The sequence below is a fragment of the Pundamilia nyererei genome, unplaced genomic scaffold (genome assembly GCF_000239375.1).
Source record: "Pundamilia nyererei isolate P.nyererei 1_Seehausen unplaced genomic scaffold, PunNye1.0 scaffold00142, whole genome shotgun sequence".
NCBI lineage: Eukaryota > Metazoa > Chordata > Actinopteri > Cichliformes > Cichlidae > Pundamilia > Pundamilia nyererei.
Genome location: NW_005187543.1, coordinates 810,644 through 882,732, shown reverse-complemented (window position 1 = coordinate 882,732; position 72,089 = coordinate 810,644). Strand labels below are relative to the sequence as shown.

General features: G+C 39.5%; 4 protein-coding genes across 4 annotated transcripts; 2 read left to right on the top strand and 2 right to left on the bottom strand.

Moving 5' to 3' along the window:
- Positions 1-13,848: 13,848 nt before the first annotated feature.
- On the top strand, positions 13,849-15,196 carry LOC102202904 (dexamethasone-induced Ras-related protein 1-like). Its single transcript, XM_005744347.1, has 2 exons — positions 13,849-14,203; positions 14,320-15,196. The coding sequence occupies exons 1-2, from the start codon at positions 13,933-13,935 to the stop codon at positions 14,841-14,843; spliced, it is 795 nt and encodes a 264-aa protein (XP_005744404.1). The 5' UTR covers positions 13,849-13,932; the 3' UTR covers positions 14,844-15,196.
- A 268-nt stretch (positions 15,197-15,464) lies between these two features.
- med9 (mediator complex subunit 9) lies at positions 15,465-16,245 on the bottom strand. Its single transcript, XM_005744346.1, has 2 exons — positions 16,133-16,245; positions 15,465-15,925 (listed from the first exon to the last, which is right to left on the bottom strand). Exons 1-2 carry the CDS (start codon positions 16,210-16,212, stop codon positions 15,706-15,708), a joined length of 300 nt encoding a protein of 99 aa, XP_005744403.1. The 5' UTR covers positions 16,213-16,245; the 3' UTR covers positions 15,465-15,705.
- A 6,953-nt stretch (positions 16,246-23,198) lies between these two features.
- On the top strand, positions 23,199-50,372 carry LOC102202328 (ubiquitin carboxyl-terminal hydrolase 22-like). The gene is made up of 13 exons (XM_005744345.1): positions 23,199-23,670; positions 37,378-37,510; positions 38,916-39,029; positions 39,127-39,228; positions 40,847-41,013; positions 42,527-42,686; positions 43,178-43,280; positions 44,403-44,561; positions 45,833-45,959; positions 47,053-47,144; positions 47,555-47,617; positions 48,021-48,170; positions 48,256-50,372. Exons 1-13 carry the CDS (start codon positions 23,551-23,553, stop codon positions 48,296-48,298), a joined length of 1,533 nt encoding a protein of 510 aa, XP_005744402.1. The 5' UTR covers positions 23,199-23,550; the 3' UTR covers positions 48,299-50,372.
- A 1,215-nt stretch (positions 50,373-51,587) lies between these two features.
- On the bottom strand, positions 51,588-56,486 carry LOC102202028 (somatostatin receptor type 2-like). Its single transcript, XM_005744344.1, has 2 exons — positions 56,206-56,486; positions 51,588-54,901 (listed from the first exon to the last, which is right to left on the bottom strand). The coding sequence occupies exon 2, from the start codon at positions 54,856-54,858 to the stop codon at positions 53,746-53,748; it is 1,113 nt and encodes a 370-aa protein (XP_005744401.1). The 5' UTR covers positions 54,859-54,901; positions 56,206-56,486; the 3' UTR covers positions 51,588-53,745.
- Positions 56,487-72,089: the final 15,603 nt, after the last annotated feature.

Sequence of the window (72,089 nt, the reverse complement as noted above, 5' to 3'; positions counted from 1 at the left end):
TGAATAATCACATCTTCACTGCAATCCCTCCCTAGATTTGTGTTGAAATATGTGTATCTGAGTGCTCGTTTCTCTCTTTATTGAGTTGTCCTTGCATTTATCATTAGACTGTGTGAATCAAGTGACAGAAGAAGGGCAGACAAGCAGAACTGTCCTTGCTTCTTTATTGCATAGCTCAGCAGCGTTATCCTCTCCTGGCTCCAGGGTCAAAAATTCAGAGGCCAGGTTTAGATGAATAAACTATGAGCTCCATAAGACAAACCGGGTGAAATACTCAACTTATTATAAATCATTTAAAAGTAGGCCTCTGTCTATATCAATCAAATCAATGATTCAATTACAGATACTCCTGATCTAAACTCATTATGTATATAAAACACACCTGCCCACAGAATCAGGTTCTGCCATTGCAACCTCTCCACCATCATGGGCGATGTCACAGGACATCAGGGACAAGACCGTCAGGTGGATGCTTAGGTCTGCCAGCGTAACGATGACCTAAAACAAACCACCAAGGCAACAAAGGAGTGGTTAAAGAAGAAGCACATTAAGGTCATGGAGCAGCCGAGCCAGTCTCCAGACCTCAATCCTATAGAAAGTTGGTGGAGGGAGCTGAAATTTTGAGTTGTCAAGCAGCAGCCAAGCATCCTGAAGGATCTAGGGAATTTCTGTAAAGAGGAGAGAAATGTGTGGAAACTTGGTGACCAGCTACAAGAAACATCTTATCGCTGTGCTTGTCAACAAGGGTTTTTCCACCAAGTACTAAGTCATATTTTGCTCTGAGATCAAATACTTTGTTCACTCAGTAACATGTAAATCAATTCAAAACTTTAATGTAATGTGTTTTTTCTGGATTTTTGATATTCTGTCTCTCTCCATTAAAATGAAACCACCATAATATTACAGACTGTTTGTTTCTTTTTTTTAAGTGAGCAAAACTACAAATCAGCAGGCCATCAAACAATTATTTCTCCCACTGTATTAAAATTGTGAGAAAGGTCAAAGTTAATAATAGTTATAATAGCTCTTCAGGGTGGACAATGAATTTCCCATGAGAAACCAAAAAGTTTATTAAGAAATAAGGTTAATATTCTGAACTCAGTCCTGCTCAATATTAATTTTATCTCTTTATAAGCTAGTTGGCGCTGCCCTCTAACGCAGCCCCAGTTTCTCATTTTCATTTAGGTTGTAAAGTGTAGTTGCTTGAATAAATAAAGAATACATTTAAAATCAAACTACAGCACTTTCCGGTTTATTTTGTACTTTAAAAGATTTTAATGTACCAGTGAGAAAAGTGCTGGTGTGGTTTAACAAATTATGATCTCTGATGTCAGATAAGCTATTTCAGGCCTGGTGTTGCTCATGTTGGCTCAGTTACACAGTCAAGAGGACACTTATGTTAGAATAGAGTTGCTATTAATATTTTTAGCAGCAATTGTGCTCGTCCTATTATGACAAGTTTGTCTGCTGTGCCAGTTGCACTGCAACAACTGGGGCATAGCAACCAAAATGTATTAACAGGCAGCCATGCATCAACAGCAGGTTGTCCTAATGGGGTTGACATGATCATGACCTAAATGTTGCTGCAATGTAATTGGCTGATTAGATATTTGTATTAACAAGCAATTGGACAGGAATACCTAACAAAGATGCTGGTGAATCTAAAATTTCATTATGTTTAAATGGAGGATGCGAGTTCTTTAAACACTGTATGAACTAAAACATGAAATTATTTTCTGAATGACATTTGGCAGGAAACAGTGGCTACATGGTTAAGCCTTTCACACATAGTGGTCACTACAGTGGACAGCTATTCAAAGGCTGTTTTCTTGTATTTGTGTCAGTGTTGATGGTATTCTTGCACATAAACTGCTACATTGGACACTGATGTATCACGTACCCTGCCACGCACTGGTCAGCCAATGAACTGACTACGTGGACATGTAAAAAAAAAAAAAACTCTTTGAAAAGTATGTTTAAAAAAATGAAGCTCAAAAGTCGTTTTTTCATGCCTGAAGATAAATAAAAATACTTCAGAAAAAACATCCAGATTGTTGGCTGTCATAATTCATGCATGAAAGAGTTCAAACTGAATGAGGTAAGAATTCAATATTCACTCTGCTTCTGCAATAAAAGAGGATCAAAGGTGAGAAGTCTGGTTGTGAACAGCAGGATACAAACTTGTCATGCTGTGGACTAATTAGCTGGCTTGCAGCTGAGCTCTGAGGGCAAACCTTCCTGTAATGCTTTGTGCTCTCACTGACCTGCTGTCAGAAGCCACTGACATTTTCCTAAAGATTTTACTCAAATGAAATATGTCTTGCTCCAGTAACACTTTTGTATTTCAAATTCACTCCTACGCAAAATAATATGTAGCTGCAGTACCAGGCAAAACTCTGGATCATTCAAGACATTTCTTTTGCAGATTTACAGTATTATATGATCTTAAGTGTCAGATATTTTAATGAAGAAAGACCAGAAAAGTAAGATGCAGAATTACTTCTGCTGCAGAATACGAGTCCAATTCTTGCTATGCGAATTCCCAAAAGTGGCATCGCACTGATTTCCAGAGTTCAAGTAGCAAATCTAGCATTTCATCATCCACTGTTGGGAGATGGCTGCTTGAAATAAAGCTTTCTGTTTGAACTGATGCAAAGAAACACTAGTGAGGAGCTCAAAACAAAGGTGAGAACTGCTTGGACTAAGTGAAGTTATTACATCAGTGCAAATTTGTATTTTGATGCTTTTTGGCTTCAGGAACCATGCACGTTTTTGTTGCTGGTCATCCTGTTTGACTTACTATTCAAGACACAATTATTTGGTATTTCTAAACTGCAACATTCTGAAGTGACCCAGTGTTGCCTTTACTGGGTCCATCACTTCCAAACTACACCTCCAAGTTATGGGCTAAGGGCTATTTTCACCTATCACCCAGCTTTAATATCCCCCTACATGATTTCTCATATGATTTCATAGTTTTGTTGTTTGTTGATTGTTTGTCTGCTATCACCATATCACCCCGAATAATCATAATATATATCCTCCACACAAATATATTAGAACTATGTGTTTTCAACTATTTTAAGTTTTTCACCCAGACCAGGAGTAATTTGTTGGGTTAATCTTATAAGGACTACATATCCTTTTTTCATTAGCCTGCTGAGCCCCAAACTTCTTAAAGGGCCTTATGAAATCCAGCTAATACACTAGGTTCCACAATCAACTAGGATTACTCATACTTCGAGGGTGCCTTTCCTTTTTCCATTATGTGGGATAATTTCATATTGGTAATTCATCTAAATCAGCCACAAGAGACTGAAACCACAGTCTCTTTCCTGTGAGCCCAGGGCATTGTTTTTCATGGCACCTTTGTGTGTTAACTGTTCAAACACTTGTCAGGATTGATATATCTCTCCGGTGTCCTTTCTTCTATGGTTGCAGTATTTCTACCCTTGCATCTTAAAGTGAAGTTACATCAGAATTTGAAGTAACTTTGCAGTTGTTTTGTTGTAACATGTATTGACATTTTTCCGAGAAAGTAAACACAATTCACTTTCAAACTTAAAGTGTAGAGTGAATGTGTTTTACTGTAATTTATGTGTGCTTTGTGATGCTTTTGATGCCTTCTTATTTACACAGATAATCTCTCTCTCTCACACACACACACACATATCAGAGCTCATTAAGAAGGGTGAATTGTGTTCAACTTGAAGGCCACTATGCATGCCTGTGCATAATGCCTATGTAATTATTTGAAAAGAACATGCATATATGCCTGATTAGCTGAACAGTAGGAATATCCATGTTGGCTACTTAGTACTCGCCCTCTCACTAGCTTGTGAAATGGCATCATACAGAGTCCAAATGGGAGGCAATAAGACAGTGCAGGTGTAAACAAAAACAAAGAAGATGGCCAGAACAGACTGCTTAATCCAACCATCCATCCACACATTCATCCATCTTCTTCTGTTCAACCAGAAGGTAATAGAGGGGCTAAAGCCAGTCCCAGCTACCACAGGGCAAAGGGCGGGGTAAATGACACCTGTGATAGGTCATCGCTTATTGCAAGGTTAACACAAACAGACAAACAGCTAGACATTCATGCTCACATTCACGCCTGTGGTCAAAAAACCTAACCCATTCATGCCTGTGGATTAAATGGAAGCCAGGTTATTTCAATATATGTCAGCTTTTACACATAACCACTATGAATTCTTTTGGCTTTTGTTTAATAGTCAAAACTTTTATGTGATGACGGGGTTTTAATATTAACTGCAACTGAAAATCTAATATTACCATCACATCACGAATGACTCTGACACAAATGTAATATCAGGCGCAGCATTCGATGAGTAGGCTTTTATCAGGCTAGATCGTGACAAGGTGTGTGTTAAATGATGATGAGCTCCGTGGCACACAACCTTTGGAGACTCACAGCTTAGTCAGCCTTGGAAAGCATTTAATAATCATTTAGGTGTTAATGTTATCAGTGACCATTTTAGGCAAATGTATGCAAATGTTGCTCTGGGGAAAAGCACATGGAGATAAAAATTAATAACCTTTTAAAATGAGTTGAACAAGAAAATATTTCATATTCCCTTACACACAAATCTGTTAATAAAGGCATACGGAAAGTAATGACATATAATAGCAAATTTTCATCTCTATAAAAAGAAACAGATTAGGAAACCTAGAGAAATGCAGTTAATCCCTGCAAATTAGGTTTGTGTGATTAAAAACTCCTCAAATTCAAAGCGGCAGAGGGAATGTGTCCTTTTCAAACCTCTGGTGTTTAGGCTGTGGCATTCTCTGTTGTGTGGTGTTATCACACTCATTTGTAAAGAGCTGTGAGTCACGTAGAAAAAGGCTAAATTAGTATTGATCACACAAGGTATTTAAAGAGTTCTGCAAATTATTAGATATAACTCATTCCATGCAAAAGAAAAGAAAAGAAAAGAATTGTAATGTAATTTTACACGGAACCCAGGTTGTACACAACAGCAGCTCAGGTACCTGGTGGGAGTTTATGTAATATTTGCTGTGCGTACGTGTGTGTGCCTGTGGGTTTGGGCGCTCACAGAGGGGGTTAAATGTTGACATAACAACCTGGAGGGTGGCTCAACTGATTTTATTACTATTTGGTATTACAAGGGAGCCTACGTGAGTGTGTGAGGTGAGGTTAAATATATTAATCCTTGCTAAAGACTTGCTACCTTTCTCTCTTTCCTTTCTTCTACCTTCCTGCTCTTTAGAGAGAACTATTACAGTTACGTAAACAGTGCTGCAAAGGGCAGCAGCTCACTGACGTCTAAGGTTGAGCATTTATAAGATCACTTCATGTAGACACATCCACTGACTGCACTGCTCATTGAAGTAATAACAATTTTGTAATGGACAGTTACCTCTGATACAAGTCGGTAGGATGCATCACGGAAAAACTCAAGTAGTACCTCAAGCCAATTTTCCAAAAAGGTGCACTGAGCTCCTTTGTTTGCAGACAAAACTCACAAGAACAAATTAACTTATGTTAAGAATATCAAATTCAGCAAGGAATTGCAGTAGGATAGCTAGATTCTACTCTTTCCCTAACAAACATTAAACTGTCAAATAAGACTTATATTCTCTTCTTTGTCATGATAAAGTAATCTTCTTCCCTGGTACCCCTGAAAGCCCACTGTGTTGTTTTACTTTGGGCAACGACCCAGCTAGTAAATACACAGATATATTGTGATTTTATTCAATTCAATTCAGTTTTGTTTAAAAGCACCAAATCACCACAACAATTTCCTCAAGAATCCCAAACAAGAAAATGAGCCCATTTGAGCAAGCACTTGGCAACAGTAGGAAGGAAAAACTCCATTTTAACAGGAAGAAACCTCAGGCAGAATCAATATATATTTTAGCCATTTTATAGCTGAAATGGCTAAACATTTCACAAAGCTAAAGAAAGATTAACATAGAAACCTTGTTTTTATTCCTTTTTGGTCTCCATCAACTTTATAACTAACCAAAATGCTAAGATGCTTTATATTGACCTATGGTTCCTAATTTTAGATAACAATTGGTGTTAATCAGAATCAGAATACTTTATTAATCCCGAAGGAAATTATGGAATTTCCTTCATTAGGCAGCATGCAGAGCAGAGATGAGCAATTAATTTTCCCAAGGAGCAATAAGAGAAACTGTAACTGTTCTGGATGGACCCAGGACTATTCTGAACTGAATTCTGCTCAATATTACTTTTATCTCTTTATAAACTGCTACTGATAAGAGTATATGTTATAATTGGGCAATGAAAATGCGAAATCTGTCATAACCAGTGGAGCAAGCAGGATTCAAATGCTGGACTTATGGGAGAGGTTGCTGGTCCAAACACAGATATATTCTCTCAGAAACTCGTTTTTTCTGCGCAGAGAAGAAAACAGCTGAATACCAGTTCTCACAGAGTAATACAGAGCAAAAATATAAACACAAGGAACCGGCTTCACTAACCCTGTGAGTTTAATGCTCAGGTGATTATGGAAGGATTTCCACTCATCCATGACAAACAGGTGAGCTCTTCATCTTCAGGTGCACAGGAACAAAGGGTGGGGAGGCAGAAGGAATCCCGTCCCTGAAACACATAGGCATGGTTAGGTCTTCGCACAAATACACATGAACACACACACAGAGAAAGGGAGAGCAACAAAGGGAAGATGAAACAGCACAGGATGACAACCAAACACAGAAAAGGCCTCACAATTTCATCAAAATTCCTAAAATTAATTGTGAGCAAAATGTGCATGCTTTTGAAAAATTCAAAGAATTTCAACTTTATACAAAGTGCTATTGCAGTTTTATTTGTAGTTTATTTCTCAATCTTCAGTTTTTCAGGGGTTTTTTCTTGTTCAGTTACAGAATTCCTGTCTGTTTCAGCTTGAGCAAGTGAATTGCAGTCAGGTTTAGTGTCTGAGGTGGAAATGAGCAGGGCGGCAGACGGGTGATCATCACAGGATCTGTATCTGGATTTAACTTTATAGTAGGATATCACAGCTCTTGTCCAGAACCAAGAAGAAAAAGTCAAGTCCTTGATCCATCATTGTTACCATTCTCCTGGAGAGGGATGCTCTAAAAGCGCTATACAAATACAGGCCATTTTTTCTCAGGTAATATTAGCGTGACAGAGTTCATCAAACACTCTTTGGTATACTCTCCAGAGAATGGCTCACTGTTTTTAGTGATTTGTTGGGGAATCACAAAGCTGGTGTTGACAGCTCCATCTCTGGATGTGTAAAGCTTGGATAAAAATAAGTCCTTGTTACTTTTTCAGGTTTGCTGGCAAAGGCTCAGATGTCACTATCGGTCAAGTTGTTGTATTTCTCTTCATGGGTAGTCTCATAATGGTGATTCAAACTGTTAAACACAGCAATCTCCACAGAATAAGCACTCAACCTTACTTCTAACTTCAGCAGATAAATATTTAGGAGTCTATGTCTTGATAAAAACTCCACATTGTGCTTCAGTCTGTCTTTATTTTTAGTGTGAGTTCATAGTTTTCAGGCCTACAAAACTCACATTTAATAAAAGTTATTTGTATTGCGTTTACACTGAAGTTGTAGTCACTTGTACAGATGTGCATGTGTAATCTTTTTTTCTTTGAAATCCACCTAACGTAGGCTGGTCAGGGACAACCAAAGGGTCAGATTTGGCCTGCAGTCTGGTGAAGAGTGTTTATCTGAGCTATTTTTTAAGAAAATAACTGTCCACACACTCTGGAAACTGGGCTCAGGATAAGTGATACTGAATTAAAAAGGCAAAATTGGAATGCAAAGCATTGATGTGAACTTACTTAAAGACTGACTCTATATTCTCACCATTTTCTGTGTTTTATATCAGCTGATGAGCATTTGGGATTTATTCCAGCCTTTACTGTTTTCTAAAGGGAGTCATAATAATTGTGACCTGAGAGAGAGTCTAATGTTTTATGGTGTGTTCAGGTCTTTGGGTGCACATAATGAGATGTGGCTGTCTGTACATTTACTGCCATGAGGAAAATAACCACCAGACAAGACAATTTCCAGGTCAGATGGGTCAAAAAACACAAACCTTTTGAACCACTGTCTGTTCAGTGTATGTGAAATCATTAACGCCAAATCACTGATTACTCACAGAGAGAAGCTGAAGCAACATTGCTGATAGAACAAGTTGTTCCGTCCTCGTGGACATCTCTCAAAAGGATATAATTTTCTTGTTTTATTTCCCTCCTACTGTGATGCCCAGCAAAGTCCTTAAAACAGGTCACTAAATGCCATAAACACTGGCGTTTTCCTACTTATGACTGGCAGCCATATTATCATATAGGGAGATGTTTTGTTGTTTCATATTTACAACCGCGTGTTCTACGTCATGCAGAGAGCACGACATCAGCCTGCATGTTGTTGTAGATAATAATGTGGTTGACAGATTGTTAGATTGTTCAAACATGAAGGTGGCTGGCAAAGTAAACTTGCACTGAGTCCGGTGCTCTGATTGGCTCTGAAATATGAAGCTTTTGTACTGGAAATCACAGGCCCCTGTTTCATTCAACAGGTTTTCTCTGAGATAGCTTGGGCTGACACGCAACAGGTCCAAGCCTCACGCCATGTAAACACAGTTTGATTCTAGTATTTAAAAAAACAACCAAATGACCATCTTATAATCATCATCTTGTGATTGTCACTTGCAGGATCATTAGCACATTGCTACATATTCATCTTTAGTAAACAGAGGCAAATTCCATGGATAAATACACAGTACTTTTATTGGAGTCTGTAACCTATTATTTTGCAAAATGGAAGGTTTGAAATGGAGGGGGGAAATTCATCAAATATATCTGATGGGTCTTTGAGGAGCATAAAGAGCTTCAGAAGCTTTTAAAAATAAAATTTAAAAAACCTGCAGGCCCAACCATCATAACTCATACCTGAGCTAAATCAACTGTTGTCCTGTAGTTCTTTTTCTTCTGTTTTCAATAACCCTGTGCATAATGGAGTGTGCATGAACTGCCTTGTGTCTATACACAATGAAAAAAAAAATGTTATCTAAATCTATATTTTGATGTCATCTCATCCAATATGTCCTGCTTGCAACAAATGTAGAAGCAGTAATAGGAAATTTTACTATGCATCCATCCATCCATTTTCTTCCGCTTATCCAGGGCCGGGTCACGGGGGCAACAGCCCAAGCAGAGAAGCCCAGACCTCCCTCTCCCCAGCCACCTCCTCCAGCTTATCCGGGGGAACACCAAGGTGGCCAGGCAAGGAGAGGCCAGGCACCCTTCGGAGGAAGCTCATTTCGCGATCTTGTTCTTTCGGTCACTACCCACAGCTCGTGACCATAGGTGAGGGTAGGGGCGTAGATCGACCGGTAAATTGAGATCTTCACTTTTACACTCAGCTCTCTCTTCACCACAACAGACCGGTACAGCGTCTGCATCACTGCAGCCACTGCACCAATCTGTCTGTCGATCTCCTGCTCCCTTCTCCCATCACTCGTGAACAAGATCCCGAGATACTTAAACTCCTCCACTTGGGGCAGGAACTCATCCCCGACCCGGAAATTTAACTAACAATTTTTTCAAAAATGGCTTTATATTTGGGGGGGGGGTTGACAGTGCTGTGCTGCAGTGGTTTGAATCAAGGCTGACTGGGGCTCTGTGTGGATGTTGCATGGTCTTCCTAAGCCTGTATGCTCTCCATGAAACAGACCTGCTTCATGCCACAAGCTCATCAGGTCAACTTGGCATCCTAAATTAGCTACAAGTCTGAGTGGTTGTCTGTCCCTCTGTGTTAGCCCTCTGACAGATTGGCAACCTAGCCAGGGTAGACCTTGCCCCAGAGTTATTCCTGAGCTTCTTAGGCTTCAAGGGCAGATTAGTCATACAAGTCAATATGAACCAACTCCATCTCTTTCCACCAACACACTCATTCACACAATTATGTGCACACATGCTCATATTCTTGTCAATTATTAATTAGTCACTAAGTAAATGTGTGTTATGCGTGTACGCTGCCATAGAAAAGAATGAGGATGATGACATAGTGCAGAAAATCTTAGTGTTCTGTGTGTTACGTAGTTTCTGGCGTAGGGAGTTTGATTCTACAGAAGTAGCTGCAGTTTGTGAAATCAGCGAGAGTGCTTAGGCTTCCTTTTATACATAACATCACAAATGAGGTCAAGCCAGAAATCACAGTGAAAAATATCTGCAGCTCCTCTCAGCAAAAAGACTCAGACTGTGTCGCCACCATCTGCCGCAGCTGTGTTGTCAGTTTTTATGGTGCTGTCATTGACAAAAATAAGGACACTCGAGATTCTATTTTTCTTAAACTGGACTGGTTTCTTCACAATAAAGCATGCACTTAGTGCGCCTATTCAGATGCCCAAAATAACACCAAAACGTAGGTCTGTTGTGAAGAGTTCAGTCCTCTCACCAGACCAAAATAACAGTTTTGTTTTTACATTGCCTATAAAGGATTCTGTCCTCATAGAGAATCACACTATCTCTTTTTTCCTTTTTCCTCTGTGTTCTCTTTACTAATTGATGAAGGCAAACATGGCTGAGAAGGAAATGAGCCTAATGTGTGTGACTGGCCGTGGTCTGAGTGGGCTGGAGCTGGTGTGTTTACTCTACCGACAGCCATGTAGACAGGTCAGTGCATGCGGCTCATGTTTTATGGCAAGCGTAAAAACACATGCAGAGACATGGTGCCTGAAAACACATGTTCTGTGTGTTAGTATGTTCCAGGACTGACCCTGAGCTAGCTCTTAGATGAGCAGCCTGGGTCTGTGTATCTGTCATTGAGCTTCAAGAAAATTCACTGTGAAAATGTTGATGTTTCTTTCCATCTGGCTAAGCAAATAAGCTCTGACCATGACCCATTCAATGTGAGGTTTTACCAAGAAATGAAATTATTTGTTAAATATCTATTATGAAAAACATATTTCATTATGAACTTGAATTTATTATGAACTTACTGAGTCGCTTAACAAAAACATTGGTTAATGCTTAAAGATAAATCCTTACTTATCATTTTTAAGGTAAAATCACATCTCTTACTTCTCACCCAGTGTCAGCTGGGAAAGTTTTTACCTGACATCTGATGCGCACTTAAAAGAATCAGTGGATGAATGGGACAGCATCACAACTTCTAGAGAAACAGGGCTGTTTCAATTGAAATCACATGGCTCTTTCAGAGTCTGATCGTCAACAAATGCTTGATAAATATATCATGACATGAACAGAGGAGACGACTGCTGACCTCTGAAGAATGTGACCTATATCAGTCCGTATTCAGACAGAGTGTGTACAAACTCTGTACAAATGGAAAAAAATTCAATTACATTGCGCTCCAGGCATGACTGAGAGTGCATAGTCTGTGAGGTCACAGGGACCCAAGGTAACTTCTATAGAATGTCTCGCACAGGCTAATGTTCATATTCACCATTGTTATTCAGTGGTGTGCATGGCAGGGCTATAAGGAAACAGACACGCCTCTCACAAAAACCCAACTACCCAACAGCAAATTCCAAGAAAGTGGGTCATAAAGTGAGATGCTGAGAACCCTCAGGAAAAATAATCATAATAACAGATAGCCAAAGATAAATAAAGATTATATTTTTAAATAGCTGAGTCAAATTCCCAATATGAGTCCAGCAGAAATGCAGTGGAAATACTCTGATAAAGTTCATCAGAAAAAAAACAACCGAAACCAAGAAACGTCAACATCTTTCAGTGTATTTATATTCTTCATACCATCTATTTTGGGATTATGTGGAACTATAATATGCAGAAATATTTTGATGCAACTGTAATTACTTAATCAGAACTCTCGAAAACAACAAGAATAATCCCCTGCGAATAAGAGTATTTAAAATCACCCATCAGATTTTCATGCACGTCTTTTTATTGAAGCCTAAGCCTGGACAAGCTATTCCTCACGTGTCATGTTATACACATCACTGAGAACACACTGGCTTAATTACTGACCAATAGTCAAGGGTCTAGCACTGTTCACTCCAGCCGGGTTACACAAACCCATCACTGAAGCACTGAACAACCAGGCTTAGCTACACCTATCTGATTTCGTTCCTGCTACCCCACAGAATGCTAACAAAGGTCATCAGTATTTGCAAGTTTTAGGATTTGTGTGAAATGAAGGTAAATATCCAGACTTGTACCTATAGGGTAAAATATAATTTATTATGTCAAGCATATTTAGCGTATTGGGCAACAAGACTGAATATATCAACACTGTGAACCCTGGTGGCAGCTGTGTTGCATCAGCTTAGTGAAGTTACACTCATACAAGAAATGAAAACTTAAGAGTTAAAAAAAATCAGTTTATATATAAACTGAATTTCTGAATAAAATAAAGATTATAAATAGAAATATCATTATTTTTTAACGTTATGCAGAATTAGTTGGGTTTTTTTACAACTTTTGTCATATCATATTACTACTTGCTTATAATTTATTGACTCTTTGAGTTTAACTTTTCAGGCTGCTATTGAAAAAAGTACATATTGTTAATGTATTTTAATTAAAAAACACACACACACAACAGCAGCAACATTTGTAAGTTAGACAAATCAAAGAAAATTGTTTACACAGTAAATACCCAAGTGAATAGTGACGAGCAATTCCAGACAACACCCAATACTTTCTTCCTTTCTTTCTTGAATCCTCTCTACAATGATTCCCAGGTGAGAAGACAAGTGAAAGGTGATAAGGGATTAAACTGGTAAAGTGGAAAAGCAGAGTCTGGGTCACAAACCGAAGGCTCTATCTTGGGCTGCTTCGATTAATACCTAGCAAAAAATCAATAGAAATGGGTATCGATGGCTTGCAGCGCACCAGTTACACCCAGCTGTAGCCCACTTCAGCTGGGTACCTGATGAGTACGTGTGTTCCAAATCTTATGTAGCCTGAATTACTTGCATTTGTGATGATCTCACGACCTAAAGATATTTAGCAACACAAATAAACACGTAATCATCTTCTAAACAGGCTGACACACAAGGTGGTTCATGCGGAGGAATATACTGACTAAAATCACCCCCCTCCCCCCCCAAAAAAAAAAACAACAACAAACATTTTAGTCACCCCTTTGACATAAGCGTGTATCACTGCGCCCCTCTCAGTTTCCCTAACCTTGTTCCATCTGTTTTCTGCTGATGTACAGTCTGTTTACTCGCCAGTGGTAAAAGAGAACAAATAAAGCTTTTGTTTGCAAGAAATTTGACTTATGTCTGAACTGCCCGAGCTTGGACTGTGTGGTTGAATACTCATATGAGGTTAATGCTTTAACCCTCTCAGGCTCAAATTAAACTTTTCGTTGCTAATGCACAACCAAGTCCTGCAGTGGTACGTCTGAGTAAAAAAAAACTCATAAAATATGTATGTGAGGTAATCAGGTTGTTAGTTTTTAACTGCTGCAAATCGGCAACGCCTGCCTTGAGAGGGTTAAAGGCAGTAATGTTATTGCAGTCCCATGCCTCATTATAATGCACACACTGTGAATAAATGTGTGAATAATTTGATTGCCTTTTCTAGATTTGTATAAAAAATGTGAAGAAAAAAGTAAACGAAATGTGTGAAATTAGGAATATTTGATGGCGAGACTTTGAAACAGTTAAGCATTATATCTGAAAACAAACTCGTGTTTTCTTTTGATGAGCGGTAGAAAGGGCTGACGCACAAAAACAGTACTAATTCCAGGTCTTGCTCCAGCTCTGAGAGCTGTAGGGTGACGCATGACGCACTGGAGGCGCGGCAAGCCTTCTCCATAAATTCTCAGCCTGCTCTCCTCTGGCTTCAGACAGAGAGCGAGGTTAGAGCCCTCACATCACTGACAGGATTTTTGAACGATCGCTTTGACAGAGCACCATTTGCCAACGGGTGCATCTGCTGCAATCATGATTAAGAAAATGTCACCGCCCGAAAACGAGTTCGACATCCCGGCCAAGAATTGCCATCGGATGGTGATTCTGGGCTCCACAAAAGTTGGGAAGACAGCCATAATTTCTCGGTTTCTCAACGAGAGGTTTGATGACCAGTACACGCCTACTATCGAGGACTTTCACAGGAAATTCTACAGTATCAAGGGAGACGTTTACCAGCTGGACATTCTGGACACATCTGGGAACCATCCCTTCCCAGCAATGAGGAGGCTTTCAATCCTTACTGGTGAGTTGAGTTTTGCAGACACATGAAGCTTTGACCATGCATTTAATTAATTACAGTCAAATATTGTTATTATAATTTTATTTGATATTCAAATATACCTTCTCTTGTATTTCCAGGTGATGTGTTCATCTTGGTTTTCAGTCTCGATAACCGAGACTCCTTCCAAGAGGTGCAGCGCCTGAAGCGCCAGATATACGAGACCAAGTCCTGCCTGCGAAACAAAACCAAGGAGAACGTGGACGTCCCGCTGGTCATCTGCGGCAACAAGTGTGACAGGGACTTTTACCGTGAGGTGCAAGACGACGAGATTGAGCAGCTGGTTGGCGGGGACGAACATTGCGCATACTTTGAAATCTCAGCAAAGAAAAACACCAACGTAGACCAAATGTTTCAGACTCTCTTCACCATGGCCAAGCTGCCAAACGAAATGAGCCCCGACCGACACTGCAAAGTTTCCCTCCAGTACTGCGAGGTTCTCCACAGGAAGTCGTTCAAAAACAAGAAGTGCAAGGACGGGAACGCATATGGAATAGTGGCGCCGTTTGCACGGAGACCAAGCGTGCACAGTGACTTGATGTACATAAAGGAGAAAGCTGTAGGCGGCAGCCAAGCCAAAGAGAAAGGCTGCATCATATGCTGACAGTTCATTTGCCAGTTTGTGAAAGACTTTTCTGTGAGGGTTAGGAGCCGTGGTGGATAGCCAGTTTACTGACAAGGAATATGTAAGCCCATAAACTGACACAGTGGTGCAGCCTGGGCTGAGACTTGTGAACTAGCTCGGCTCATAAATCTCTGTGTAGTGCAGTAGATGCTCTGAAAATGCTGTAAATCTGTCTCTATTTTAACTTTCTAAGAGCAGCATTTGAGGAAAGAAGAAACATGTTTACACTTCACTGTACTTTTTCAACCATGGTGAAACTTGATTGTTCCATTATGATCAAATTTAATGCTAAATGTGTATTTATTGTCTACCCAGACTTTTGCATAAGAAAATAAAACTTGTTACTTTTATAGTCTGCCTTCCCCTTCTTTTTCATTTCAAGCAAATCTCCAAGAAGTTGCATTAAAAACAAAGCTTCACACTCTTCACAGATCTCCGTTTCCCTTAACTAGAAAAATGTTGTCCATCTGTTAAAATGCACTTGTTGCGTCATCCTGACACGTCATTCACATGCAGATTAAAACTGCAAGAAGCCCTTAAGAAGCTCGCCGTGGTTCATAGTCTGTTTTATGTATTCCGAATAACCTTAAAGGACGAAGCTTATACAAAATACAATTTATTACAACGTATCAATATCATGGGACTCAAAAAAGCGAAAAATCCCAATTTAATACAAATATCATATAAACAAATTTGCGCTGTGGTAACACAAAACAAAGACAAGTTCAAAACATGTTGCAGTCCGACACAATTAAAGAAAAGACGGTTATTATTTCAATGTCCATCCGGTGTTCCTGAATCACGCCACCTCCATACTGCGTGCATACCAAGTATTTTAGTCTCACGATGCTTTTGGCACGTCAAACATGCACAGACTTTTATATTTCTGCAGCAGCTGGTTCTTGGTGCGAACCTGTTCCCGCAACATGGCCAGCTGCTGCTGCTGCTCCAGCGGACTGCTGTCTATCCCCGGCATGTTGGAGATCTGCTCTCGAGCCTCCTGGATCTTTGCCTTTAGTTTACCAAGTTCTTGGAGGACATCCTGGTTGTCTTTGTCCATGCTTTAAGCAAATGGGGGAAAAGAAGAGTGCGTCATCCGTCTGCTTTGTTATTGCAGACACTTAACGTAACATTTGTAGCTATCGGCATTAGCTTCAGCTAACACAGCAAACAACATAGCAACTCCACCAAGCGACTGAGACAAGCAAGTGTTGTCCCGTGCATACAGCACACAATGTGACAACACACGAACCAATAAATACTCTTACCATTTAATAATATCATGAACTAAAGGCAGCAGAGAGCAGTCATCGCTCTCTTTGTCGAGCTTCGCCTGAGCTGTCGCCATCTCTCTTCAGCTTCCCGGCGCAGATTGTTTACGTCAGCCACAAAGCTGATGACATCACTACATTCGAATTGTAAAAAACGAATAGAAATATTTATTTCTATTCATTCGACCTTTTCGAGATATAGTGCTATACTTTGTAATTGCGTGGATACGCACTGTGTGCTGTACGTATTTTCTTCAATTACCTGGAGCAGGGGTGTAAAACATAAGCCCCGCGGGGCAGAACCGGCTGGCAAAGACTGCAGTCCGGCCCACTGGATGTTATGAAAAGTGTGAAAGAGTGCACAATTTTTTTGACTTTTAAATGAATTTTTAAAACTTTTGCATGCCCCCCTCCCATCCCCACCAGAATAAATAAATAGTGAGTGGTAATTCATAATTAGCTAATTACAGGCCAGTCTGGGCAACTTTCTCTGTAATTTTACACATTTTTTTCTTATAATTTAAGCCCAAACAATTCTGCTGATACATTTCTTTCATTTACTACAGCAGCATTTCTTTATCATGTGGAAAAACCGTTGAAGTCGCTCTCCTTTTTCTAATATTAAGATACCGCTGTGATTAAATGTGCAGTTAAAATTTAATTCACTGGCAGAAAGGCTCAACCCACTTAAGATAAAAGTGAGCTGTATGTGGGCCACAATGTCAAATAAGTTTTACATTCTTGACCTGCAGTAAAGTTCATAAACAAACAGACACACATACATTATTTACAGAATGTATTTTTGTGTTTTTGCTATACAAGTCCAGGTTGAGTGTAAAAACTCATGAAAATAAAGTAAAAAATAAATAAGTCTAACAAAACAAAACAAAAAACAAGAAAAAGAGCAATGAATGAATGAATGGACATGCAGACTATACAGGTAAAGTGAATCACACTGAAAGGCAAAATAGAGGAGATTAGTTTTTCATTCATTGCTAAAATGTTTGAAATAAATAAAAAATAAAAAGGCACAATTAAAATTATGTAATTCCTTTTGCTGACTTGGGTTCTCTTTTGAGCACCCAATGAACTATGAAAACGCAAAAGGGAATTATGACCTTAAGCAATATAGGCTGAAAAGAGCTGAGGGAGAAATGATGTCGACATCATTTACTTTAAAGTGTCATCATTGAATTCATTACACAGCATCAAGGAAACAAAGTTGCTGTCTTCTCATCTTGAGTCTAAGGTGTTAAAGTGGTGGTTAGCCTAAAGCTAACTGTATTTTAAGAGAAACCAATGAAACCTATTTCTTTCCTACTGTTTATGCTAAAAACTTTCCCCAGGTTTTTTTTTATTTTGAATGAAACCCACGGCAGCACACATTGGCCCTTAAATAAGCCCAGATAATCCATTAATACACCGAGCAAACAAAGCTGACCTGCAATGAGTGGGAAAATTTGCTTCACATCCCAATACCTAGCAACCTGAAACATCTATTTCGACAGTAAATGCAATCTACTATCCCTACAAGTGTAACACATGTCATGCATGTTGAGTGAAGCATGGCAACCCATATAAACTTTGACATGCACAAATATAATCTAATGGACTACAATGTATCCGACTATATTTGTATATTATATTCAACTTATAGAGATTAATGCAGAATAGTGGCATACGATAAACCTAGAAAACAGGATGGAATCAATACCTTTTTTAAATGAATTCTCAGGAACAAATCACAGTATTGTCATAACTGTGCAAATATAAAACTAATCTGTCTTGTCTTCCCTTACATTGACCCATATTCCTGGGAGATCAGTCACCAGCAGGTCTCTATGTTGGCCTCATTAAATGTGAAGTTAAATCTCAGTAAAGATGATCTTAAATATTCATTTGCTGTGTCACAGAGGTGGTCTCATTGCTGCAGTGACTAATGAGAATGCTTCCTTATAGTGTTTGCTACGTGTGGGTAATGAGTGTGCCAGGTATGGGAAGAGGAAGGGAGCAGCTGCTGAAATTAAGCTTTGATGAAAACAAATAGCCATGAAAAAATATAGGTCAGCAGGAAACATTTTCTCTCATACCTCACAGTGTGTGGCATCATTGAAGATCCTACCAGAAGCTCAGTCCTCACACTAATTTCCAGTATGACAGAGTGTTACATACTGCTCAAACTTACATGAGTTAGTACAGGTGACCTAGATTGAGTTTGTTGGGCATTATGTTCCCTAAGTGTTTTACCATTTGGGTCAGGGAAAGCTCTGACACCTTATATTAATACATTTTAAAAAGTGGGTCATTTTGTGACCCAGCATTATTAGAAAGGTATGAAAATATCCCAATGGCTAACATGCACAGTAGAGAGAATAAATATCCCATTATTATATGAACACAGGAATTTAGTTCATTGACTTTTATTTGACTGAACATTTTTTATTTGTGGTGTGGTCTGGTTTTTAGGCTTCTTGAACATTAGTGACATCTTTAGTCCTGTTCTTGATACTCAAGTGACTATTCATTCGGCGAACGCAGTGACAGTGATAACATGAAGTTAAAAGTATATGAAAAGCATTTAGAAATGCAACATTTTAATTATGACTTATATTTTGTTTTATTGTAAGTGGCCTGCTTTCATTACGGTTCTTTAAATTAGTTGTTCCATATATACAATGACTGCAGAGCATGATAATTAACACATCTACTTACACTTGCTGTGTTAACGAAGCATGTTCTAGCATAAAACTGCAAAATCAAATACCTGTTGTCAACACCTTGTGATGCAACTGAAAGTAGAAAAATGTTGATAGATTTAAGGAAAATCCATGTTAATTATTTTTTTAATGGCTTCTGTAATCCATCTACTCTAGTCCGTTTTCTTCTATTTATCCAGTTTAAGGCTGGAGCCTATCCAAGCTGCCAAAAGGTAAACTGTGGAGTACTCCCTGAATAGGTCACACTCTACTGCAGGGCTAACAGAACGATAACCAATGTGGCAAATTTTAAATCACCATTAATGTAACCCCATGGACTGTGGGATCAGGCCAGAAAATCCATGCTGACGCAGGGAAAATGTGCAAACTGCACACAGAAAGGCTCCAGCCAGCCAGTGGATTCAAATCCAGGACTTACTTGCTGCCAACAGCACATACTAGTCAACAGTGCTGGGGCGTGCTGCTTATGCTTATATAATATTTAGTGAAAATGTCAGTGGCTCTACTTTCAAGTAAAGTGACTGAATGCCTGCAGAGGTAGTGAGGTTTTATTAAACATCACAGGTAGTCGTGAAGGAATAGTGATTTGTAGATGCAGTCACATGTGTTCTGTAAGCTCTAAACATCACTTTCAGCTCATAGATCTATTCACACTTGCATGATCCTTCATAGTTCTCAAAGATCACAGTTCTCACATCTAGTTCATCTCAACAGCAATAGGTAGAAGAAGGGAGAAGTCAATTTTCAGATGTGAGGTAGGCTGAGGTTGATATTTACAATTGTCCTCTGTGAATTTCACAGAGGACAATTGTAAATATCAACCTCAGCCTTCCTTTAATAAGCATTACTGGGAAGGATATACACTATTTACAGTGTATATCCTTCCCAGTAATGTTTATTAAAATGGAGTATGCATTTACGTGTTTATGGTTAGCTATTCAACAGAAAAAACTCTTCTAAGTAGTTCTTCTGTTTTGTTTTCTGTTTGGTTGTTTGCTTTTTTTTTTTTTTACACAAAGCTCCTATTTTATTTCTTACTTAAAATTTCTTGAGAAGTATTCATTTCATCATACTTCATAACAAAATGTGATTTATTTATTTTCTAGCTCTCAATATAGATTTCTATGTAAGAACTCCAGCAGTAAAACTTTGCCCTGCATATCTCGTGTGGAGCCCAGACTAAACTTGTAACTTATAGCTAACAAGGGAATTATAGATATCTTTTAAGCCTGGGTGACTTGGGACACTTCCAGTTGAACCCATATATAGGAGTCCCAGAGTGGCTTGCCTTTCCCCACTCAGCCTCTGTAATGACGTGAATGGGCAGCTGACAGTTTCCAACAGATGCGTCACCTCCCAGCATCTCTGACAGGATGCAGATGTCCTGTCTGCTAATCTGTGGTCTAATCTTAGCATGCATCTCTATATGAAAGACACAGTCACTGAAGCTGTGCATCATTAAAACAAATCGTTTCCCAATAAAATGAACCTTTCTTGTATTATTTAGATTTAGGGCAAAGTGAAAGTTTTATTTGACAAGAGATTTGTTCCCATCATGTGAATCCTGGTTTCATAAAAGTTTCTAGGAAAGATGCTTTCACAAAGTGTCTTTATGTGCACCAAAGAGCTAGCCGGTCAGCTGCTGGTCATAATCCAATCCAAATTTGCATTTAATTTAATAAACACTACTTCACTGCCATGGATACTTGAGGATATGTGCATGAGATAGATCAGGGGTCAGGATTCAGTTGTACTAGTCAGCCTCTGTGGCATGTAACATGAAATGCACATTTGCACTCTGTCTGTTCTTAGTTGTTGGTCTATCCAAAACAGGAGAACATAATAAGCTGGTGCAGCTATTAATTGATTCCTGCACTTCATTTGACATTTTACTGTTCAACATCCTGATTATAACCAAAGTACGTTCATGCTCATTGTCTCTTATTTCCAAGAAATCTGAAGCTCGGTTCCACGAAGCTTTGCGTTTTTTTTAACAGGCCTCTTTGATTTCCATAATTGAATTACAGATGGAGTCATTGCTGCTGAGAACTCAGGCAAGGTTTGAACAAACAGTATATTTTCTGCCTGTTAAATGAAATAAATTGGGCACTGTGGGAAAAAGGTTTTGACTGTTTTCAAGATAAGAAGGGAATTTGTGCATGTCTGCATTTGAAAGAAGAAAAAAAAAGTCCAAATGACAGATAGGTAACTGGTAAGAAACTGGTAAGATTGATGAATGTCGTAAATATGAATAGTACAATGTGCCCGAGGCCTGTCTCAATATTGGACAGTAACATATTTTTCTCCGTTTGGTTGAGGATAAACAGCATCATCTGAACTGTTATGTCTTCAAGACAGCAGGTTACTGAAACTTAAAACAGGCATGCTGTGTCAGGTTCACTGCTGCATACTGAAAAGCTACTATTCGTGATTGAAAAGGACAGTCTCAGGCCCAATGGTGCTCACCTTAATATTATGTATTTCTTTTAACTAATAAATGATTAATAACATGCATTCAGAAAACATTAACGTTTCGGAAAACGTCTTCAGGGAAGTAGGTGCAATTTCAAGAAGAGTTCATATTTAATTTGTTTCTACATGCAGAGAGTCCACCATCATGACATGCCCACAACGTAAAGCTCACAAAAGCATCATAAACCTTTCAGTGTAGATTTTTTGGAACCATACAGTACCATTTTATTAATGAAAAACAATTCCACTCCTGTGCAATGACCACTACTGGAATAGCAGTGCATTTTACTGGATAACTGGAATTAAAAATATTCCTCAGGAAATCCCAAATAGTGTAATACAGCCTTTGTTTGGTGTCAAGCAAAACATCTGGTGGGTAATAATGCTGATACAACGCCTTTTCCTTTTCTGTGTGCTTATGATCAGACTTCAAAGTCTGTTTTAATTTAATGATACTGGGGAAAAAAGAGATGTTATAAGCAACAGGGGATGCAGAGCAATGACAAGCTTGAGGCTTGCACAGACTTCTCCAAAATGGGCTATATTAAAAAGAAGAGATATTAAATGTGGGAATAAATTCATAGTTAGAAATCAGTATATAAAATTCAGAATTGTGGGCTTTGTTGCGCAAAATTAGCTAACACTGCCCCCAAGTGAAAAATGTAAGAAAGTAGCACTTTATGAATCAAAACAAACAAACAAAAACATTTTCTGTTCTTTTTTCAACCCTCTCATAAATCTTAAAAAATAAATCATAAAAATAAATCATGCAAATCATACACAGGCTTTCGGAACACAGCCTTGGGTTCATAATGTATAAAGGTAGTAATTAGTGTGATAGAGTAGGGCTGTACTGAGACCAGCTGCTTGATCTTGGTTGCCGTCATCTCAGGTGCAGATACACTCATTTACAACTTTCTCCACCACCTTTCCTAAACACAGCACGAGTATGAGAACATTATAAGTCACTATCCACTAAGCCACCTCCTTAATGCTGTGACTATTAGGTATTACCAACGCTTTTGAAGGTCCTCTGTTGCCTTTGGTGATCGTGGGTGACCAGGATGCTGTCAACAAGACCACTGGATCCTGTTGGTTGGCTTCCATACAAAGCTTATAAAAAATCTTAGGTCTTCCATATGGAGTTTGTCAAGGCTTTAAATGCTGACATACAGTGTACCATATAGTTATATTTAAAGATTAGCATTGCATTTTTGAGCCCTCAGCCAGGGGTAATTATTCCCTAACTGTCTTACTTTCATGTCAGTTATTTCGGCATAAACATTTTCAAATTTCCTTGCATCCTTTATGCCCATGCACAATTTATCCACTAGGTGGTAGGCTTCAATTGTTTAATTTAAAGGGGTTACACGTTTAATAGGACTGCACCTTCAAATATGTGCTGGAGATTTTTGCACATGTTCAAATAAACAAAAATCCACTTTACACTATTGCTATTATATCACACACTCAACTGCACTGCAATCATAAACTGAAACTTTTACATGAATAAAGAGTGACTATGTAAGAAAGAGGCATCGCCTCAATAGAACATCCTCTAACCGAGGCGGACATGATACAGGACAGCAACAAATAGGTTTTTCTTTTTTAATATTGCTTATTTCAGAAGCAACAAACCCTTCCACTCATGGATGTAGCGTGAACCATTCAGAATAACGTTCTTGTAAAATTTGGTTCAGTTATATACTCCACGTTATCCGGGACAGGAGGCGTTTGTCTCAAGCCTGTGTCATCGACGAAGTCAATGGTTACGGGACACTCTAGGTTGTAAAACAAGCACACCATTCGAGTTCCAACACGAACGTAGTGACGTAATTTTTTTGTGGCAAATCATAGCGCAGGCTGGGCGGGCATTGTGAAGCTGTAGTTGAGTGTTAGCAGGCTAACTAGAGAAAGAAAGCTAACTAATCGTGAGAGTGGAAGTGGAGCTAAACGAAAAGCCAACTGTCAAAACAGCAAGGGGAACAGAATTTTAGTGAAGTGATAATTCTGTTTGATGACTACATGAAAAGATTTAGACCTAGTTAATCAAAGACCGTGTTTGTCAGATGCCCGAGGAGCATTTTGGATACTACATCGATTGTCCCATTTCCAAACGGAAACCATTTCTGGACAGACAGTTCGTGCTAGCTAGCCTAGCTAAGTGAATAATCCAGGAGACTTTTCATTGTCACCTAAAAACCCATACTGAATGTTTTGTCTGTCATGAGTCCGGCCGGGTGCTCCCATGTGAACGGTTATAAGGTGGATAATTGGAAACAAAATCTTCGAGTCATATACCAATGCTTTGTTTGGAGTGGTACTGCTGAGACCAGGAGACGCAAGGTAAAAACAAAAAAACAAAAAACACAGGAACTGCAACGCTAGCCTCACAAACAGAAGTGAAATAATTTTTAATGTGGCACAGACAGACAAAGAACTGGAGTGCAAATGGTGTCCCACACGAAGCACAATCACAAGATCTTATTGAAAGTACTCTTGCAGCAGCAAATGTTGCCAGTACTATGGTTAGCCACCGGTAACTTAGCTAGCAGGACTCTGCCTGGTGAACTGCGGATACTGTAGGATCCTTAGCAGAATTAACTAAAACACTGAAATTGTCTTTAATAAGTGAAACTCTGATAATTCGAGAAAATCTGCTATTGGCTGAGCGTTTTGCTGGATGTCTAAACTTGGATTTTTTTCTTTCCTTTTTTTTGGAGTTGTGGTCACGGGTTAACAGTAACCACACCAATTGGGACCTATTGTGTCTTCGCACGAACACAGAGTCCTCACGTTATTAGCGGGTTTCTGTTGGGCTTCCTAGGTCATTGTTTTTTTTTGTGTGCGTGTTTCTTTTTTTTAATTTTGCTCTCTTCTCTACCCTGGCCATGTCGCTTTCAGGGGCTTCCGCTGATTGCTTTATTCCCAGTTTATTTTTGGGCTCATCCCACACCTGCTTGGCCTACACAGCTACGAGTATCTCTCTACACTGATGTCATCACTGGACCGTGCTGCAGTTTCTGTTATATTCCCACCCTTTCACTCCTTTTCTTTCTTCTTTTTCTTTCCTCTTGTTTTTTTGAGCCACTGTTTTCACATTGTCTAGCTTGGCTTTGTTTTCACCTTGCATTAGCAACAGTTTGATTGTTGCTTGCTTATAAGCCATCTATGCTTCACCTGCATGTTGTAATGCATATTTATGCCGTTGTGATAAAATAGGTACTTCACAGTGATGCAGGATGGGCAGAGCTGGTGAGTTGATGCTTTCCCCCCTCTCCTCATCTTCACTGACATAATGCAGGTAGTTCAGATGAATAAGAGCTGGCTCGCTTGCTTTCCTCCCGCTCACCCACCCGCTTCAGTGCCTCTTCATTTAGTGGACATAATATTGGATGTAAACCAGTGTAGCAGGAGGCATCGGCCCCATCCTTTTATCGTTTGTGATGCACTGTTACAGCCAGAAATATTGCCTGTTGGGGAGGGTGGACCATGAGTAGAACAGCCAAAAGCATGGCTCAGTTACATTGCGGGTATGTTAGAGCAAATAGTGCTAAATGGCCAGTAACCCTTTTTTGCTTATACAGTGTTGAAATGACATGCTTTAACTTGAGCACAGCGCTCACCCTGTCTGTCTTAATTCTTTTTTTCACCCACCCAAGACAACAGAATTATAAAGCAAAACTGTGAGAGAGCATCTGAAAATGTATACATGACGGTATAATGGGGGGCACTGCTACAATTTATTTTAAAAACCTGTTTGGTTTCTTTGGCACACTACAGACAAGAAAGCGCTCAACAGCAGCTCAAGTCCGTAATAAAAGTATGACTTGTCATAGGTGTTGCTCACTTCTCAGTGATGTACAGAGTTATGGCTAAACTCCTGTTGTTGTGTTTAGTGGTGGCTAATCTGGTTTGTCCTATACATTTGGGAGGAATCTTTCCGTATCTGTTTTGCAGCGCTCTCTGTCTCAGCAACATTCCTGTCAGCTCCACACAACCATCTTTTTTGCAAGATAATATCTTCCAGAGTCTCTGAATCAGCAGCAAGCTCCGCTTTTCACATAAAAAGTACGTCTAATAAATCTTTCCATGTGTCTGCAATGTTGAGACAAACACAACAGCAGTTTATCAGAGGTATAGTGATGTTTCTTTTCCTATTTTTTTCCATCAATCCTGCGCCATCTGTGCTTGGTAGTATGCTGCATAAATAACAGTCATCCAGGCCCAATCCTGCTAGATGTTAAGTGCTCAAGGATAGATGACGGTTTTGCATTGAAAGTAGTGACAAGCAGGTTTCTGTACAGTTTAACATTTTCAGTTCCAGACTGGATTGCATTTTAATTCATGCTCTGTGCTCCACATTTCCATGTGCTTTATCAGTTCAGTTTTTCATTATAATGTATCCCCTCTAGATTCTCTATCATGTCAAATTATCACAATACGCCTGTAGCCTTAGAGTCATGCAGGCTTTTTCCATGTTTCTTGCTTGCTATACCTTGTTGTATTTCCTTCATCGAGCATATGACTATTTATTATATTGAAATAGTATGTTTACATATGGCTGAAAGCAGGTAGAAAAGAGAAGTTAAAGTTTCTGCATTTTACTTAGTTGATATATTTGTGCCTTACAACTTGTCACTGAGCCTGTTTAGCTTCTAACGAATGTAACATGCAGAGCACTACTGTGCTGGTTCATTGGTACAAAAGTAAAGTTGAGACCACTTTGTGTTTGTTCTTAAGATCATTAGATACCAGTATGACTTTATGTTGAATACTTATTGCATCAAAATGGTTTGATTAGATGACACTGATGGATGTTGTGAATGTCATATTCATTCACTAGATAAAAGCTTATCTGTGCAGTTCCTTTTGCATATTCATCTTACACTGGTGGGAAGCCCTGTAAATTAAGAGGCACCTTCTAGAAAGATGAGAGTGTGGTTTTGGTTTTAGAAGTGCCTTATAATCTTGTAATCTTGTATTGCATTTTTCCCATCTTCTTTTAGAAGGGACTGTCCTCAGCAGCCTTCCTGTAAGCTGTCACTTTTCCTACCTTAAGCCAATATCAATTCCCAGGTGAAGCATTTACGCTGTCGCCTGTTCTGAATGTACAACCCTTCACTGGTAAAACCCGGTAGATTGAACATCAGGAATAGGACACTGCAGGAGAGATGTGGTGACCCAGTGTGGCCTGGGATTCTGTGCGTTTCATTTTGAGGACCTTAGGATTATTTATTTTTTGCATTATGGTTCTAGAGCAAATTCCCCATTCATCTGGAATGACAAGTACTCTTATCTGCTGTGTAATGTTCTGCAATCTGCTACTGACACACAGTTGAAATATTAACCATAAACTCCACGTTTAATGTTGTTATTTTTTGTAGACTCTGTCACGCCTGAAGCCTGGTGTCATTTTGTTCTAAAAATGTAGCAACCGTCTTCTCTGCACAATCACAAATGGCCTCTAAATCATTTCGTAATTGGGACACAAACGGTCCATTGAGGAAACAATTAAATACAAATAAAGGGGCGTTTTGAAGATGCCCCGTGAAATGAAATGGCAAGAATAAACAAGTATGCAGTGTCGTTTGTCTTCGGGGTGGATTTATTCCAGATGAATAAGTCTGTGGTTCATTGTATTTAGCCTTGAACAAGAACCTAGATGCTGGTTAGTGGAAAGATCTTCTTTAGCCATACTGGGTAGCCACAGGATTGGAAAGGAAAGACCATTGCTTTGGTTTGCTTTCCCTTCTGTCTTTCAAATCCCTTCTGTTTTTGATATGCTAAGCTAGTGTGCTTTAAATTCTGTGTGTGATTAAAATGGGTATGTTGTGTGGGACCTTTTCTGTGCTGTTTCCTGACGTTTTATTTCTCTTAATTGCCAGATTTCCATTTAAGTGGACTTTGACAGAAGGGTGTCAGAGCAGCTTTTGTGTCATTTGATTGAGGCTAATCTATTTCAGTTGTATTCAAAATTTTTAGTTTGTGAATGGCCATGGTTGTGAGTGGTAATGCCTCTATTCATACTTATTTATCTTGACATTGCTTAATCCAGGACGATGAACTCTTATTTCGTTTACTGGACTACTCCACAGTGAGGGTCTGTGCAATACAGTTAAACAAGAGATATTACCCTAGGTTGAGTGGAAACTGGGTAGGATGAAAGCAGAGTGGGGTGGGGTTGGCAGAATTTTTGCAGCCATAACTACTTTGAAGATTGTGCTGTTACTTAGATTAAAGAGTAATGATTAGAGAGCTGACAGTAGTGAACTTGTATTTTCTAGTTTTGATAAATCATATATGATCTGAGAAACCACACCCCCTGCCCCCCAGCCTTCCTCTACCTTTCCCATAAGTGCAAACCCCCTTTGTGCTTTTCTGCTTTTGATGAGAGAAGATGAGAAATAAATCATTTGCTAGATGCTGCTGGAAATTTCAGAAAACGGATATATTTTCAAGGCTTGACACAATTACGACGCCCGTCTCTCCCTCCTCTTCTTTCAGTTGGCATGCACACATGCACAAAATCACCGAGGCACGGCCCATCCCAGAGAGCGCCTGATTTCTGTGCTATGAGGAGATCTCTTTGTCAGATCTGCCTCCATCGCATCATAGGCCTGCTCCTTGACTCATCAGCATACGTTTCTAGCGCCAGGATCTATTCCTACAGTCTCTTCTTATCACGCTTTTTTCCTCTTCTGTGCCCACGCCGCTGCTGCCTGCTTTACCTTGACTTTATTTTATTTGTAAACCTTGCTAAGCCATGGTTCTTCTAAATTCTAGCCTATTAAGTTTGTTTCAAATACTCTTTTGATTATTCATATTTTATTTAACTTTATTGGTGTGCAGTACTGTACAGAAATCTTCAGCAGCTACTCATTTCTTTAGGTCCAGCTATTTTTTTTAAACATCTACATACATGCCTGGAAATATAGTGTATATAAAGCAAAAATAGAATTTGTACAATTCTCAATAGGTTGAAGGACAATATTTTGTGTCATCGCTGTTTTTCCACACAGCCTGAACCAAAAATCGATTTCTTTTGTAGTTTGGCATACCCCAGCTTTTTCTTCCAGTTTCCCTTCCTTAAGAATGGCTTCTGACAGTCACTCTTCCACTGAGACCATTTCTGATGAGGCTTCAGTGAACAGTAGATGGATCAAAATAAGGGCCACATACATCTCTCAGGTCCGGTGTGAGGTCTTTGTGGGATCCCCCCCGTTTGTTAAGGGCATGGCTTTTAATACTATCCATCTTCCCTGGATAGTTTTTAAGTCTGTCACTTTGTTTTTTTCAAGCTTCAGTTGTCACGTCTTAAATTTTTAAGGACACATTGCACACCATGACAATATATGCCAAATCTTCTGGCTAATAGTTTTCTTTTGGGAATCATCTTGTTGGTGTAAAAATGCTATTTTACACAATTTAAAGGGTTGTATTGTTATGTGTAGTTAGAGCACTGATTTATCCCTTGAGTCGGGTGCCTTTTTATACTTGATTGATACATAGGTCATTATGTAGTGGTTTAACAATCAAACGCACAAAAAAATATATCACATTTCTTGGTCTGGTCAGATATAAGGACTGAAAAACCTTGGGAAGAACTGTTTTTCAAAACTACTTTAAAAATTAGAAGAAAATCTGGCTACTTGGAAATGGAACAAAGAAATGGTTGGGTTACTCAAGGCTTATGCTGAGTATTTATTGGAATTAAATAAAACATGGGTTGAATTATTATTTTTCGAATTATATCTTTATCTGAATTAATTTGATTTTGTGGATCCTGGGAAATGCATAATCAAATGGTCTATTTTTCTGTTAGTTATTTATTTATTTATTTTCCTCTCATCCGATTGGCTTGCAGGCAACACTCTGTGGCTTTGGTGATGTCAGATTTTGGTTCCTGGGCCCCTGTCCAGGCCTGTTTTTTCCATGTCTGTATGCTCTCTGTCACTCCTTGGTTTCTTCTTATGTGGGTTTCGGTCTGTCAAGCACCATGGCTATGGCTCAGTGAGTCAGACTAAACAAATGGTCTGTAAACCCCTCCCAGAGTAATCATGGACCTGGTGTGTCACCTTGTGGTGCCCCTTTCACATGCTGTTTGCCTCCCAGTTTTTTTAGTCATAGAAAGTCTTGCCTCATAAATACTCTGTGTCCTGAGGGAACTGTAACATACTCTGTGAACTTCTTTGTACTGTACCCCTAGGTGCATTTTATACTATTCTGGGTTTTTTCATTTCTGGTAAGACATACCAAAGGACAAATGTTAACAATCTTCCACTTGGAAGCAATTTTAAGTAAGTAGGTACAAAATTTACAAATAATAGCCACATATGTAAAGTGTTGGTTAATCATATGGGTAGGATTTTGCATGAAAGTTTGCTCTTAGATAAACAATGGAGAGGAACATTAAAAAAAAAATAGGTGTTTACAAAACAAAAGCTTTTGTGTTGTGGTATTATCTTTTGCAATGGCCTCACTGATCCTTACACCCGAATATTCAGATATGGGAGTCTGTGTAAGTGGAAAAAGAACATGAGTTTGCAATTTCATTGGTCTCATTCCCCTTTGACTGATTCCCTCTTCCTCTCCCACAGACTGTTTCTTTTCATTGTCCTCCCTTCAACTACACTTCTCATTTGACTGTCCAGCAGGCTTTGGAAAGGCATCACTGCCACAAAGCATGCTGTTCGTGGCATGAGCCAGCCAATGAGGCTGCTGTCCAGCCCTCCCTTAGTACCACCATCTGGCTAATGAGCTGTCAGTCACTCTCCAGCGGCTGACCAGAACCAAGAGGCAATCAATCTCTTTTTTGTAGACACTTGGTCATTCCCTATAGTTAAAACCTTTCACTGAAGTGACAGCTTTTCTTGGGATTGACATTATGTCTACAAAACATTCTCTCTCCTTGTGAGAAAGACAATAGCATCAGACACTTGGATGACAATTACTTGGGTCTGCTCTGTAATATCACTTTTAAGGAAGCTATATTGCAATAGCTCCATTGTGGCTCTGTTCAGTGGTGCTTATAGATTTTCTCGCAAGTGATGGTTATGGCATATTGGTGCTGAAGGGAAAAACACGCAATTTGATGATTAGTCCAAGGGTGCCATTCAAAACAAGCTGCTCTTCAATTTCTGATTAAATAAATAGTTGTCTTATTTTGGTAGAGCAGGCTTTGGGCATCTGATAGCTGCAATAACCATATAGCAATTTGTTAGCTTGGACAGTTAAACATCTCTGCAGCTTAACAAACTTGTTCATAAATTATTATTGTTTTTAAGAGGTGAATTGAATTAAAGTTGGCTTTGTGCTCTTGTGTGATGGAGCTTTTTGCATTGATTCACAATGACCTTTCAAGGGAGTATGGCTGGTTTCCAAGTATATGCATATTCCAGAAGACGATCTCTAAATACAGTATTACTAATTAAATACCATATTTCATCTTTCACTGCTGCATTCTGCTTCCTGTTTTCTCCCACATCACTTAATGTCTTAAATAAAAGAGTAAAAGAATAGAGAATGCAGACTGTCACTCCCTTATTCAGTGATCTTAATTACTTTCACATATTCATTATGTAGATTGTCACGTGTTCAGCAGGCCTACAAAATCTGCACAAATCCCCAGTATGGAGTTCTCCTTCATACACTGTTTATTCAGGTGTGTGTGTGTGTGTGTGTGTGTGTGTGCGTGTGTGTGCGTGTGTGTGTGTGTGTGTGTGTGTGTGTGTGTTAGTGTGTCTGTCTTTTTCGTTTTCCTGGGAAAAGTAGACTCTGTACACTAGGGGCTTAGGGTTTAGCTTTGTGTCATTATACCACTATATGTGACAGTATGAGGCTAAACTACACACTCTTAACAATCCCTTATGTCTCCTACAAGTTAAAATTCATATGTATGAGGTGGGAATACATTCTCAAGCCAAGACTACACAGCATTCATATCACTTTCAACAGACCATGCAATGAGCTGACGTGAAACCGTACAGATTCATGTTGTGTATCTCTAGGGCAGCTTACTGAAAGTGCATGTTGTGGGCCAGGCATTGTTATGTGAAAATAGTGGGGGTGGGGGGTTACAGCATCATTCTGCCAAGACAGTGTCAGGCAACAGTCCCATGAGGTCAGTCAGAAGCAGTGCGGTTCTGGAGCATCACCATCAGTTTCCTTCCATAGTCTCTTGTTGACTTGCTCCTGTTAAATATGGAGTCAAAGAAGACTCGGTATATGTGCACACTTGTGTCCAAGTACCACAGCAAATGTCTAACAATGTCTGTGTTTGCTGTGTGTGTTTTCAGGCGTATTTATAGTATGCACTGTTAATGTCAGTTACGGTTAATGTATGTGTGTGTGTGTTGAAAAGCATGCATGGGCTTATGAGTGCTAGGCAGCATGGTGAGTCACTGTTCTCATATAGCTTTGCTCTCTAGTCTGTATTGACTTTGTTGCCCCTCCCCTCCTTGCTCCTCTCTTTACAGCAGCAAGAAGGTTCTCCGTTGAGCCAGACCTTTGTCCACATCATAATTGTTGTCATCATTCTCTCTCCTCCTCAGTTACAGCTCATCACATTACTGGCTACGTTTGAATAACTGAATGCATTACCCTTAATGCTTGGAGTAAGTGTGACGTATTGATGGCACTTTTGTGAAGTTGGATCTAGAGCACTGGAGGATTCATATTTATTCCATCATAGTCATTTTTTGCTAGCAGCCCCACACAGCATCGGTGGACTCCACAAAGCATTATGCCCTCTTTTGCCCATGCTAATAATAGATTGGAGGTATAGTCGTTTAAATCGGTGGTTTTCTAAATCTGCTCTTCTATGAATCAGCAACTTTGCGCATCATTTCCCTTCACTCAGAGCACAGCCTAACCGCCCTCAAAGAGCGTGCATCCCAGGTGGGAGATGCAGCCTAGCGCAGCACGAACATGAGCTTGCTACCTGCCCGACACTTGTTCCAGTCATCTGAGCCAGCGGCTGATCAATAGCTGATCTAATAGAACATTAAAAGCTCCAGGTGCAGACAGAGATGCAGGACTGCTGACACTGAGGAGTAGACAGCCTGTGAACTATTGTAAGAGGCAGAGAACAGGGATAGATTTTCTGCCCAATACAGATGTATTGAGGTAGGGGAGGGTGAGGAGTAGGGTAAGGCGTGGCATTAGCAGGGTTTCTTGTTTTTGGTGCTATGGTGCAGTGGAGAAATGGGGATTAACATCACTGCTGGTGGGATGAGTTTGGACAGGCAGTTAAAAACATGTTATTAATATTAAGTACAGTGAGTAGCTTTTCTTACTGGTGTATTTAGGGCTTAATTTATACTCTAAAAACAGAACTGCTTCTTCACTCTATCTGTTCTACTACTACTGTCTCTCATTTTACCTTTTATATGTTTTACGTGCGACCTTAAATATTTAGAGTTTGTTGTAGATGTTAGTTTTAAGTGACGTAATTAGTTCATTTCCTTATTCACTCACCAAGCTCATAGAGCTTTTCTTTGGTGCTGCCCCTTCTGCCCATTCAAAGCTGGCTGCCTCACAGACCAATTTGAATAAAAACAGAGCTTAGTGCCTGCAACCGTGAATATCCCCTCCACTGCAATGTCATCACAATCTAGCCCATGCCTATTAATGCTTATCCAAAACATAGACCGCACTGGGAGTTCTGCTGGCTACCTCTGTGTCATTGCATGGTACTGTCTGCATTGATCACATCCTGACTAGCATATTTTGTTGCAAATCAGATAAGTGAATTTTGAATTCTTTTCTCTTCTGACAGTAGAATTTTGCACAGGAATGGTATTTTTATCCTGCAACCACTGGCTCCTACACAATTTGTGACCATTTCTGCCCACTCCCACTGATAAATCATCTCTGCGGGCATTCAGGTCTCAGTCCAACTGTTTTTTTTTCCTTCTAAAAAAACATAATGCCTCAAGTACAGTTAACAGCGGCATTTCTGTTATTGTTAACATATCAAATAGTTGTGTTAACTTCTATTGTTAAAATTCTGTTGCAAGTAGCTGACAAGAGAAATGATAGAAATAGAGGGTATCAAGTATTAAATCTGGATATGTGCTATAGGTGGGAGAATCATTACACTGCCACCCAATATCAATATTTTTTATATAAATTATTGTGTATGTAGTCCAAACTGATTTTTTTTTTCTTTAAATTGACCAATCCATCACTACTTTATAACTAGTCATGGTGGTATTCATTAAGCCAGATTAAGGTGAATAGAAGGTAACTAATCAGTGTTGGAGAAGGAGAAGAAAGTGACTCCGGTAATTCATTTGCCATTTAAACAAAATAAAAACAGACACGTTACACATTTGATAATGCTACAGTGAATAAACCATCATTGTATCATCAGGATTATTTTTTCCCCATTCCCAGGTATACTTTAAAGTAAGAAAGAGCCTTTCATTAGAATGGAGGACTAAGTTCAACAAGAAAATAGGTCAGCTGATTACCTGAATATATTGAATAACCAGGTTTTTCCATCATTTAAATTTTTTTCTTCCCTAAGCTTATTTTGTGATGACAATGCTAAGATTCATCGGGCTCAGCCTGTGAAAGAGGGGTCCACATAGCATGAGTCATTTTGACACATGGGTTAGCCATTAGAATACAGACCTCAGCCCCACTGAAAAAACCTTTGGATGTGCTAGAGAAGATGCTTTATCTGAGACTGTAGCAGCATAACTACTGGTTCAGAGGCACCTGATCTACCATTAACTATAAGCTAACAATAAGCAAAAAGGAAAGTTTATTGTACTGAAAATGTATGCTGCATCTAATAATAATGCCTAAAGGAAATGTATAATGTAAATGGAGCAGACTGTCTCTAGGGGCGTTTGGCTTTTGAAAGTGACTTGCTGAATTTGTGGGCTTGTGGCTAATTCAGCTTGAGGTGTTTTCACCATATTGGTGATTGCGAATTTTTTTGTTTTCTCCAGTTGTTTCGAACATTGGTGCAGATGAGCTTCAAATCACCATTTGCAGGAGTTGTAAGGATTTTTTTTTAAGTATTTGTCTCAGGAAGTGAGGTCTAAATATACTTTCTGTCCAAATATCACATGACAGAAAGTTAATTTTTAAGGAAGCATAAAAATGTTGCATTTCACCTTTAGGGGCCACTGGAAACAAAATGCATAGCCATACCAAGCGGCGAGATGAGATTTTAGCAACTGTGCCTTGCTGAACGGCGTTGTTACTTGCAGCTATAATGTTAGTTTCCTGAAACACAAAACCTGTACACAGACCTGAAACTAATGTGCCCGTAGGAGCCCGATTCAACGTCCCACTTCTTTGCCCAGTTCTTTGTCATGGGAACAAAGTTTCACTACAGAACATATTTACAATTGTAGTTAGTTATTTTAGGGATTGCATTATTAGTGGTATCTTTGATAATTGTGTAATAATACCATTTCATTGTTCACTGTTCTAATATGTGGTTTTTCCAGGAAGAAGAAGGCAAAACTGACTGGACCTCTTTTTAAATTCTTTTTTATTTCTATGGCACAATGATGGTTTATGTTTTTCAGAGTGTCTCAGGTTATGCTTTTGAATCCCAATTCAAAGTTAACAATAGGCAGACAACATAACGCGGGACCGCTGAGTTTATATGCAGTAGCATTAGTTATAAATAGAGGGTGAGGTTAGTTTCACACACTGTGCCTAAAAGTGTAAAACCGAAAGCTGTCTGGTCAGTACTTTTTCCTTTTATTTTCGGTATCTTCACCTACTTCACAGCTCTTTTTGTGCTATCTCCCCTCTAAGTGGGTGACTCATTGCATCAGGTCTGCACCCTGAAAGGCTTTGATTAGATTGCTTTCTTTCTCCTCCCTTTCCTTATTCAATTTCTCCCTTTCAAACAGGCATGCTGACAACTTTCTGCTGTAGTGTCCTTTAGATTCCTAAATAAACAAACAAAGATCAGACAAAGCTCTGATTTTAATTAGATCAATAATACTGCATTTATATATTTATTTATAGTAGAGCTGGGCGATATGAGATTTTTTCATATCACGATATGTTTTTTTCATTTCAGGCGATAACGATATCTATCACGATATAAGCCAAATAACTATATTTGTAAGATTTAAATGTGCCGTTGCTCACAAGTAAAATGTGAAATAATCAGCAGCTTGTTTTGATTTAAATATTTATTTCCCATAATAAGTTCAACAGGGTAGATGTACTTAAGGAACATGAGACTTTTTCAGATAAATAAAGGCAAATATTGCAAACTACACAAAAGGCAGCCGCTAAAGCGTCTAAGTTTCAAAATAGAACAAACGAAACAGACTAAATTGTCAATTCCACTTAGAAACAAAATATTAATTCTACAAATAAATCTTAGTTTGTTTTACAGAAGAACAGACAAAACTGACTAACTTTTGTCAATATCAAATAAACTGAGAACTAAAAGGAAATTCTCAATCTCTCCTTGTTGTATAGCTTAGCTTTTCAAACAGTTTTAACAGTTACTTTAGTCTGACAAAAGCCGAATGACAAATTAGCGCTTCCAGTCAGAGACTGAGGCTACGTCCGCACGTACACGGGTATTTTTGAAAACGGAGATTTTCCGTTTTCGTTTTAAAAAATAATCCCGTCCACACATAAAGGCAGAAATGAAGGAAAACGCTGCTATGAACATGCCAAAGCAGCAGGTGGCGCTAGATTCCTAACCGTGCCGAAATGTTGGCCAATCAGAAGTCTAGAAGCCTCGGTGGGAAAAAGTAAACAAAGCTGGGGCGTAGAAGCAGAACAGAGTCGTATGTGTGGACCGACAGTAACTGTGTGTATATGTAAGCATTTAAACACTGCAGAGAGTAGAATTAACAGTAACAGTATTGTAGAAATTCATTTCACCGAAACAATAACGTGGCGCACAGTGTGACGCATGCACCAGTTTATTGTATTTCCAGACTTGCTTTCGGCACAATTTACAGTGCACGCTACTCTGTTTTTTGTCAGACTTGAAATAGCCGAAATACCTTCACACTACGGAACTTCTATGGCTCTTCCGTTCGACAATCTCTCCGGCATTGGAACCATCATCTGTTTTCTCTTCGGTCACGCTCGGTTGATTTTTCTAGTCGGCACATTCATTTCCTCCATTACCCGCTGGCTGCTTCCCAAACAAACACACGTGCGGCTTGGCACTTGTGCTGTACGTAACAAGTCACGCGACGTGACGCTGCGGCTGTGATTGGTTCGGCTCTGCGCTACTGAATTTGGATCGGCTGACCTTTTTTTTTTTTTTTTTTTAAGAGGACAAGAGCGGCGAGGTCTATCGTGATAGCTTAATTTCTCTATCGAGTAAAAGTTATATCGCGATACATATCGTTATCGTTCTATCGCCCAGCTCTACTTTATAGTAGTTTCATGTTGACCTTTCACCCTTTTTAAATGCTTGACCTGCATGTCAAGCAGTTCTGTCCTACTCTATTGCTGATCACATTATTCAGGACTATAGTTCTACACATTGTGTTCATAGAACAGGTCCTTTATCCTCTGTGTCACTCATGCTCTTTAGCATTTTAGCTTTATAGTTGCTGCTTATTATTCTACATTGATTCCTTTAAGGAATAGTTTTCTGCATGTTTGCCAGTTATGCCATGTTATGAATGAAATCACTGGCAACAAACCTATTGCTGTTAGTGAGTTACCTGCACATTGTTTGCATCCTCTGGTGTGCCTGTCAAGCATCAACACCCTTTATGGCTTGCACATGTTTAATACAGAAAGATTCACTGTGAAATTAATTTGTCGCTGCGTTTGATTTGTCAGCAGGCCCAGCAGTCTTTAGTCTGTCCTCCTGTCAGGTTCATTCAAGCTTTGTGTCCTCAGAATTGTTTGTCTGACACTTGAAGATAGAACTTTATTTTTCTGCTCTTTATATTTTTACTAGGCCTCGAAGCTCTGTCCTGCTTCAGAGGATTTTCTCAAAATTATGGACTTGTCCTTTCCTGCCTTGATCTTAATTCCCTTTGTCCCCTGTTCTCTCCCAACCCCCGTAATCCCTTGGGTCCTTCTCCCCAGGCCAAGTCGTGTATCTGTCACATGTGTGGCGCCCACCTGAACCGACTCCACTCTTGTCTCTACTGCGTCTTTTTTGGCTGTTTTACAAAGAAACACATCCACGAACACGCAAAAAACAAGAGACACAATCTAGGTAAGTTGCTCACTCTCACGCACTCTAAGACCCTAGTTGGTTATATTTAAATTATTCTCACGACCAGTGGCAAAATAGATGCTGACTGCATTGCATTACCGTTCCTGTGGGAGTGCCTAGTCCCAGTCACATTTAAACTGGCAGTCTTCTTCAGCAAGGGGATGGTAGACTTTTGCTAATCTCGTGCTACCAAAAAGAGTACCTTCAACATTACATACCAATTATGCTAAATAAGACAAAGGTATTAAAGAGCAAGATTTTGACATCACCCTGATGAGCACAATTAAATGTGGGAACAACAGAGACAATAGAACAGTTTTGTACACATCTTAATGGCTTTAATTGATTTAATCCATTTCAGCTGTTTGGTCACACACACACAGACACACACACTCCGTCCTGTGTGCGGGGATACGGTCTTAATTAGCGTTGAGCTTTCCACAGGTGCCTCCCTGACACTGGCACTCTGTTCCTCTCTACCTCTAATCAAATTAATCCAAACTCCCTTGTCTGCTCCACTGCTAGATGTCAAGCTCCCTTCTCAGTGCTCTGTACCCATCATTTTCACTTCCTCTTCTTAGCAGGCTCACTCACAGGACTTTGCTCATGCCTTCAGTGTGTGAATGTGTGTGTGAATGGGTGGATGACAGGTTGTGTAAAGCGCTTTGGGGTCCTTAGGGACTAGAAAAGCGCTATACAAATACAGGCCATTTACCATTTACCATTCTTTGTCTGCTTATTTTTCTATCAACCTCATTTCCCCACCTCTTCATCCTCTTATTGTTTTGCTCTTATGCTTTACTCATTTCAGCACGAGTGCTGAAATGCTTCTCATGCCTTATGCAGGACCTTGTCTTCCTCCTCTCTCTGCCACTTGTATTATTCTAATTTTTCTTCATTAACCGGGTGCTGTTGTATGCAGTGGAGCATCCTGTTTCTATATATATATTTTACTGTCTTTTCTTATTTCACGCCCTTGCAAAACACTGAGCAGCACATATACACCGGTTGGTTTTTCTACATGATGCATTAGCTCACCTTCTTATTGTGAGTAGCGCCAAAAACAGAAAGATGTCCGGTTAATCTAAAAATAGGTTGTCACAGCAACAGAGCTGAAATATTGTTGCTGTGGAGTTTGAAAATGGAAGAAGTTGGGTTGTGTTAATGGGAAGCACAAGTGGGGGTGGTAGACAAATACACCTTTTCCATCACTGCCTGCCTCACATCTGTCATTTTTCTAGTGGAAGCAATAAGATGGTAACACTTGGTTTTATCAGTGGTTTTAGACAGCAAAATAATCATTTTAACCCCCCCCCCCCCAAAATGTCTATTACTGTACAAAAAATATATACTTATAATTTAATATCTAATACTCACTCTCTTTCCCCCTCCTTCCTTCCTACAGCAATAGACCTATTATATGGTGGAATATATTGTTTTGTGTGTCAAGACTACATTTATGACAAAGACATGGAGCAGATTGCCAAAGAGGAACAGAGGAAAGCATGGAAATTGCAAGGTATAGCATTCTGTTTTCATTAATACAGTTTTCTTTCTTTTCTCTTTTTTAAACTAAAGCAGCCTGATAATCTCTGCGCCGTCACATTTGTCCACAGGCATAGGGGAGAAGTACACGACGTGGGAGCCGACCAAGAGGGAGCTAGAGTTATTACGACACAATCCAAAGCGGAGGAAAATCACTACAAACTGCACCATAGGTGGGCAATCGATTGCACTGTTTATTCTGCACGTCTTAATCTGCACAGCTTTTCTTCTCATCGTAGTTGTGATTGCTGTGGGTTTTCTCCATGGCTCTTTGTGTGTTTGTGTACGTGTGTGTGCACGCAAGTGTGCTTGGAGTCACTCATGCATTTAGGTGTAATACTCAAGGTCAACCAGACTGGGCAGCCCCGCAGGCAGTGGACTGGGAGAGGCAGGACACAGTGTTCCCTCTCAGATATATGCACACTACATCAGAATGTGTGTCTATCTCTACCCAGAACTTGTTTTCTCTTTGTTCCTTTTTTGGAGTTATCTCTTGCCATGCTTTCACCCCTCCTGTTGTTTCCATTGTGTCTCTAATTTTGTACATGTAGTAATTTACCCTTTTTCCCGCCCCGTCTCCCACCAGCCTTCACTCTCTTTATACCTTCAAACAATTTGCTTGGTCAACCTGACTGGGCAGTGGAACTGGTGTCTTTATGTGTGTGTGCCCACCATGACCAGTCTAAATTGTTTAGGCGCTCACTGAGCACTCTTATCAAGAACCAAACCTTGGTCAGTTGGATTAGACCCAAGATCTAGCTGTGTCTCACCTGTTCTTCTGGCCATCATTTCTCACTCTAAATGAATTCATTCAAAGCTTTGGGAACACATCCAAGTTGCACACAGTGTTGCTGGCATACCTGACCCAACACCATATTAACTTTTCAGCCAAACAAAAATGGATCACAAAGCATTGGTGGCTTTTATGCATAACTTCATTATGTTTAAATACATGAACCAGCCTTTTATATATCAATCTAGTGTTAAAAACCAAATTTAACTCAATTTATTAAATGTAAAAGAAGTGTTCAAACCTTTTACTTGACTTTATATTCTTACAAGGTGCATTTGTTTCACAATTTACACTACATGCCAGTACAAAAGCTTGACATCCAATTAACTCTTCAGAGCTCTGTGATTAAAATTCTGTCGAGCCACAGCTCAGGTTAAAGGCATAAAAGCAACGCGTATTCCCAGTAGCATAGAATTTTGATGTGTGTCATCTTCAGAAGTCCTTTGTAGGGATATATCGCTCACAGTAAAAAACACATGACAGCTCACAGAGTTTACCAAATGCCATTTAAAGGACTCTGAGATAAATATTTTACTTTCTGGAAAGAGCTCTTAGTGAACATGAAGCACTGCTCATCTTCTGGTCACACCTCCATGGTAGAGCATGGTAGTAGCAGTATGATACTATGGAATTAGTTCTTAATAACAGGCCCAGGGAAACCCAATGCAACTCAGTGAGTGATGAATAGTAAGTAATACACCTTTTAGCATGATGATAACCCAAAGCTAATGGCTAAAACATTGCTGAATTGGGTTTGGGATAACTGTCTGGCTAAGTTGAGCGAAAGCTTAGACTTTAAAATGAGAGAGCATTGAAAAAAAGAAAAAGACTTGTAAATAGTTTATGTACTGAATTACTTTTTGAACAAGGAAGTTCACTGTAGTCCAAAGATAAATATGATTTAAAAATCTCTTTTTGGAGATTTGGAGTCACTGCCGTGTTTAACCTTCAAAGCCCTGATGTTCTCCCTCTTCTTTTATTCCCTTTTTGTTCCGCAGGTTTACGAGGGCTAATAAATCTGGGCAACACGTGCTTCATGAACTGCATCGTTCAGGCTCTGACACACACACCACTGCTACGAGACTTCTTTCTCTCCGACAGACACAAGTGCGAGATGCAATCAAACTCCTGTCTGGTGTGTGAGATGTCGCAGCTCTTTCAGGAGGTACGACGCACAGTCGACATGTGCAAACTTGTTAGATAGGTTTGGTAAATGGCACAAAGAAAATGGGTTTGTGAATGTTTAGTTTTTTATCATCTTTTTTTTTTTGTGTACACAGCTATAATTTTAGAGATTTTTAACAACCATGCAATACAGAATGTTTTCTCTGCCATAAAAGGCTGAGTCACTCTTGTGCTCTTTTGTCAAGTCCAAAGAGGGAGGCAGAGACAAGGGAAGAAATGCTGCCTGAAAGGAATGTAGAGTGCAACATACAATGCAGTAATTATACACCTTTATTGAATCTGCTCAGCCAGATTTAACTTACGTAGCCCTTAAAAAGTCTTAACTGTTTATTCTTCATGCAACAGAAAATAGGCATTTTACATCTAATAAACTCAACCCAGAGTCTTACGTAATGACTGCCTGCTCTGCTCCCACACTGTCTCACTTCCTTCTTACATCCTCTCATTTGCAGTGTATATGGGCACACAGTTGGCAAGTGGTGTTATAATATATAACGAGTTGAATCATCAGCCCCCCACCTCCGCAACACACACAGACATGTCTGTCCTGTCTCAGTTAGCTGAACTGTTCAGTTGTATTTCACATGAAGTGTCTTTGAGGCATAAAATTCAGGATTTTACATTTAAACAGTCCCGGGCACGTGAGCAGTCTTTTTTTTTTTTTTTTTTTTTTTGGTGCTAAGCCTTGTTTCATAGGTTACATCCAGCTCCCCTCTGTATCTTCATCAAAAGTCATCTTGTGGCTCCGTAGGCACCTGCGTGATCTCAGGCAGCTTTTTTGGATTGAAAAGGGGAGGTGTGGCCTGCTTTGATCAGCGACTCTCTCCTCTTCCTCTCCCCTATTCTTGTCTTCGTGTTGTCGCGTAATTCGTTTGTCAGCCACCTTCAGACTGCCGAAAAGGAGAAGAGTCTGTAAGATTCAAAAAGAGACGTCAGCTCAGCATTTTTTTTTCTTTCACCGCTCAATCAGACTTCAGAGAAAACTGAGGAGTATAAAGCGACGTGCGCGCATTATCCGCACGTCGAGATGTGAGATCCTCTGGCATTAATGAGCTCTTGTTGGAACTTCGTTGCACTGTTTTTGCACCCTGCCGGTACTCGCCTTGTCACTTGCTTGTCTATCCTGACCTGCCCTGAATTCTCAGTCCAATTTCAACAGCAAGCCAGAGATCTCCAGCACATAACAGATGGATATTTTTGCTGCACACTCTCCCTGTTTTTCCCCCACCCATCTGCTTTGACTTGCCTCTGTTGTGTCTTACACTTTCCCTCTCTGTGGATTTGCTGTCATCAGAGCTGGTTCTGTTTTGTAACTTTTGTTAGAATTCATTTATATCTGGCAAGACCTGTTGAATGAAGTGCTTACAAAAGAGCCAAAAGAGACTGGAATGAAGTGGATAAAATAACACACCTAGTAACACCTGGAAAAATAGGCTAACCACCTTTCTTCTTCACCCTCACCCACCTGTCCCATCTTTCATCCCTTCTCCCAGTTCTACTCGGGCCACCGTTCGCCCCACATTCCATTCCGGCTGCTGCACCTGGTGTGGACTCATGCACGCCACCTCGCAGGCTACGAGCAGCAAGATGCCCATGAGTTCCTCATTGCAGCATTGGATGTACTGCATAGGCACTGCAAAGGAGACACTATCAGTAAGTCGTCCTTAAACACAATTAGTTTAATGGGTTTATTTATTTATTGAGTTTGTGGCCCATAAATACTTTAGTTTGAAATTCCAATTCGACTTAAGTGAGTAAACGCAGGTAAAAACAGTGTCGGCTGAGATTGAGGGGAGTGTTAGGAGACAGAGCCACCTACTGTCTCTGATCTGGCATATCGAATTATACCTAAAATCTACCGACAGACAACAGTGCCTTACTTCACTGGAAACATACTGAAGGAGACTTACAATGTACCAACGGGACAGCAAGCAAGTAGTGTAAGGAATGTCAATAGGCCCTGCTGCAGTGCAATGACAGGTTGACTCAGTCATAGCCACAACGGAAAGGCTTACCCTGATTGGCTAGAGAGAATAAAGAGCTGTGAAGTGGGAGCGAGGCTCTGTGAAGCTTTTAAATGTGCTAAAGAGTTGGGCAGTGTGCAGTCATGTGTGTTCATATTGTCTCCTCTCTCTGGTCAACAGACGACAATGGCAAGAAAGCCAACAATCCAAACCACTGTAACTGCATCATTGACCAAATCTTCACCGGGGGCCTGCAATCAGATGTTACCTGTCAAGTTTGCCAGTAAGTGTGTGTGTGTGTGTGTGTGGGGGGGCGTCAGATAAAGCCCCGTCATGATGCAATGGAAAGGGACTGCTGAAAGACAATCCCACTTGAGATGTTCACTAAGCATTCATGTTGAAGCAGCATCACGCCTTCTGTCTTTTTTTCCCTCCAACATTTACTCATTCATGCATCCTCCACATATTCCTGTCATCTTCAAGTAGTGGGGGAACCATTGGTTTTTGCGCTCTTATTCAAAGACCCAGTCCCTGCAGAGCTGCTTTAATGGAGGTTGTCTAGACAGCAGCGCAACCCAAGCATTGCCTGCTTCCCCCTAGAGCTGTCCTGTCACATTAACACTAGCACGCTGCACTGAACTGGAAAGCACCTCACCCAGACTTGCAGGCAAGCCCAGCCCAGCTTACTGTGACATTACCTGCCTCCACTGTGAAAGTAGAGACTGCTGATGCAGAGCTGCTCATGATAGTGCATCACCGTGGCAGTAAATCACGCCCCTTCATAATCATTAAAATCACTTTTTGAATATAATGGGTAAGCTCTTAAGCAATAAAATGCATCAGCAAAGGCTTTCAAACTAAAGTAGTGCCATACTGGTGTCAAATTACTGCAGAGCTGATCTCCTATTGCCATAAATGCATGTCTGCTTGCCTTGCTAGCCACCCACTGGTTGCTCTGGGTATTGCAAAGCCATGACTCATCTAACCGACATTGATAATGTTTGGCAGCCCACCCCTGTGCATATATATTTATGTATACTCTACACATTTTGCACTTGAGGCCTCTGTTTTGCGTGGTTTGCGGTCCATCACGCTTATTGGGCTGTAATAATACAAATTCTTTACGCAAAGCCATTTTCTTTGACGTAACACATCATTGAATTGCAGATGAACCTGGAACAACTGTGTAGACATTATTCACATGCGCACATTCAGTCTTCCATCAGCCTTAAACAAAGACATGATCAGAATCTCAAAGGGGCTGTGGGAGTTTAATCTTACTCGTTACCATCTATGTCATCATCCTGCCAAGTGACGCCAAACTACACAAAGCCACACACTAATAGTTAAACATTATAATTGAACTCCCTTCTTCTTCTTCTTCTTCTTCTTTTTTCCCCTGTAGTGGGGTTTCCACAACGATAGACCCTTTCTGGGACATCAGTCTGGACCTTCCTGGCTCTTCCACGCCTTTTTGGCCCCTCAGCCCTGGAGGGGATGGAAGCACAGTTAATGGCGAAAGTCACCTGTCAGGATCCACCACGCTCACAGACTGCTTGCGCAGGTATATATTCATTCATTCATACATAAGGTTCAGTCCAGGTTCCCCAGGAGTGCTTTCTTTTGCTTTGTGTTTTTTAATGCAACACTTTAACATTTTGAAAAACTGTTTAAAGCCACTGAAAAAAAGGCCTGCTGGAAAACTCCATATAAGGTGCAGATACTCCCTGTTTATGTCTAGACATGGAAAACTGATATTATGGATTATAGTGGCAGCGGCAGGGCCAACTGGCAGCATGGTGCTGGAATTAGTTATACTGTCACCTGCTGATTTTGCAGGCATTTTGCATTTTAAGTGTTTTTTCACATTTTTATGTAAATGAAGGTTTGTTTGTTTTGTGTTTTGTTTTTTAATAAATGTTTCTGTGGGCATTTTTTCTCTTTTGGAGAGTCAAAGAAGAACATTTTTTTTTTATTTTAAAAATACTTGTGGATGTGTCAGTGAGTGTGATGTAAAATACATAAACAAAAAGCAAAAGCAAACCAAAACCCTTCTCAGGTTGGATGCTACATGTTTATCGGGCTCCTAGTAGGCATATTAATCTGCGCTGATTTAAAAGGAAATAAGCTTTTATCAGTCCACCTGCATCTTTTCAGGAGCAGTCAGACATTCACCCCACCCCTGCACATGTACAGGGGGTCACATATAGTTTCTATTCAGGCACAACAGCCGTGTTATCCTTGAATCTCATCTTCTCCCATCACCAGGTTGACCAGGGAGTGTGACCTCTCATATCTCCTCTACTGCCTCTTCATTTTTTCAATTTGTTTTCCTCTTCTCCTTATCTTATTTCATTCTTTTCCCGTTTGCCCTCACTCTCTACCACTCACATTTGTCTCATCCTCCCCCTCTCTTTTTCTCACCTCCTCTCCTGCTGACTTTTTTTTTTTTTTTACTGCAGCTTCTCACACATCTCTAGTTGCTGCAGCAAGTCTCTTAAAGCTACAGAACTGGTTGATGTTATTGCCATGGTGATAAAGGCGTTGACGACACCACATGGGCTTTTGCGTTAGGCAAACTGACATGCGTATGTGCTGCAGCAAAACCGTGCAAGCAGGCATATTATACAGACCTTCATGTTCTTCCACTGATACGGAGAACAGCTTAGTGCGCTCCACATTCAGAGGACATCTAACACAACCAGAAACACTCCACGCAGAAATCTTTCTTCCTGCTTCTCGCGTTTCATGCCTCCGTTCCATATCCATTTTCTGGCTGCACGTTTTAACACGTCATCTCTCCCCTCTCTCTTTATTGCATTCTTCATTCTGCAGGTTTACGCGACCTGAGCATCTAGGAAGCAGTGCCAAAATAAAATGTGGTGGTTGCCATAGTTACCAGGAGTCCACCAAACAGCTGACAATGAAGAAGCTTCCCATCGTAGCATGTTTCCATCTCAAAGTGAGTCACCCATGCGCTGCCAATTATCACTCGTTACATTGTCTGTCACTGTCTGACAGTTTGATTATTTAAGGCTAATCTGAGGATCTAACATTCGCACGTCTAATTTTGTCACCACTCCGAAATAGTTAAAAGAGCTGTGTGACTTAAAAGGAAAGTTCACCCTTAAAATCAAATGTGTGCATGTGTTGATGAGATTCCTGCATGCTTTTATATGTAATTGAGCTAATAAGTATTTCCTTATAATGCTAAGGTCTCATCCCCTAAAAACTTGAGCAGCAATTTGAGCAGTTTTATGTAGGGACTACTTTTCTTTCCATCGTGCTACCCATTTTTTTTTTTTTTAGCTTTTTTGCTGCACGGAGGAGAATCTTGAACCTGCCCTCGCTCGTGACAGGATGTAAACATTAATGCCAAGCTATAAGGTTGACTAGCTCTGTGTTTCCTTTGGTTAGAGACTGCACTGCAGGCCAGAGGAAAACAAATGCATTTGATCTTGACGTGAACTTTCCCTCTTTTCCGCCTTCATGCCAATGCATTCTGCTGTTCAATTATCTGTACTTGTTCTATATTGCAGTGGCATTAATATATGATTCATTTTGCTCTGTGTGTATGCAGCCTTTCATCTGATGTCAGCAAGGTTCACATTATGCAGTGCCTTAGCTGGCTGGTACATGTGCGTAGGTGTGTTCATAATTCAATTTAGCTGTTGTTGCCTCCTACAGTGTTGCACCTTTGTGCAGTGTCCCAGGACATTTATGATTTTTAATGACTCATATGGTGCTCCATTATCTTCATGTTTTATTTATTGCAATACTGGAGACCTATAATGTATTTGTAGGCTGCAGTAATGTTGTCTTAGATGGATATCAGCCTCACTTGTTATCTCATTACAAATATGGAAATGTTTGACAGCCAGGGTGGAAAACATACATTTCACTCATGTTTTTTTTGTTTTATTTTGTTTTTTTGTAAAAATGATGCCTGTTAATTCTAAACATATAGTATTGGTTTCCCCACCCCCCGCCTCTCTCTCTCGCCACTTCTCCTTTTCCCGTCTCCCTTCTCATCAACCCTCTCTGGCCCTCTCCAGCGGTTTGAGCACTCTGCTAAACTACGGAGGAAGATCACCACGTATGTTTCCTTCCCCCTAGAGCTGGACATGACACCCTTCATGGCGTCCAGGTTAGATGATCGCTGAAGTCTATATGTTTCATTTCTACTACTAATGAGGCCCTCAGCTTTTCTTTTCATATATATTATAGTAAATATTTGGCAGCTAAGATCCAAATGGGGAAAAAATACTTTTCCTCGTATATCCTTCACCTTCCCAATTCATTTATTACATTTCATGACATGCTTTGTGTAAATGCTCCCTAGTAATATACACTGATGTCACTAGAGCATGCAGCAGCAGTCTTGCCCCACCCCTGAATGTTGCATCCATTCAGCTCCGCTCATAGACTGAAACATCATTAGTGTTACAGGCAGAGAACCAACGTGCTTTCATTGATTGTAGTATTCTGCCACCTAGTGGATTTTTGAGGAAGTTTATGCTTGCCTCAAACATTAACTGTCTTCTTTGTCTTTTACAGTAAAGAGAGCAGAATGAACGGGCAGTATCAACAGTCGGTTGATGTATTAAACAATGACAATAAGTGAGTACCTTGCATTAGCAAAATTCACGAAATATCACTAAATTATCAGCATTTGTTGCTGTATGACATCAAAGACTCTTACACAGTAGCACATGCTAATGATGACCCAAACCATCCGGCTGTGACTTCCCCTAATTAAATCAATTTGAAGCCTATTAAAAGCTGCTTAGTTTTCTTCATCCATTGCAGCTACAACTGCTTTAATTTTCCAGGACATTTATTGGGAATATACTGTGTCGTTTGTGAAAATGTTTTTTCCTTAATATCTCTATAGTGTGAAAAATGACCTTAAAGTTTAATGGTACTGGGTTTTGAACCGAAAGAGCTCATTTACTGGTGGGATGATGGGATATTCTTGCATTAAAAACTCAGTTTTTCCATTTCTTTTCTTTTTTCTTTTTAGGTATTCCTTGTTTGCTGTGGTCAACCACCAAGGCACATTAGAGAGTGGCCACTACACCAGCTTTATCCGCCAGCACAAGGATCAGTGGTTCAAATGTGATGATGCCATAATCACCAAGGCTAGCATTAAGGATGTACTCGATAGTGAAGGGTAAAAGTCAAAACACAACATTAGTGGTACACAGTCTGATACAGTGTGATACTGTAATTCATTTTGTTTTCTCTTTTCTTTCTAGGTATCTCTTATTCTACCATAAACAGTTCCTTGAGTATGAGTAGTCTTTGTGACCAATGACCATGAAGAACCACTTGCTTTTAAATGAGACAGTCATGTGACTGGCGACAGGATGAAACACACAAAGCTACCTGAAACTTTCTGACTACCAGTCTGCTCCTCCAGTTCTTGAGGATGAAAACAAACAAACAAACAAACAAACAAAAAGAGATGTGTAAAATTACACATACTTTCAAAAGAAAACAAAACAAGCACTGAGCTACTTCTTGGCATCTACTTGACAAAACTGAATAAAGAGGAGGAGGAGGAGGAAGGGTCAGGCGCCGCCAGTTCCAGGCTTGGGCAGAGGGAAGAGGCTCCACACCCCGTCGCTCTCTCTCCCTTCCCCTTCCTGCTGCAGGGGCAGAGTCTGAGCGTGACCGACTGTCACGCCGATTGGGCATATCTGGATTTTTTTTTCTCACAGTATTCTGACCCCACCCCCACACCCTCTGTCCCTCTCCACCTCCCACACACTCTCCATCTCTCTCCCATGGTGCTCTCATTTCAGCTGACCAAGCATTTAACTTAGTGATGATGGAGGACAGTATGTTGTCATATGCATAAAGGACTGAATGCAAAAAAAAAAAAAAAAAAAGGAAAAAAAAAATTAAATATATAAATCAGCGTATTATGAACTTTGCAAGAACATTTTTAAACTTATGGTTATGATTCTTATCATTTGTGAATTTAGTTATGAAATACTGTATGAATCTAGTATACATCTATTTTTTATGGGCAAAGAAATAATGGGAGAGCTTGGAGACGCTGCCTTTGCCAGTAGCTGGGGAAGCGCTGCCATGGAAACTAAACAGATTTGGACCTGTGTGTTCTCATGTTTCATTATTTACTGTGTTGATTGTTTCATTTTTGTTTTTTAAAGTCTGGCTGAGGGCAGGGAATATCTTATTTTTTTAGCGACTCGTTGAATTTTTGTTTACTTGTTTTCTTTTCAGTGTCTTTTATTTTTTTAATTGTTATTTTCAGTACATTCATATGTTTCTTGCTGTCCTGGTACTGGAAATTTCTTTTTTTGTTTTGACGTATTATACTTTCATTCTTGTGGAATTGTTGGTATAATGATGGTGATGACTAATTGGCTCACCTTTTGCTGTTTAGAAAGTGTGTATGTTGAATGTGAGCTTTGGGTTTTTGTACTGTATGACAAGAAGATTCAATACACAAAACTACAGATCAGGTCCTGTAATATGTGAGGCTGATGTGTTCTCTTCGAGTTGAACACCTTGAATGTTTCTGTGCAAAGGAAAAAAAGAAGCCCTGTTAACGGCACTGCATGCGATTGGGCTCTCATGGTCTTATATGTGAAAAATTGCCCTTAGTAATGGCTCGAGGCTTGTTGCCCGTCATGATTTGTTTCTTCTGTACTTTTGGGTGAGAAGGCTGTTTGAGATTTCTAGTGGATTAAACACATTGCACATATATGGGCCCTGTGCGACCGCAGTCTGGCTCTGCATCCATCAGTATTAATCTTCTCCATGGCAACTGTGGATGGTGTAAACCAGTTTGGCTTACAGTATGTCTTGCCTCTGCAAACCTAGTGTTCTATTAAATTGTTTGTCAACTCAGACTTTAGATAACACACATATGTGTCAGGGTTTTGTGGTCACTGATTGTGTGTATTAAAAAAAATTTGACGGATTGAAACTTGTATTTAAAAAAAAAAAAAAAAAAAAGAAAAGGGAAAAAAAGAGGACCAGGGCCCTAACCAATCACAAAGTAATGCCACATAAAGAAGAAAAAAAGGAACCCCTGTTTGTTTAGCTGCTCTATTGAAAACCAACATGCATATCCTTTGGTCTCCTGCGTAACCTCAGCTCGTAGACAGTGAGGAATTTCTGAAGGGTGAAATTGAAGACTTCTGAAATGGTTGCACTGTGGTTTTGTTCTGTGGTGGAGCAGTTGAGACCGCCCAAAGGACATTCAGGGACACAGCTGAAACGAAAAGGAAGAGGAGAGCTTCATTCGTTTCAGTGATTAAACTCAGAACAAAACTGGAATATGGATATGCTGTCTGTCTCATTTCTTTCTTTTTGTTTTTGTTTGCACATTAAAATATATTTTCAGAAGTGAAGCGCTGCCGTGCATGTACTGTTATAGAAGAACAAGGACAGAAACAAAAGTGGAGTCTCACTTTGTCAAAACTTAGACTGAACGCTGAAACACAGCTGACAGCTGATAATCACATGCCTAACTGATCAGATGTAGGCATGTGATTATGGCTCCACCTTGTGGTCACATTTAAAACCGCAACACAAAAAAAGAACAAGCCTGGTCATGGGCATTTAACCACATCCTGCACTAAAACAGCACATAAGATGAGGTTGTATCCCTTCACTACTTTACATTACTTCATTATTTATGACATAAGTGAAACTTGTCTCGTATTTATGATTTGCTAAGACAGTTATTTTGTGTTAATTTGTTTTAAGCGACTATAACTTCCGCCTAATTAAAACAGTTTAATGTAAATTGGATTTTAATTTAACATTTTGTATCCTTAGAAAATTGGTTGAGAATTAAATGAGTGCACAAATCCCTCGTCTCCATAAACACACATTAGGAAATAAACCGTATAGCCACCTTGTAACAATATTGAAACACAAGTCAGCGAGGTAGCGTATTAATAAAAATAAAGTCCGGTTATTACAACACCAAACGTGCTTAATTTTAGTGGCTATTGAGACCACTCACACATGCTTTGTGCAGTGTACTATAGTGGACTGAGCCAATGTGAGGTTCATGAGGGGGAGTTCAACTTTCAAAATAAATTATCTTCCAGTCTACATTTAAACTAATAGCTTTCATTGGGTTTAATAATATTTAACATGAAATAGTTATAATTTAAAGTATGACCACATGACCACATGTCAGTGCATGTCAGTGCAATGGACCCTCTCCAGGGAGGGAGAGGGTCCAATCAAATTTCCCCTTTAGCCACACCTCTGGATACCTTTGATATCTAAGTCCCAAACTCTTCATAAACAACCTCTGTGTTTACCTGCTCATTCATGCTGTGACAAAGGTCAGTTTTAAAAGACTGCACCAAATGATTTTTGAACATATTCTTTATTTAGTTTCAACACAACTATACACAATCTCATCTCATCTCATTAGATAACTATTTCACTTTAATTTAACTAAACAGGAGCTAGGAGAACATATATATCCCAAAACACAGGAATGATAACATTCACAAAACAAAAAAAAGTGAAATAAAACACCAATAGAACAGGTAATGTAATCAATTCAGATATTTTAAAGGAAAAAATGGATTTTAAGAAATCAGCATTAATAAACAGCAGTAACACAGCTCTCCCTTGATATCTGCTACCATGATACTTAATGCAAGGTGTTTATTTTGCTCACACATACTAATACAGACTATAAGCTTTCACATGTATATCTGATGTGTTTGGTTTCATAGCTCAGAGATGGTGAGTTTTTTTCTTCTTCTTCAGTCTTCTGAGCAACATCTAGTCATAATGTATTCCTGGAGTCATCTCTCTATTATTGTCCTGCTATAAATGTTTCTATGCAACCAATACTAACTGGTCACTGTTGCTATAGAAATATAGGACACTAGAGGTGCTCCATGTCTTTCAATGCTAATAAGAAGTTACAATCCTGTTAACATATGCAGCAATACTGCAGAGAGAGTGCCAGGCTGGATATGGAATTTGGTTTGTTATGGATGGGGTGTGACTAAGTGTGTGTGTGTGTGTGCACTTCTGCATATCATGTAAACACTCACACAAAGAAGTACATATTGAACTCGGCATGCTTAAGGCAGTAGTAACACGTATTTTACCTCTTGTTTGCTAGAGAGTGCTAGCTGACATGTTCACATCAACACATGGGCAGTCACGATTCTTCATGAATTAATTAAAATCTATCAGTAGCTTTGATGCTTTTGAAGAAACCTCCACATCTAATATAAATGTTTCATAAACACAAAGATAGTAATCCGACTATAGGAACAGAGAGGTCACGGGCTGCCAGAAGGAACTGTGGACTTTTGGAGCAGCACAGTGACGATTTAAAAAGGAACACCACAGCCTCTTTAGGATAAGTGTTCTAGCCCTTCACAAATTCACAACACGCAGACACAAAGTGTTAGAAACCACACTCAAAATGTAGCCCCAAGACGCCACGGGGGACGATGGGTCAGAGTCAAAGGATACAAAGTGTTAACTAATAATATGTGATGTGGAAGCTCAGCCTCCAGATACAGGAACTGATTTAAGATATAGATCAAGTCATCTGTACCCTTTGATGCGCACTGCAGCTCCTGGGAAACCGGCGGACAGAAAAAAATGCAGTAAAATAACTATAAATAAGAAATTATCGTAACAGGTTTCAGGTTTGGAAAAAAACATAATAAAAAGACTCTGGATTCATTCTTAATCATTTAGAAACAGCTCCCCCAAATTTAAGCTAATTGGTAATTATTACTTTGCAAACAATGACAGCAAGATTATTATATGGTAGATGTCGTTAAATAATAAGCAGTGTTGTGAAAAATCCAGTAAAACAGGAAGGTAACATTGCTCTATTTAATACCACCATGGTACTACAACCCTACGAAATGTCTATACATCTTAGCAGCACTTTGGTTAGAGGCTTGCTTGATAAACTGTCAAGCCAGTACCCTTTAATGGGACTTAAATTATATATGTACATAGTGTAATGCAGGGAAAAAGTGACACAGGACTAAATATTTGGTGGCCTACTGAACATTCATATTTACATGAGATACATTTGTCTTACAAGGAAAATCACTCACAAAAATAAGAAAAAAGTAGCTATTTACAGAACATAACGACACACAACAGCAGTGACATTCGTTATGTTCTACAGCTGTTTTGTACAAGACAGGATTGAGAGATTCATATATTTATATACGTTTTCTGACTTTCTTTAAATACAGTTTCTATTTTGTTTGCTGTCAAAATACTTCCCGAAAAGAAGCAAATAATCTGCAGTTACACAATATCTTGAGCACACTGTTCTCTTGTTATTTTCAGCCAATACAAAAATGTGTAAACTTGGCACAGCCTCTCTGCTATAAACTCTGTACATAGTGCTGGGTCTCTACTACACTGGTTAATTGGGCACATTTGCAATTGGGTGTTGACGTCTGTTTAGTTACTTCAGAGTTAATACACTCGGGACTGAGGAGATTAAATTTGCATTTCATCCACAGCCTAAAGACAGCATTTATGAATTTGTGTTATTATGTTATAATAGATTTGCTTAGAACCTGATAATACATCAAGAGGGACACTGCAGTTTGGCATGCCTTTGATTTTTCCTCTGTGTTGGTTTTTAATAAGTTTAATATTTAATAATGTTCTTCCTGATGAAACCTTAGAGAGATTGGTAACTGATGACTGTTTCTGAGAGTGTGTACACGAGTCCAATCAGCCGCCCCTCAGATGCTTGTCTGCAGGTCCCCATTGAGCAGAGTACTCTGGGTCTCCGTCGGGTCATTCATCATGCGAGATTTGTCCTGTCGGCTATCACTTCGATCAACCTCGTCCAGCCCTCCCACATTTTTAAGACACAGGACATTTTGGAAACTCTTCTTGAAGTTCTCTGATAAGAAGGCATAAAGGATGGGGTTAGCACAGCTGTTGGCATATCCTAGAACCACCACGAATGCAAAGGTACTTCTCAGAATCGGGGTGGTGCTGATGGTGCCCGTCACTGATGTGACGTTGAAAACGTAGAAAGGCAGCCAGCAGAAAACAAACACTGCCACCACGATGGACACCATCCGGGTGACTTTCCTCTCTGAGCGCTTCCTCTTGGAGGAGCCCACACGGATGCCCGAGGACTTCACCTTGATGATGATGCACAGGTAGCAAAGGCAGATGACCATGAGGGGCAGGAAGAAGCCTAGAATGAATGTGTAGAACATGAATGCTGTGTAGTAAGCCTCTTGAGGTTCAGGCCATACAATGGTGCAGAAGCAGCCATCGTGCTTTGTAATTACACCACTGTAAATAACAATTGGCAGGTTAACCATCAGCGACACCCCCCACACTGCCAGATTGATAGTCTTGGCCATGCGTGGCTTCCTCCACTTTGTGGATTTAATGGGATGCACCACAGCCAAGTAGCGGTCAATACTCATGACCATCAGGCAGAAGATAGAAGTGAACTGGTTGAGGGAGTCGACGGTCATCACAACCCTGCATAGCACAGGCCCAAAAGGCCAGTGGACCAGGGCCAACTGGATGGCAATGAACGGCAGGCCAAGCATGAAGAGCACGTCAGCCACCGCCAAGTTGAGGATGTAGATGTTAGTAACTGTCTTCATCTTGGCGTAGCGCAGAATGACATAGATGACGAGAGCGTTTCCACACAGCCCCATAGCACAGACCAGAAAGTACATGCAGGTGATGACCACCGTGCTGGTTCTGTTGAAGCTGTGGTCTGTGTAGTTCCCGTGGGGGATGGACTCATTGTCCTGCATGAAGCTGTCGTACATGAGGTGCTCCGACAGGTTCGGAGGGGATGACGGGAAGATCCACGAGTCCATGACACCTCAGTCTCTCTGTGTCGCACTGATTATGACATCCCACCTGGACACAAGCACAAGAGAAGCTATGTTGCGGACAGATGATATGAGTGGCTATTATATGGCAGAAAACTGTCCACATGCGAGCACACGATGTAGCAATAAGAAAATTTGTATTTTTTCCACACGTATGGCCAGCAGTTTATATAGGGAATCTAATAGTCTACACCGTGATTATCTGTATCTCTGTTGAGAACAGACCTGAATAACAGCATGTCTTAAGAGGAATATCTTCTCATACAGAAGCTTAGATGGTGCTTTCTACCTGAGGTTAGACCTTTGCGCGTTTATTCGGTCAGGCTTACTGCTACCGAGGGAAATCACTCCACACCCCCTAAAGCCATGAGCTCTCCCGGGGGAAATTCTTTCATTTCACACGCTGCAAAACGATCAGCTGTGACAAGCCACCTTGGATTGGTTGTTGACACATTTCCCCCCCACCCCCCAATTTATTAGGGGGAAAGCATGGATGTAAATTTATCTCAGCTTAAGTAATTGAATGGGGGGAATCACGGCACTGCCAATAGCCTTGTTGCAGTGAGACTGAAGTGCTTTTCACTGCCAGTACACAGGAGGCAAACGTGGTCTGACAACTTAGTTTGAAGCCAAAAAGATAAGAGGTTTTATTATGCCAGTGCATCATTTTCTCCATAGCAGCAGGAAAGGTTGGACTCTGCCTGCAGTCTTGTATTTTGGTAAACAGCCGACCACATGTTACTGTTGTTTGGGTGCTTACACTGTTGTATTACCTATCACTTGGAAACTGGAAAAAGCACATTCCCATCGCAAAGAATAAATAAGATTAGTGATTAGTTCTATAGAGGCAGAGCACAGACACGATTAACATGGTGCCCAAAGCACTTGTGTAGATGAAAAATGAATCACCACCTAAACACTGCAGGTGTCTGGTATATTGTGGAAAAAATGCTGTGTTTGAGGTACTGTGCAAACTGAGCAACAGGTATTCTCTATCTCTCCCTATAAAAATATACAGCCAAGAGCCAGCACAGGAAGAAAGGAGTCAGGAATGCAGACAAACTGAAAGAGTGAGGTTAAGTCATTCATTAACTATATTAGGAAACTCTGTATACAAACAGGATAGGATATTGTTTGGTTATGTGTGTTGTGAAATTGCGCCTGTGTAAACAGTTAACAAAATTACCACAGCCCACGGAAAACGGGCGAGACATTTCTTTGGCTCAAGCACATTCAATTTCCCGTTTTTAATTCATTAATCCGTAAATCTGACTTCTCCTTTACATTTTTTAACACATCCTTCTCAGTTGCTCTTGGAAGTTATTATCTTACCTGTAACTGGGCTTTTTTTTTTTCAGCATTCACAGAACACACCGCTTCTGTGTGGGTTCAAGTGTTTTAAGTGTCCACGGCAGGTTCATCTTTAAATATTCCCCAAGTTTGTCTCATGGGCGAGATGGAAAACCACTGCGTGATGCAAAATTTCGTTTTGCATTAAATCCGTACTGTATTGTGTGTTACGCAGCAAGAGAAAAGGAGACGGATGCCCTCGTGGTGTGGCGCGCGCAGTAACTGTCTCCGGCAGGCGGTCGCGGGGATGTTTAAGCAGTGCCGGGGAGGTGCTGAAGAGACTCACCTCTGAACGAAGAGGGACCGTCTACAATGATGCAGATAGCCAATCCCACATAAGATGGAGCTGATCTGCATGAAGCATGCTATAATTTAACGACTCTGGTGGCGAACGCCCTGAGCCACTGTGGATAGGATAGTTCTGGGATGTGACAATAAAGTTGACACCAAGACTTAAAGGAGGTCAGTTCATACCAGCTTATCATCCAGTTATCATTTGACTTTATCATTTTGGTTACAGGATCGAGGCACAAGTTCTTTTTCATGAAAAAGGTTATTTACTTATTTACTAAAGTTTATTTACCCGATCTACATTTTTTTTTAATTTCAATTTTATGTAATTTCTGGGTAAAATATGTCAGAACGCATTTCCTTAAAGTCAGACTAGGATTGGCTAGGAGACGGTCGGTTGTCCCAAATTTTCCCGGAAGCTACAAACTCAGATTTTTGATTGCGCACAAAAAAAGGAGCTTACCTTTAGCTGAAACCTTTAACGCATGCGCTTTACACGTGAAAACTCTGTGGTTCGAAACCAGGAGCTAACACAAATGGTATGACACCTGTCCCTCAAGCACAGATAAAAGGACGGGTTGCGTCAGGAAGGGCATCTGCCCTTAAATCTGTGCCAAATCAAACAATACAGATCCATCCACTGTGGCAGCCCGTGGGAAATTAGAGCTAGCCGAATGAACCTAAACTTTACAGTCTGAGCAATGCGGCATAGGCATTGCACAGTGAAAGTCAAACTGTCAAAAAGAAAAGAAAATGGAGTGACTGGAGTGAGACTTGGATGTCATCCACAAAGGAAAATATTACTTTCAGCCAAAAAAAAAGTGTTGTGCAAGTTCATGCCCATACTTTACCTTTAGTTCAGCTTTTACCCTTCAGGGGGCAGTAGTGAGCACAGAGCTGTAAAAACAATCAGGTGCTGCAGAAACCTCTAGCACTCATGCAAAGCTAATTTCATCTTGTTTCCCGAATGTGGTAAACACAATACATATCTAGCAGTCTCAACGATGCAGGATGTAGCTGAGGTGGTTGCAGAGTAGTGATGTGATTTCCGGCTTTTTTTAGAGAACCGGCTCTTTTGGCTCGGCTCACTAAAAAGTGTCGGCTCTTTCGGCTCCGAACCGGCTCTTCAGGTTGTTTTGTTGCTTTAATTAATTTATTATTAACAATAATATAAAATTATGCACAAAAGGAATTTAAAAAAGGGTTTTTATTTATACATGTTTATATATAAATATATGCGGTGGCCCCTAGAGACAAAACACGTACAAACTCCAAAACACATTTCTAGCTTGAACTGAACTTCCAAAACAGAGCTGCTAGATCACTTAAATTACACAACTGAAAGCATGAAAGCATATGTGTATTGCATAAATACACAAACATTCATATATATTCAAATAATTTAAAAGAAAGTTCATTTACCTGTTACTATCACACACTAAATCGGGTCGTTGGTACTTGCTGGCTTGTGTAGCCACTAGGTAACAAAAGCTCAACACTGCACCTAGCATTCTGGAGCACTTCTGTTGTGTTTTGTACGTGTTTTGGAGTTTTTACATGTTTTGGAGTTTTTACTGCTTCGGGGTTTGTACGTGTTTTGAAGTTTGTACGTGCTTTGTCTGTAGGGGCCACCGTAAATATACTTTTATTTATTCACTCCACATAAAATGTAATAAATAAATCCATAAATTAATACAAATACAAAAAAATACAAAAATCAACTATTCACATTTCAACCTTTATCTATTTAAATTTTCAGCTTTTTCCTTTTACAAATTTAAAGTGAAACAACACAAAACACTGCAAACCAAAACACAATTAAATATAAATTAAAATATGAAAACAAAAAGAACATGCACATTCTCTGTCATACGGGCTCGCGATAAGGAGCCAGCTCACGTTGTTCAAGTCAAAGACCCGGATCTAAGAGCCGTTTCGTTCGCGACCGACACATCACTATTGCAGAGTGCTTCACTTCACATCTGTAATACCCAAGCGTTGGTTTTGAAGTTTTTTGATGTTCTTCAGCAGCTCTGCATGATGGGAGAGGGACAAATCCAGCATCCCAAACATCTACTCGTCAACCTGCGGGTGACAGTTCACAAGCCAATCAAATCATCCATCGCATTATGAGTGAGTCTTCTGCACAGTTAGAACACAGTATTAATGTTTCAGAAAATCATATTCTAATTGCAATTATATAGTCTTTAAAAATTCAATGTTTAGTTTGTATAAAGTGGTTAAAGAGACATATATAATGATTTTTTTCCATCTTGCTGATAGTGACAGAGAAAGAGTACGGAGCCCCGCAAGGGACATGGCAAAAGTTTTGCGAGATCCCGAGTTAGTTTTGCGAGATCTCGCAAAAGTTCATCGTAATTTTTTTTTCTCCCATGTCCCTTGCGGGGCTCCGTAAAAGAGAGACACACTTTTATCACTTTTATTTTTAAGCATTTTGTTTGTTAGTTGTGTTTTTAAGCACTTGTACCTTGTATCAATGGTACTGCAACCTCTGGTAAATGGTACGGTACTTGCTGTAATCTGCATGGGGTCAACAGAAGAGCAAATGATACCCTGTAAGTAACAGGCTGGCATGAAAATTTGGGGGCATTATTCAATATGATAGCATAATACTAAGGTGCCACTTTCTTTGCAAATGGATGAATGTGGGTTTTTTGCCACAAAAGCCACGACTAGTAAGCTGACAGACCTGCACTTTCTGTCCTAACACTACTTGTATTACTCATGACACATGAAACAACAACCAATCTGGAAGATGTCAGACCACATCGGGTTTAAAATTGGACTTAATCTACTGTGTCTGCCTTGTTTTTCTTTTTCGTTTAAGAAAAGAACTTAGGGAAGTGCAATGTTTGTAACATTATTTTCAGATTTAGGGTGGCCGTTAATGGCTTAAAAGCATACTTTGTTTTTACATAAATAGCAGTTCAGGGAAAATCTAGTACTGGGTGCACTTCATCGTCAATGCCTGTCTGCTAATCCTGCATTTAAAATTCGCATGAGGCCATTAAGCAGTTATTGATTGGATATTAGGCTTTCTTTTTTCTTCTTTTTGTGAAAGCCAGGAAACAAGCACATGTTGTCTGTCCAGAAGAAAGACAAGGAAAAGGAAAAGGTCATGGGGGAATTTAAACTGTAATTTATTAGTAGGTACCTTGCCGTGACAAAGAATCAATGACCCATCAACTTGGTTTTGTGTACAATGCAATATAGTTAAATTAAAGTGATCTATTAACTTTTCTGTATGATTTTAACATTGATATTGTAGGTAAAGCTGTGTTGTCATTGAAACCTTGGCATTAGACAAGTGTCTTGGGATGTTATGGCAACTGAAGGAAAAAAAAGATTTTTTCATGAGGCCTTTAGGCACTAACACTTATTATGGGTATTCCCTCTGCGAAAAATGCATGGCAGTACATAATAGCACTGAACGATGTGCAGAATGAAATCCTGACTTGGCTTTGCTGGGTAGTTCAGGTCTTTATTTGCTTTCTAATTACTGAGGCATGATGAAGTACCTCTCTGGTCCAGGCCCTGAACTGAAAACATTGATTATACATCGTACCATGGTGAATTGACAAGCAATTAGAAGCCCGAGGCAGCTGTAAAATATTTAATGAATACTACTGATGCTTTTGGCAATTATGTAATGACTGTACCACCAGTGACAAAAACTAAACAGGTGTTTTTGGAACCTGTTTATATAATAAGTTAGCAAACGTGGAGGAAATTAGGCTTCATTCAGAGACTGTTGACATATTTTGTCCTTTTTCTGTCTTTAGTGTTTTGTCACTTATAGTGCTGCAAATTGTAAAAGAAAAAAAAGGTTACTACTGGACTGTGTAAAAGTCTGGCGCCACCTCTCATTCCTATATTTTGCTAGAAAAATGGGAAATATGGGCAGAAATTTATTGCAACACCTGCAAACATACATGGAAATACAGTATATAAGCCAAAAACAGTCTAATGAATGAATTTAATGAAGCCACCTTTATTCTTCACCACAGCCTGAACTCTCTTAGACCAGTTTTCTTGTCATTTTCAGGAATAGTTCTCCTGCCTTCTTGGGAGACATTGAATGTTGGCTACCTTTTGTTGGACTCTGGGGAGGCCAGTCCACGAATGATGGTGTTCTACTGTGTGATTTTCTATCCAGATATGCTTCTGCTGCATTGGCAGTGTAAATCATTGTCCAGATTTTTTCCAGATAATATTGCTTTTTGGACCTCAAGATATTTTTTATGATATGTTCATGATTCCATTGATTTTAGGCTTCTTGAAAAGATGAAATACATTTTGTGATTTTTTTTTTGATAAAGTTTCTGTGTTTACATGTTTTGGATCTTTAAGTGTTAAGTTGCTTAAAAAACAACATTCCCCTAAAAATAGTCAGATACAAGGTTTAGACTGGCAATGAATAAAAAAGACGCCAATGCCCAAAGAGATCTTTGAAAGACCTTTATAACCTGCTAAAATTATTTTTAACTGATTTTAAAGCATTCAATAAAAAGGACTAAATTAATTTCTCAGACATTCATGAACAACTTTGCAACACACAACTGTGTATGGAACAAAACAAATTAGATGAGTTATTTATTTATCAAACCAAAGACTTTGTGTTTAAGGCATTATAAGTCTTTTCTGTGACTAAGGCACTCTCAGCCATACGGCTGATAGAGCCGGTCTGTGCCAACGGCTCTATCAGTAGTCTTAACACACTGCGATTTATTTACAGAAAATGACTCTGCCTGCTGCAACAAACTAACTCCTGTGAGACACAGTTGTGGTGACTAAGGTGATTCTGAAGGATAATGATCTGCTTCATGTTGTTCCACATAGTCTATTACAACAAACTGAGCACTAAGAAATACAGACGTTACCTTGGAACACACCTGTTGGGACATTTAGAACACAGTAGTCGGATTTGAGCACCAAGGTTCACAGTTGACATTGGAAGGCTTCAATCATATTGAGTATACTTTTTCAGCTGTATCCAGAGTGGTTTCAGTGGGATCTCACTGTCCCCATCTTCATTTGTTAAAGAGTATTTAACACAGATAAGATTTGGTATTAGATGCCGTGACTGTTAATAAAAACTGAGACAAACCTCTGATTGCTATTCAGCTGAATTTTGCTGTCAGAGGTATCTTTTATTTTGCTGGCATGATGTCACCGGACTGTTCATCTTTGTAGCAGGAAGCACAGGTTGTAATCAAGCTGGGAATAAACAGTGTGGGTTGATGCGCTCCACAAAATGATGGATGATTAGGAATCATTTAAAAGTCAGCGCAAATCACTGCGCTTGACAGACGTTTTAAGTGCCAGCCATTTCCCATAATAGCTGTACCAATGACATTTGACAAAACGCGATGTAAAATCCAAATTAATTACTATGTAATTCCTCATGTATAATTCATTTATGAATGCTTTTTGTGATTGAAATAGCTGGTTAAGTTGAAATGATCAGTTCCTGATGTGGCTGTAAATGTGCTTTTAGAGTTTTGTCAAAGGATGTTATCTGGCATGCAAACCAGTCACTGCTCTCTTTTCTGTTGATGGAACAGAGCTAAAGAACTGCTTGTTTCAGAGCTGTGTAGTGCGATTGATTATCTTTGCTGGAGACTGTTCCACTGGATTTTTAGTGCTCTCAGGTTCAGTCCAGAATTTTCTTTAATTGCTTTCTTATGAGTTACAGATAGCATACCTTTTTCCATCTTATCCATTTGCACACAAATACCAAACACGATTAAGGATGTCATTTGTGTAACATGATAAAAACTAAAAAAAGAGCTAAAGCTAACGTTTGTGACTATTGTTTATTGTGCAGGGTACCGGGTAATCTTCTCCATAGTCACATTGTTCAGTCAACACCATGTGAGACTGTCAATACCCAATATCAATGATCTGGAAGGAGGGCTGTTGCTACAGTGTTTCCCTTCGGTCGATTGCTTTGGAGGATGGCAGCTGTGATGGTACTAGCAGGGGACTTTGTACCACTGTCACCACATTCATGTGGCCTTACTTTCACATGTTTGATGTAAGTGTCCTTCCATCTTTGGCTCTAGAGTGATAAATACAGAAGGTTTTATTGCACTCACTGTCACCGTCATTAATTCAAGTAATGTTTTCTACATCTGTCTCTCTTCCTTTTCACACCTTGCCCTCCTTAGATAAGGAGTAGACCCTATTTCACTGACACACACACACAAGGAGAAAGACACGGGAAAGGAGCCAGCTCACAACCTTTAGAAGTACAGTGGTACATCGTGCTGATATGGGACCAGGCCCCCTTTTACTTTCAGAACTGCTTTAATTCTTCATGGCATATATTCAACAAGAGGCTGTAAACATGGAGCCATGTTTTCAAGTTGTTTACAGCTAAAATCTGACCCTATCATCTGAATGTCGAAGCAGAAACTGAGACAATGTTTTTCTAACCTTCTTTATTCACTGTGACTGTGTGAAATGTAAACTTACTTTAAAAAAAAGATGTTTAAAGTTCAAAAAACACAGAATGCTGGAAAGCAGAACCAGAGCCATGACACTGAAATGCGTTAACAATGCATTGTTAACGCATTTCAGATTGTCTGTAAACTCCAGAGATGCTTGTGTGGGAAGTAAATCATCAGTTTCTGAAATACTCAGACTAGCCCAACAAAGATTGAAAAATTCAGAGTCATTTAAATTTTCTTTGAATTCTGATGCTTGTTTTAAACGTAACAGTTTGTTTTGACCATGCCTACATGGCTAAATGCAGTAATTTGCTGCCATGGGCAGTTGACCCAAACACCTAATGAAGTTAGCGTTCCAAAATAAAGGCTGGATTCTTTATAGAGCACTGAAAGCTTGCTTATAGACACATTTTCTTTTCATGTTCTGAGTATTTTCTGTTCCTCTCGAAGGTCCTTGGAATTGTTTTCTTCCACTTTTCAAACCAGTCTTCAGACAGAATTTTATGCCCTTCACAGCTGTAACTTTGTGACTCATATTCTCTTTCAACTGTTGCCTGGTTGTGTGCTTACATGTTTGGGAAGCAGAAGAAACTTGCTGTGAGTTAAACGATAAAATGAAAACTAGAGGAAATATATTTTGAAATGATCAAATATAATTTTTAACTTCAGCAGGTAGTTATAGAGTCAAGCATTACACTTTTGTGGGCTTTATTTTAAACACAGAGGCGTTTAATGAATCTCTTGAGCCTTCCATCCACAAAAAGCCAGTTAACAGTTTTCAATCAATCTTGCAATCTTCTAATAAACCTTTTTTTTCCCGACACACTTTTCTGCTTCACAGCTGTGTGTGAGGGTAAAAGCTGAGAGATGGAGCACCTGGTGGTCGTGTGGTACTTTCTAATCTTATGAAACCAATTGGTTTTCACTCTACTTTTCAGAGCCCAGAGATGAGAGATAAAATAGCTCATGGAGGGAGACAGGTGTTGGATAAGATTTCTCAGGTATGCTCTGTCTGAATAAGCTGTCAGTGCTGCTTTTGTTGCATTTCTGTGGCGCGCTGCTCAGTGTCTGACTTTCCCACTTTAAAATTATAATCGTAGCATCAGTGCTTATTGCAGATAAACAGTGCCTCTTGATTTAAAATGTGGCTTTGATTTTTATTTCAGGTGTCATTTTCTGCCTGATTCCTGGGGCATTATGTGGTGTGCAAAGCTTCTATTAAGGGTTGAAAATTTCTGCTGTAACTGTGCTGTCCCATTTTTTGACATCTAAAGTAAAGTCTTTAACCCTTTAAATCCCAAACCATGAAATAATTGCCAGAAATGTCTAATTTATCTGGATATATTAGCTCATTTGTATCAACATTTTGTAATTCCAGCATTTTTTTTAAATAAATTGCTTAAAAATGTATTCTTCAATTTCACCTCGGTTTTTTTGGAGTGAAAAAAAATAACACTGATTATGTAGATGTCTCAAAAACTCTCAAAAACTGACTTTAAAGGGTTTAAAAGTTCAGTCTGTTACTGGTTTGCTTTTGTTTTGCCTGTTCTTTCTCTAGTAAGTGTTGTGTAGCGTGCCATATTGATGATGGTGTGAAATGAAGTCATATAATTCCAAATACATTTTCTTCTTGTAATTATCTTGGGATTGTAACAGTAATTTCATGACTAAAACAACAGCTGCCATTATGTTATTTTCTTCTCAGATACATGACAGTTTAGGAGATGAGAACTAAATATTAATGAGTAAATACCAGATCGCTAATGTTGAAAACTGCTTGATATTTCAGGCCAACTTTATGAAAGAAATACATCTTAATCTCACATACAAACAACAGATAAATTGACAATTAGCTTTTACAACACTGTTTGCAATTTTCCCTAGTTTTATTAGAGAATCATTAGGTGCTCTGTGGGATTGAGATCTGGCGACTGTGGAGGCCATTTGAGTACAGTGAACTTACTCTCACATACAAGAAACCCAAGATAAATTTGAGCTGTGTGACATGCTGCATTATCCTGCAGGAAGCAGGCCTCAGAAGATCAGTACGCTGTAGTCATAAAGAGATGCGCATGGTCAGCAACAACTGGCTGTGGTGTTTAAACTATGCTCAGTGTGCGATTGTTACGCCTCCGCCAGCAGCCCCAACCTTTAACACAAGTCAGGATGGAGCTGACGTTTTATGTTTTTTACACCATGTTTGCCCGATTTGTCAGATCAGGCAACTTTTTCCAAATTTCAGTGACCCTGTGAGAACTCTACCCTTAGTTTCCTGTTATTAGCTGATTGGAATGACACTTGGTGTGGTCTTCCGTTGCTGTAGTCCATCTGCTTCCAATTTCAACATGTCGTGAGTTCGGAGATGCTCTTCTGCATACCCTGGTTGTAACAAGTGATTATTTGACTTACTGTTGCCTTCCTTTTAGCAAGAACTACTCTGATCTCTTGCATCAACAAGGCATTTTCACCCAGAGAATTACTGCTCGTGAGAAATTTTCTCTTTTTAAGACCATAATTTGTAAAACTCTAGAGATGGTTGTGTGGGAAAATCCCAGTAGATCAGCAGTTTCTGAAATGTTCAAACCAATGAGCTCCAACGAACAATTTAAATCACTTTTCTTTTCAATCCAACTTCTTCTTTTCAATTCAATCCTTTTCACAGAGCAGTTGGATAAATGTACACACAAATAAGATACAGCAACAAGTGACTGTATTAAAACTACTGACTCATAGAGCTTATATATATTTTGTTGAAGACAAGGGGAGCCTTCGCTTGAGATTGTGGGTTAGTTTTTCTTTTTTTGGACATGTGCATAATTGAGTGTGTTTTGATGAGTAGCCTACTATCATCAGTGGGGGCTGTCTTGCACTTAATGTATTAGCTTTCAGCCTGGGGAAGGCCTAGGGTATCTGGCTGCAGCTCTGTTCTTCAGAGGAAGCGTAAACAGAATGCACAGCCATCTGCATATTACAGACTTCTTATCAACTGACCACAGAAACACCTGCTAGCATTTGGAGTTCTTTTACATAAATAATGTGTAAAAAACTAAACTTTTTTTCACACCACTCTTTGGGAGTTTGATTCTTTCAACATGATCTGAAAACATTAAAAACACTGATGGTTAAAATAAAGTCCTATGCAGTGCAGTATTTAGCTGGGATACTCTTGGATTTGACATTTAAATTTCCGATTTCCCAAGGTTCTGGAGGGAGAGTGGAGAGGCATAGAATACAGGATTTGAAGTCCAGGGGTATAGTTTCTGCAGTCTGTAATGATTTGAGGTGCCATGTTATCTGCTGGTGCAACCCCATATCACAGCAAAGTGTGTAATAGACACAACAGTCCACTTTTTCCATTTGACTCTTTGCCTCTCCAGGCAACATCATTTGTTTTTCATGCATTATATATGGAAAAAAGCTATAGAGACCATGTGTTTGAGTGTCGGTTAGTTGAGGTTGGACGTAAACTTTGGAGATTGCTGATGGCATGAGAGATCCTCCAAGCATTTTGAGGCACATGGCTGGTTGGATCTGTGTGTGAATGTGCTCCTGAGCCTCCTCAGCTTGGCAAAGGATAAGAGGGGTTGTTCATGAGTGCTTTCAGATTTCCTTTCATCCCTTTCTCTGTCACTGCCTACATACTGCCCAGTTCCATCCATGTCACAGAGCTGGCCTTCGTCATAAGCGTATTGACATCATAAGGCCCAAGGCCACCTCCCCAGCAAACCATAGAAAATACAACACTGACCACTGCAGATTGGAAAAACAACCACAGCAGACTGTGCATGTCTACATCAACTGGACATGGATAGTAGTTAATGTGGCCCAGTAGTCTCAGTTTTGCTCCAAGCTAGGTAGGCCAATCTTAAAGCATATCTTGCTTTATTGTACTATGAAATGCTAATTGATTATTTATAAAATATCAATAACCACCATTGCTCTTGTGCAGCTTCCCAAAGTCCCAGCATCCCAGTGCATGATGTGGATGACACTGTGCATCGGTTGAATGGTAATTGGTTGACAAGGGAAGGGAAGGACTTGTCTCTTCTCCTCAGCTGGCTGATGGACCAGCAACAGCACGAGCAAGAGTTACCCACAGACTGTCTCGATCTGACAAAAAACGTTCTCTGCAGGTAGACTGTGTCTGTATCTGCCTCATGGACTGCCAACTGACTGCCCACATGCTGCGTATGTGCTGCCCACGTGCTACTATCACTGAACCATAATTTCCTCATGAAATACGACCTGCTGGCTGTTCAAAAGAATGCAAGTTTAAGGCATTTCTGCATTGGCTTCACTTTTCTGATATTATATACAGAATTTGTACTATTCTGGTTTTCTATGAGGTGCAGTGTAAGTGAATCTTTCACTAGAGAGCAGGCAGGGTGCAGACTGTTTAACAATGCAGTGCAGTCTAACTGCTTTCTCTGTCTGGTATAGTTGGAAAAAGTTACAGTGACTGTGCGAACGCATCTTGACATTGTTGTTTAATTGCACTGTCAAGAACTGGTAAATGGGCTCCATCTCCACTCATGAGCAGTGCACTGGGTTGCTATGTATTGGCCTGTGACTGTGGAATTAATCATGTCACATGTGCAGAGCACTGATGGCATAATTTGAACAATGATGAAAACTCCAGTGGTAAATAGTATGGCCTCAATCCAGTGCTGAGCATATTGAGTAAACAAAGCTGTTAAGCCCTTCTTACTGCTTTTACTGCTGTTTTTCTGCAGTCACCAGAATTAGTGAGAAACTAGCTGTTCCACTGGATAGTCTGAAATTTCCCTCTTTAGCCATGTCTCTGTCAGATCTATGTTAAGTATATGTTACAAAAAACTTGTTACATATATTATATGTAACATATATTGTAGCATCTTTGGACATGTATCTATTATTATATCATTTCCATATGTTCCATAATAATCTTCTAGTGATTTCTTTGCCATCGATATAGAAGGCTAAGGGTTGCAAGCTTCATCATGTGAAAACACAAAGCGATATCAGCAGATAACGGAGCTTTTCTGGAATAATGGAAGGTTTCTTATTAAAGGTTATGTTTATATGTTTTGATTTGACAAATAGAGGTATTCAATATATTTAATCATGCTGAAAGAAACAACAAACTTTGTGCAGCATAAGTGGCACGTACAGATGGGAATAGATGTATGTTTCTACGGAGAGGTGTATTTCATTCACAGCTATGATTTTTTACCATTTTTGTAGTATTAACCCTTTAAGACCTACCATAGAACCAAGTCCGCCAGAGCTTATCTTTATATTTTTACATGCTAAAGTGCAATTTCTGGGAGCATTTCAAGTTGCTATACATCAATACAACCATTATAGCCCAAATTCTAGTAGTATGTATGCATTAAGTGCATAGTAACTACATAAATTGCAGAAAGGTGTAATAAACTACAAAAAATTTGAAAATTGTTTTTGTTTTTTACATATATTTCTAGAGAAATATATGTCAAAGAGAAATTTAAGAGGTTTATCCCTCAAAACTGCAAATACAAAAAGGTTGCACAAAATAATTTCTGAGTGTCTTCATAGTTTTAATTTTGAAATACACCAATTTTTATATCCTGCAGGAAAAACTAAAATAAATGTTATATTGCAAATTTGTAAAAAAACAAAACAAAACAGCATGTGCATCAAAATAAACTATTTCCAGCTGTGCAACTTGAGTTCTAAGAATCCCAGAAACTATATAGAAAAGCATAAAGTCAAACATGACTTTTAAAAACACCAATGAAGGCTTATAAAGCCCTGAAGGTAAAAAACTACATTTTCCACAAAAATGACGTCACTTCCGGTTTAGGTTGGTAATGGCGGATATGCAATAGTTCATGCTGACGTCAACCTAGGAAGTGTTACGAACAGCTGATCGGATCGGCAAAGCCTGTTTCTGGAATATTATGTTTTTGTCGCTGCAAGTGCTTTTTATGCAATTTTTGCAAAGCTATATGTGGAAGGAAACTGTGACCTAGGGCAAGCTGATGGGATAAGATGTAGGTACAACTCCTGTTTCATGTGCAAAATAAATTATTGCGTGAGCTTGCATGGTTGTAGTTCTAGTTACGCAAAATGGAGCGTGCTGGCTCCGACCTGTCTTAAAGGGTAAAAAGGCATTTTATTTAGACTGGACAAATCCTTGGGGGTATCCCTCATTTATAATATAAGGATTTATTTGAATTATTAACAAACATTTAAAAATAGACAAGATGAATCAAATCAGATACAAAACACAACAAAACAGAATATTCAAATAGAAATAAAGAAATAGAAATACAAGCTTCAGTTATGAGAAGCAAATTAATGTAAAAATAGTTAAATGGCTTGTAATCAACAATTTAAACTTAAAGTTAATTGATAAGTCATGCTAAGAGTGTATTGGCACTGGGCTATCTAAAATGAAATAAAGCATCAAGTGTAGATAAATACCCTTTTACAAGTCTAATGTTGCCAGAAATTTACAATAAGTTACTGAAAAATAAAAAAAGAAAAGAAATTCTAAATAGGGAGATTGTGTCTGAATAAATCCACCACTTTACATACAGGCCGCCACCACACTTTTACTACAAAGCGGAGCTATGGTCTTAGAAAAGTAGCTTCAGGAGATGCTCTATTCTCATTGGGGTACATCACCATGGTAACGTAAGGTGCAGACCTAACCTGCTCTTAAACAGGTTAAATGATCGATGTGTATTAAATCACACCTTACTAACCAGTCAGTTCTGCAAGTGGAGCATGATGCTCATCTTTTCCTAAGCAGTAGAGGTTCCTGTTGCATGACGCTGCAAAAAATGAGTTAGTGTGGTTCAGGTCATAAAATGCATAAAGAAACAGGTTCCCAGTAAAACACAAGCTAGTGGGTCATAAGAGGCAGCAGTTTAACCCTTCATACTGTACCATCATGACAGTTATGGAATATAGAAACCTTTCGGCAGTGTTAGGAATTTCTTCCAAGCCACACAAAGTGTAGAGAAGTAGAGAACGATTTTAAAACCTACTGAATCAAAATCTCTCTGCAGTTCTTCAATTGCTGTGTCCCCATGGTGCAGTCATAAAAACAGCTGGAGGAGACATAATGAAACCAGGGCTTCCACTGCCACTACTAAACTAGATTTTCTTCTTCACTGAATCCCCCAACATTTCATATTGATCGTTTTCCTTTCATTCATTCCATTCAGTTTTTCAAACAGTTGTTTCAAGGTCACATTTTATCAGTGCACTATTCGTGTTACATAACGAATAGTCTTAGGTGGTTTGTTACATGTAGAACGTGGCAGCAGTCACATTGTCAGATGGTCATAATGATTCTTTGGTACCATCCATTTCCGATCCATTAAACGTGTGAGAAATGCACATAAAAGCACATGTTAAAAGGAAGGTAGTGGAGAGAGAGTTGGTCACCACGACATAAGGCTTGTATGGACATCCAATTTAATAAGGTGGGTGAAAAGTAACCTGCTTCATGACGTTCTCTCTCCATCTCTGTCTGTCTGAGATGACTCATTCTTGGCTTACAGTCTGCAGCCTGTTGCCCTGCAGGGATTACATCGAGTGCCATGAATGTGCATGTCAGTCCTGTTTAAATGAAACAGCTTTGAATCTTTTAAACACATTGGTAAATCCTCTCATTTTGGGATGAAAATGTATATTTTCTGCATCAAATCCTGGTTGTGTTTCTGTGTGTCAGTGTTTTTTTAGCAAGCCATCAGTATATAATAGTGGTCACCTTTTTCTCTTGTGGAGATATGGATTTTATGAAAGATTATGGATGCTCCAAAAGACATTTGATAGTAATTTTGCTGGGAGCACATACCATATTTTGATTGTGTGAGAGAGGCTTAGGAAAAAGTTACACCACATATTGTTTGTCTGACACTTTCAGGCACTTATGCTACTAGTAGGTTGTTTTGGTTTATTTTGCTTTATTCAAGCTTGCCAAAGCTGTTCTTGCTCCACAAAAGCAGAACGAAATCCACAAGATTAGATTCTCTCTAAAAGAAAAAATCTTTTTGTGTTTTTTTCCTTTCTTTTTTTTCCAGCATCATTGATTTTTCAGAAGAAAGAGATCTGGAATACCGGTGTTGTGTATGTAATAATCACAGTACTGGTAGAATGCTGCAGCCTAGCACAAATTCAGTATCAGTAAAGAGGAAGTTAATCAGCCCCAAACAGATTGAATGCTTTTATTTATTTACTCACACGTTTATTCAAAAGTGTTCTACCAGTAGAAGAGGTAATCATTTGTTTATGTGGATAGGCCCCAGTGTTTCTCATGGATTGATGTTCGAAATCTGTAGCAGTGAGTCCTGCTTAATGTTTGTTCAGAAACCCATAACACAAAACACACAGGCTAGGGACAGATGGCTGTGTAAGGAAAAAAAATACAAGTGGCAAACCGAGACAGGGAGCAGCACAAAGTGAGAACGCTGCTTTCCTGTGGCAGCAGCAGAGTGTTGCTAAAGACAACCAGAGACGCAGTGACAGAGATGGAGAGCTTAGCCGCCTCCGGCTGCAGAAACAAACCATGTTTCAATAAAGCATTGCCTGCCTCTTAATGAATGTTTAATATTGAACAAACCATGAGCGTTGTTGTTATTGGAACCCGCCACTGGTTTTGGGCTGTGTAACTGAGGAGGAGATTTATAAATGGTTTAGTAATGAAATAATAACAAGCTGGAATTATATTAAAGCACAACAGATGGCAAATAGTACACTGTTTGCCACTGTAGCTAACAGGGTTTAATATTCAGTTTATAGTGCTGTTTCTTTTCATATGAAATTATATTTTTGGCTGCTCTCTTATTTATGAGGATCATCAGCACGGGTAGCTGTGCATGTTTGATTTGTCAGATTTTTACGCCCTTCCTGACCCAACCCCAAAGGGATTTATGTCTCCTCCTGGAACCAATGAGGACCAAACCAAGGATTTTTTCCCCCCTTTTGCTTGTTAGGCAATAGTGTGAACAAGTACACTGCAGCGCCACAGAACAGATAAATAAGAATAGCTTCATATTGTATGCAACTAACAGCTTTATGAATGTGAGCGAATAGTGACGAATCAACACGGGAAACTGGGGATGTATA

Bases quoted from the DNA above. Each gene is read 5' to 3' on its own strand.
- LOC102202028 (XM_005744344.1), bottom strand. From the start codon at position 54,858: ATGGACTCGTGGATCTTCCCGTCATCCCCTCCGAACCTGTCGGAGCAC.
- med9 (XM_005744346.1), bottom strand. From the start codon at position 16,212: ATGGCGACAGCTCAGGCGAAGCTCGACAAAGAGAGCGATGACTGCTCT. The intron at 15,926-16,132 runs GTAAGAGTATTT...ATTTGCTTAAAG, and splicing joins GTTCATGATATTATTAAATG to CATGGACAAAGACAACCAGG.
- LOC102202328 (XM_005744345.1), top strand. From the start codon at position 23,551: ATGAGTCCGGCCGGGTGCTCCCATGTGAACGGTTATAAGGTGGATAAT. The intron at 37,511-38,915 runs GTAAGTTGCTCA...TCCTTCCTACAG, and splicing joins AAACAAGAGACACAATCTAG to CAATAGACCTATTATATGGT. The intron at 41,014-42,526 runs GTACGACGCACA...CCCTTCTCCCAG, and splicing joins TGTCGCAGCTCTTTCAGGAG to TTCTACTCGGGCCACCGTTC.
- LOC102202904 (XM_005744347.1), top strand. From the start codon at position 13,933: ATGATTAAGAAAATGTCACCGCCCGAAAACGAGTTCGACATCCCGGCC. The intron at 14,204-14,319 runs GTGAGTTGAGTT...TTGTATTTCCAG, and splicing joins GAGGCTTTCAATCCTTACTG to GTGATGTGTTCATCTTGGTT.